Consider the following 72089-nt stretch of genomic DNA (forward strand, 5'->3'; position numbering starts at 1 on the left):
CAATCAGGCCTGCTCTCCTGGTGACTTCTCTCTGCCCCTTCCTCTGTTTCCCTTCTCAGAGGCCACTACCTCTAGAGCCTGTTTGAGGGAGACACAGACAGACAGCCCTTATCTTCTCTCAGAGGCTTATGGCCCAGTCCTGAAGTGATGACAAATCCCTCCCCAAAGCCCCCATAACCTCCATTGTCTGGGTTGCTCTTATACTGATCTGGCCTGGTGTATGGGCCTCAGCCACAGACTTATCTTCCCTTTGTACATCACACACACACACACACACACACACACACACACACACACACACACGTACTCAAATATATATATAATTAAATTTATTTTGTATTATGTGTTATGTATATTATATTTATTAATACTTATACAATAACATTTTTAAAAAATGAGTCTTGGCTCGGCATGGTGATGAACACATAATCACAGCACTTCCTAGGAAGGCAAAAGTGGAAGAGTCTGAGGCCAGCATGAGCTCTATAGGGAGACTTTGGGTTATATGTAAATGACCTAAAGACACGCCCACTTATCTGCTCTCTGCTGCTGGGACAGGGATTTTCTGTTTTTGGAAGACCCTTTTACGCCTCTAGTTTAGAGAGTCTAGATCTTCCCCTGGGCTTAACCAAAAGTCTCATGAAAGACAGCCAGCCACAGAAAATATCTGCAAACCCTGAGAGTCCTCAGGGCTTCTCATGACCTGAGCAGCTATAAGGGGCCTTGTTTGTTTGTTCCTTTGTTTTAGATGGTTGGAACAGGCTGTAGTTCCCTAGCATCCACCATGAGTTGATCAGAGCCTTTCTGTCCAGTGTGCCAACTTTGGGGACCTGAACAAAGTTCTCTCTCACAGCCTGTTGAAGATGCTGCAGAGTCCTCATGGCCAGTGTCCCTCTTCTGTTTCTGGCTAGCAGAGTGGGCTTTGAACTCCTGGAAGGAGCTGGCTGGCACATGGGGAGATGAAGGGACAGAATTCAGCAAGTGAGTGAGGTCAGGTCAGGGCCTGTTATGCCCAGTGGAGAGAGTGTGGGCCATGCTGTATGAGGTTCAGGACAGAGACATCCGCATCAGACGCGGGAGCTGAGTGCATTTCAAATTATTTCACTGAACACCCGAATCACTGTTTGCCCCAGCGACCTCTCCCTTCAAGTCTCACGTCAGAAGTATAATACAGGCAGATCATTAAGTCAGCCACCAGAGCTAGCAGCTGACATTGGCACTAATTGTAATTAAAAATTAGCATAGAAATGTGCTTTTAGGAGATTAAAATTATTGGTGGGTTCTGACCCCCGTGCATCACCCTAAGTGATGGACAACAAATGAGCCCCACATTAAATAAAGTCCGTCTAATAGGCTTCTGAGAGAGAAAAGATGCAGATTCATTGATTTTCCTTTCTCCTTGATTTACAAACACATCTCCTGCATAGATAAACAGCACACACCGGGACTGTTGGTACAGCAGACGCCACACTGCCTTTGAGAGGCCATATCTTCATCAATTTCCATACAGGGCCTCGACCTCTAGTAACAGCTTTGTACCGTAAGCACTTTCTCTACTCAGCAAATTGCATTACATATTAGAAATATTATCTCCGTGCAGCAAAGTATCAGTTAATGATTAGCCGAGTGGCTAAAATGCGTGTCAGGAAGAGGATCTGGATTTCACGGAGCAATTACCGCACGGCGCTGTGTTTGCATTCCCGTGCAGGATTTACGTCGTGGGTACCGGAGGCTCCTGTCAGAGGCAAAGTGACACGAAGACAGATGTGTCGTGGGGGCATTCAACACCTCCAGCTGCATCTTCTCCATTGTCTCTGCTAGAGTTCCCAAGCCCTGTTGACAGACAGCCTCCTGGGTAAGTTGGAGGCTTCTGGGCCCTTTAGGTAGATGGAGGCTCTGGTGGCATGTTGGGAAGCAGAATCGTGAGACAGAAGGCTGACAGCCTGCGTGGAGTGGAGATAAAACAGGCCTCATGCTCATGTAGTATATAGAGATGAGAGAAATGCAAGAGACCACTGGGGTCAGACAAATAAGGAGTAGGAATGGACTAGGCATCATGAAGAAATGCAAAGCCAAGGATGCAACAGGCACCATGGAGGGGGGGGGGATGGCTTCGCTGCTGCCACCAGGCCCTCTCTGAAAGGACAGCCCATGTCAATGTCCCTAAGGAGATCCTGGGGCAGTGATATGTAAAGGGTGATTCCAGACAGACTCCTGGCCATGGAACTTTGGGGATGACAGGATGGTCAACTAGGCTGGAGGAGAGAGGATGAAGGGAGAGAGAGTGATGGCAGGCTGGGAAAAGGTGCATCAAACCACTCTGTAGGGATGCTGGGACTCTGTTAAGTGAAGTCACACTGCAGAATCCTAGGTCAGAGAGGCCAGGTCAGACCCTGCTTTCCAAGGTTTCTGGCTTCTACATAGACCTTAACAGAAACTTGAGATAGATACTGGGGCAATCTGGAGGAGGGGACTTAGAGAGGAACTAGATTCTGCACATCTACCGAGGATTGCTTAAGCGTCGGGGCTTGGGTAGACAAATGGGGAAAGGGAGAATTCAGGAAATCTCTAAGCCCAGGTTACGGAGGGGCAGCTGGTGGAAGGTGTGGACGTGGGCAGGCCTTGTTGGGGGCGGCAGTCATGATGATAGCCCAGATGCCTCTAAACTGTCCCATCCCTCCAAGTGGAGCCGAGGGAAGGCATTGATTTGTCCACTTGTGGACCACTACGTACTGATGGTTTTCATCCATTTTTCCTCCTCATCAAAGATGCTGCTAGCTAACCAGACCAGGCAGGAAAAAAGTTTGTTGATTTTAATATTTCAGGCCAACATCAGGCTTTATGTATGTGTTTCAGGAGATGGTCTGTTTCCTGTCATCCCTGGCCAGCCTCCTAGAGTCCCCAAAGACCATGTGGTTTGATATTTGGCTTTTCTTCTGTAGTAGACATAGTTTTGGTGCCCAGGGCTCCTGTAGAAGTGCACACTCCTGAGCCAGGCCACAGATTCCCACAGCTTTGGCCTAGCAGTGACCTTCTTCTGACTCCCCAGCAACCTGGTCCCTGTGAGGTCTTCAGCCTCAGCATTGGTGGACAAGATGCCTTCCCTACTTTCCTGTCCTAGGTACTTCCTCTAAGACAGGACCATCTGTCTTGCTCAGGGTCACTGCACTCTCACAGGGCCCCATTTCCTCTACAACCTTTGTCCAGAGTCACTTAGTACCAGAGTTGGTCCAGGCTAGCAGGCATCAGCTGCCCATCTGTTCTCCAGTGCTGCTGGGCCAGTGAGTACTACTCAGTAGGCTGGGTCCAGGCAGCTGCCTGGGGCTGGGGAGCAGACTTCAGGATCACTAAGGTCCATGGGACTCAGTTTTGTCTGGGCTTGGGAATCAGTGGGCAAAACAGGGTGGAGGGGGCTCTTAGGATTATTTCTTGCAGTGAGGTGAGTTAGCATGCCTCTGCACCTGTGGCTGCTGCCTGGAGAATGCTAGGTTTGGGCTCAGAGCTAAACGCCTAGAGATTAATGGACAACGCAATCATATTCCTGAGAATTGGGTCCTGAAGTCACAGAAAGGGATGATGATGGGGTCACAGGAGGAAGGTGCTTGCCGGCAGTTTTATTAAGCTTCTATGACCTCCACGCCCCCTCCCCAGGCCCCTCTGCCTTGGGCAGCCAGAATCGGCTGGTTTGGGTGGGGCATCTCAGACAGAGATCCCAGGCAGACCAGAGGTTCAGGCTCCTTGTTTTTCAACCTGCTCTCTTAGGCTGTTTGAAGAATATCCACTGTTCCTTTTTGGTGTCAGAATGAATTATTTAATGGGGAGTGAAAACCTGCCCTCAGAGTGCCTTTCAGAACACGGAGGAATTAGGATCTTAGATTTGTTTTTCTTAATATCTCTCTTTGTTTTTCCCGGAGGTGCCCTGAGAGAGCCAGATCTTGGCTCTGTGCAGCTTAAGAAAAGGCAATCTGGGCTCCGTCTTCACTTCCTCCTGCCCTTCCCACAAGCCACATAGCTCCCAGGAGTCAATTTAACTCAGCACACTTTGGCGTTGTTCAGCCTGTGGCGATCCATCTGGCACCTGCCCTCAGGCTGACTTTGGAGACCCCATAGTTCATCCCATTCCCACACCCACCCTTCTGCTCCATCAGGCCTCCTCTCTTCCACAGACCTCAAGGCTTGAAAGTGAACACCGGGAGGGGTAGACGCCTGTTCTCCACGCTTGTCCTTTGCCTGGGCTGGCACTGCCTCCAACTTGGTGCTGCCCCCGCTGCTCTGCAGACAGGACACCAACAACCTCCTCACTTCACTTCACACTGAGCTGTTCTGCCCCAGGAAATGCAGTGAGGGCTAGAAACTGGCACCCCATTACCAACACATCCCAGCTCTACAGAGTGAGGGCAGAGGGTTTGGGCAGTCTCCAGATCTCCGGGGCATGGGTGATCTAAGGAGAAAGAGTGAGTCAAGCTAGAACCCAGGGCTCCATTGGAAACGTTAAGTCATGTGACCATCACCTTACAGAAGTGGCCCCCAATATGTGTGCAATCTTGCCCAAGTGTGGGTCTCTCTGGGCCTTTAGGGCACCCAGGCCTACTTTCTAAGATGGAGAGGGAGGGCTAGTGTGGAGGAGAAGATCCATAGCCCAGCCAGGCTTCTGGGCTCCATACAAGCTGCTCATCTTCTACTTACTCTACTATTTGCTTTATTCTCAGCCCTTGGATTTCTCTGGACACAGCCCTGGATGTCTAGGGATGCTGTTTGATTCTCTCAGGCTGAAGTGAGTGAAGACATTTGACAAGGGAATTCAAGTGTGCTGGATCCCAGGACTCTGAGTGTGATGGTAAGTGCAAGAACAGAGTCCATGCTGAGAGCTCCCCTGAGTGTGTGTGTGTGTGTGTGTGTGTGTGTGTGTGTGTGTGTGTGTCTGTCTGTCTGTCTGTCTGTCTGTGGTGGTTTGAATAATATTGCCCTTAGGGAGTGGCACTCTTAGGAGGTATGATCTTGTTGGAGTAGGTGTGACTTTGTTGAAGGAGGTATATCACTGGAGGCAGGCTTTGAAGTCTTGGAAGCTTAAGCCAGGCTTAGTGGCTCACAGCCTCTTCCTGCTGCCTGTGGATCCAGATGTAGAACTCTCAGCTACTTCTCCAGCACCATGTCTGCCTGCATGCCACCATACTTCCCACTATGACAATAACAGACTAAACCTCTGAACTGTAAGCCAGCCCCAATTAAATGTTTTCCTTTATAAGAGTTGCTATGGTCATGGTGTCTCTTCACAACAATGAAACCCTAATTAAGACAGTGTCCATATATGTCTCTGTGTTAATTTATATGTAAATATGTATGTGGTATATGTATGTACATATGTGTGTCTGTGTGTATGTGGTGTATGCCATGCATGTGTGCATGCCTCTGGAGGACAAAAGAGAGCATTGGACACCCTAAAGCCAGAGTTACATGAAGTTGTAAGCTGCCCAATGTGGGTGCTGGGAACTGAACTCAGTTCTTCTATAAGAGCATCAAGCACGTCCTAAGGCTGGGTGCTCCTCATCCACCGGTACTCAAAATTCATGGGTGGAGTGAGTGAGGGATCACATGAGTTGTATCTCTCCCACACACACTCCTTTCATTGAGGGAGACCTCCCCACGGCTCCCGAGAGCCAGCCTTCCCACAGGTAATGGCACCTGTGCTCTGGCTCTGCTTCTCAGCTTGACTCCACCTCCATTTACTCGCCACTATTCCTGCTTCAGAACCACAGCCTCAAGCCCCTGTTCCTTTTTCACTGACAAGTCTTCGTACCGAATGGAGAGGTCCCATCGTCTAGTCCTTATTTGTTTGTCTTATCTAATACAGTACAGTGGGTTTCACTGGGACATCTTCATGCATGTGCTTAACATGCTTTAATCCCATCTAAGCCATTTCCACCCTTTCTTGCCTTTCCTCCCCCTGACCCCTTCCTCTCTAAAGGCTCCTTCTTCTGTCGCATAGCCTGCACATAAGAGAGCATGGATATTCCTCTCTCTGGGTCTGAGGTATTTCGCTTAATATGATTTCTAATTCTACCCAGGTTTCTCAAAATGGCACTCTATTTTGTTCTTCTTTTATGGCCTAATAAACCCTGCTGTGTTGATATACCACACCCTTTGGTGCATTTTGCTGCGGGGGCGGGGGTGTCTTCTTTTAAACTTTTTATAAGGCTACACCATTAGTAGTTTAATCTGTCTTAGTGTCCTTTTGTGGTCTATTGCTTCCCATGTTCCCTGCCCTTTGCTCTTACCCATCCATCTTATCAACACCCTCTGTATTAGTTACTTCCTGACGCCGTAATAAAATGCCAGAGCCAAAAGGTGGCCTGTGGAAGAAAGGATTCATTTGGGCTTAGGATCCCTGAGGGATGGGAGTCCACTGTAGAAGGGAGCATGGAAGCAAAGCATAGGCATGGCAACCTAAGCAGGAAGCTGGGATCTCCTGTCTTCTACCACAAGCATGAAGCAGAGAAAGCAAGCCAGAAATGGAGCAAGACTATGAACTCTCAAAGACTGCCCAGATGACATAGTTCCTCCAGCGAGGCCATACCTCCCAATCCTGCCCAAACAGCATCTTCAGATGGGCACCAAGTGTTTAGATGCCTGAGCCCACGGGGGCAGGGGGCATGTTCATACAGACCATCCCACTCTCTGTATTGGAGTCATGTCCTCTTCAGCTAGAGAATTTCTGGCCTTACCTAAGGAACGCTTGACTCCATTTCATTTGATACAATTAAGTGTATGCTAAGGATTAATTATAACTTCACATGAATGGCCTGCCCACTCAGCGTGGCTTTCTTAGTCACTCCTTGCTGCACTTTGGATGGTTATTTTCATCATTTGTCCTCTTTCCTGTTATCTAGTTCACTATCTCATGTTCAATGTTGAGTAACACTGCATCCAGCACTTTGGACCCAGAGGCGCTAACAATGATGAATGCTCTAACACAAATCCCTAAAGAGGCAGGATCCTGGGGCATTTGGTCTCTCCCCTGTACCTATACCTGTGCTGCCCTGCATTTAAATTCTTAGGTTAGATGCTTCAAAAATGATTGTAACTGTGCTGTGCTATTACCATAACTGTCCTAGAAGAGGAAACCTCACTTCTATTTGTCTTCAAGATTACTCCCTCCACCCTCGTCTCCAGTCACCCCCACCCCCACCCCCACCCCCGGTGGACCATGATTTTCCAAATCCAAACTGCGGTGAAGTTACAAAGAATGATTTCTGCCAAGGCAGCTCCTTGACTGTTTCCAGTTCCTCTTGTTCTGACTCTGTGTGGTACCTGTTCTTGGGAGGTAGTACAGGCATGAAGTTCTGTGACCTTCTGGACCCTTCAAGTGCTAGCCCCTGCTCCCTTAGCTCATTGCTTCTCAGTCACATTTTTAGAGTAAATTCTCCTTTTTTTGTCTGTTTGTTTTTCTTCCTCTAGCATTCTTAACATTCCCCCAGATCTCTGGCTGTCAACAGTCCTTATTCTTACACAGCTTAGGGTTGAACTCCACTTTCCACAGCTCCTCGAAGTCCATCGAACCCCTTCAATCTCTAGATTAATATCTGACAATGAGAATTTTTTCTTGTCATTTTCCTTTCATAAACATGTAAAACTTTATCTTTTAGAGATCTTTTAGGATTGCAGAAAATCTCCAAAATGTAGACATTTTGCACACGAACTTTGTCCCTCAGCCCCTTCCCCTCTCTGCTGATATCTGACACTCCAAGAGCCTTACACTAATAGTTCATGGTCATTCCACACCCCTACCAGCAGCATCACAGTGACAGGTCTTCATCACTGTATCTATATTCACACCAGGGCTCACTCCTAGAATGGCGTGTCCTGTGGGTTAGAATGAATGATGTAGCCCATGGTGAATTTATTGACCTATAAATCCTCTATGTGGCACCTGCTCATCTCCTCCTCTTAGTTCTGTAATAACCAGTATTTTGCCTTTTCTAGAGTTGCAATCATATCGCATGTAAGGTCTTTACAATGGCTTCTTTCTTTAATGATATACTGCTAAGGTTTCTCCGCGTGTTTCCGTGTCTCGGTAGCTTTATTTGTCCTACGATGAGTAATATTCCATTTTATGGATATATGAGAGTATTTGTCTCACATCTAATGGTTTAGGGTTGCTTCCAAACTTCAACGAGTAGTTATGAAGCTGCTGTAAACATCTAGGTCCAGATGCTGTAGGGACATGAGTTTTTGTTCATTAGGGTGCCTAGCAAGGGGTACAGTGCTGGATTACACGGTGAGAGTCTTTAATAAAAATCCATGTGGTTGTCCTGTTTCAAATTACCACCAGCAGGGAATGAAATAGTGTTCTGTCAGCATTTTGAATTTTGAGAATTCTCATGGTTGTGCATCTTGTTTTAATCTGTAATTAAACATTTTCACATATGACTCTTTACATCCTATTTGTCTTTCCTTCTCTCTTTGTCTCTCACCTCTCTGCCTCTCTGTCTCTCTCTGTCCCTCTCTTGTCTCTCCCTTCCCCTCTCTTTCTGAAGACCCCCACCTCTCTTTCTCTTCCTCCACCCTCTGTTGCCCCACCCTCCTGAGCCTAAGTGATGCTTTTGTCTCAGGCAGGTGTAGTTGCCCTGCCTGGATTTTGTAGTGTGATGTTTCTATTGGTAATAATCTTATTACATGTTTCCTTACTACTGAGTCTAAGAGGCTTTTGGCCATTTTGGATCAGAGTATTTTATCTAATGTTTCTCCCTTAAACCTTTCTCCTAATCTTCTTAGTCTCTTGATGATGTTTTTCACACAATGGAAGTATTATTTTTGGTGACAGCTTATTATGGATTGCTGTCATGGATTGTGCCTTTCAACACTGCACACAAATGGCAATGTGGTACCCAAGGTCCTCAAAGTTTTCTCCTTGTCCTGTTGAGAGTTCTGTTGTTTAACGTGGGTCTGTGTTATGTCTTGGTCTCATTTGTCAACTCTGTGTCTGGAGTTTACATAAAGTTCTGTTTGTGGATATCCAGTTGTTCCAATGGTAAATAGAGTCTGTGCTTTCTACATGTGCTGGTCTGGGAGAGAGACAGTGGTCCCCCTCCAAGTACCCCACCAGACACTAAGGAGCTGAAGGGCCTAGACACACTTGTTCCCCACACACATCTTTCAGACAGCTCAAGGAGAAGCCTGAAACCTCATTCCTGGTCCCACCTGCTGAGCTTTCCCCTTTTGCCTAGTGCAGCTAACCCCTTCATGGTAAATCCCCTGGGGATCATGGTCATGTCCATTTCATGGAGATGTGGGGATTAGGCAGAAATAACAGAGGTGTGTGACTATTAAAAAGACGGTGATAAAAGGACAGAACTGAAAGTCATAGTCATCTCTGAACTGGATCCCTTTTCCCAACCTAAGCCAATGAGCAAGGAAGTTATTTAACTATGATCAGTGCCAGGCAGCCCCCAGAACACAGAATAAACATGTGCAAGGAAACTAGAAAGATGTGCGAAGTATCCTGGAGTGTGGGCTATGTGCAAGTATGTACACGAAGAGGGAATATAGCCTTCAGCATACTGTCTATATAGGGTGTGAAGCTGGGGTCAGGAGGAAAGTGGGATGGATGACCCAGGGTGGGCAGTGTGTATCCTGGATTGTAGTGACTCCAAGCACCATGGGAGCCTAGTTCCTCAGTGCATGCTCTATGGTTCTGAGGGACCAGGTTTTCCCCTTCTCCTTGCATTCACATCCTTCTTGTTCTGTGCATAGGTGGTATTGGTCTTTTTGATGCTACCAGTCAGTCTCAGTCCTTGGGAGTCCAGTCTGCCCGAAGCAACATCCTGGTTATCTGTCCAAACTCACAAAGCCCACAACCCACATTGCTGCTAATTTCTTAATAAAAGACTGTGCTTATAAAACCTGACAACATCAAAGGAGGTTTCTAAGCCATGTACATCAGGCCTTTCATGGGAAATAGTGGGGAATAGCTAATGACAGGCAGGCTCAGTGGAACAGATATTTCATCTAATACCCGTTTCGAGAAAGTCAATTGCTGGGTGATTTCTGCAGATTAAATTACCTTTATTTGGAGGTCACCTCCCGAAGCTAGATTGAGAGAGACAGAGTCACAATATCAATGCCATCAGCAAGGTGTTAATTCACTCCACAAACAAGGGTGTCATGCCTCCCTAGCACTCTGAAAGAGAAGGGTTTTAGCAACCCTTTCCAATCTTTAAAGTCACATTGAAGGGCAGATGTGTAGGTTGTATTGGGACTGTGCACATTCATTTAAACAACTCCTTGGTATTGTTAAAAAACTGTGCCAAGAGAATTGGTAACATTACTCCAGCTGGTGTCCATACTGAGGTTTCAGGTGAGCAGGGATAGCAGGATATTGTGGGTAGGTGGGAAACTGGGGCTCAGATAGGAGGCCAACAGCCAATTCCCAGGGTCAAAACTGCTGGGGACTGCACCCTCCCAGACTGAGGCAACATCTTTCATGCTGGCACTGCTCTGGCCTGACCAGAAGCCCTTATACAGTAGGATCTGCCCCTTCATGTGCTGTGGGAGAGGCAGGGCTGTGACCCTGTTCTTCTATGATGACTTCTATTTGGTTCATTTTTGCTTTAATTTTCCGTGACCCAGAATCTGATTGATTTAAAGAGCGAGTGAATTCAGGGTCAGAGGCTGTCTCGGGTTTCCCAGTGGCTAGGAACCATAAACTGACCATTAAAGATGCCCAGTGAAGTCCCTTACCCAACACATAGTCTGGTCCCAAAGTCTTGGTCCCTGTGAGGCCACATGCCTGGCATGAGGGACACACAGTACCACTGTGGTATGTGTAAAGGAGACGAAGAAGTAGACAATTCCCAAGGATTCTCATGCTAGGACACAACATTACCCAGATTCAATGTGCAGGGAACCTTCAGCTCTCATAGCCATATTTGGAAAAGCTGGAGCAGAGGCTACTTACAGGCTGGAGCTGGCATTATCCCCAGGGCTTGGGGAAGACTGCCTTCATGGTCATCCTCTCAGCCCTTCCTCCCTTGTGGCTATCCTGACTTAGTTCAGCCGGCCTGGAGCAGGGGAAGTTCTATCAAGCCACTGAGACTATCTGCTGTAGCTCCTCCCCTTTCCTATGCCTAACTGAATTTTCCACCCCTGACTTCTGTTTCAATCACATTGCCTCCTAATCGATCCTTATGCAAAGCCCCCATTATGGTGGTATTGTGTTCCCCAAAATATTGTGCACTCTAATAAACTTATCTGGGGTCAGAGACAGAACAGCCACAATATTAAACATAGAGGATAGGCTGGTAGCATGCGCCTTTAATCCTAGCATTCCAGAGTTAGAAATCCATGTGTTCAAGGATACAGCCAAGCATGGTGACTCACGCCTTTAATCCCAGGGAGTGATGGCAGAAAGCAAAAAGGTATATAAGGCATGAGGATCAGAAATTAGAAGCTTTTAGCTGGTTAAGCATTTGGCTGGTTAAGGTTTCAGACTTCTAGCAGCAGTTCAGCTGAGAGCCATTGGGATGAGGACACAGAAGCTTCCAGTCTGAGAAAACAGGATCAGCTGAGGATCTGGCAAGGTGAGGTAGCTGTGGCTTGTTCTGCTTCTTTGATCTTCCAGCGTTCACCCCAATAACTGGCCTCAGGTTTGATTTTATTAATAAGACTGTCTAAGATTCCTGCTACACCCCATGCTTCAAGACAGCCCTGGCCAAAGCTCAGTCACCACCCATCTGTCAGACCAGGCACAGGCATGCATTACCTGGGAATGTGTCTTTGGATGGAGTGGGTGTCTTAGTTTCTTTTCTAAAGCTGTGATAAAATAATACCCCTACAAAAGCAACTTAGTGAAGAAAGAGTTTGTTCTGGACCATAGTCCATCACGACAGGGAATTCAAGGACAGAGCTGGCTCTTCCCTTCCTGCCCCATTTTTCCTCAGCTGCCCTCAGCTGCACTCCTGGCAGAGAAGACAGCCCACCACTGTCTTTATTGTCATAAGATGAAAATGATGCATCACCTTCCCTAGAGTCCCCAACTCACTCTGCTGTTTCCCCAGGTGTAAATTTATATCCACTCAAATTTGCTTCTGTTTTTGCTCACGTGTGTCTCCTGGTTCCCACGCAGGTCTTGCACAATGCTTGTCCAATTTATTCATGGGTGTTTTGTCTCTTTTGTTACTGTGTAAATGGGATCTGGCCTCCTATTGTATCTTCTGACTGCTTGAACACATTATCACACTGTCTGTGCACGGGACATTCAGCAGGAGCCTCATTCGGGTTTCAAGATTAGATTCCTTAGGAGGCAGAGACCTGGTTCCTTCCTCTTCAAATCCTCCCCATGTTTTGCTGAAACTTTTGCCCTTAATAGAAGAAAATGACTTTGGAATTGGATTAGGAATAGAGAGTATGGATCTTGGACAACAGGCTGGTACCTGCTGCCTCTTGGTGTTATAATCCCCAAGTCAAAAGTACAGCCTCCACACACCACACTGGAGGTTCTGACTCTGTGGATGTGGAGATGTGCTTGGAACATGCTCAACTTGTGTGGTACTGTACTTGGAAAACTTGAAAGTAGTTGAACAAGTCAAGAAGGTCCTCAAGAGTTAAGGCCTAGGATGCAAACAGTCAGTATCAGGGTTTCTTAGCAGGATGGTCTTGCTTGAATGTCCTTGGGTGATAGCCAATACTTAGATCCCCCTGAAATGTCCCATGGAGAGATGGAATTAGTCACATTCCTGTGTGCCTCTAGCTCAGTGGTTCTCAACCTGTGGGTTGTGACCCCTTCAGGTGTAGAATGATCCTTTCACAGGAATTGCCTAAGACCATCAGAAAACACAGATATTTACATTATGATTCATAACAGTAGTAAAATGACAGTTATGAAGTAGCAACAAAAATAATTTTATGGTTGGGGGGGTCAGCACAACATGAGGAATGTAGGGTCACAGCAGTAGGAAGGTTGGGAACCACTGCTCTAGCTGATTGTTTGAGTTTTGCTTTGGACTTTAGTGAAGGCCCCACACCTCTGAGGTGAAGGACACATGGGGATGAAGATGAGCATGGGACCAGGAAGAGCCTCACGGAGCTCCCTGGCACAGTTCTGTGATCCCCCACCATGAACCCAGGCCCCGTTGTCTCTGTCACGGGTAAGCTGGCCTCCATCTTTGCTATCACTTGGGACCTACAAAGACAGCAATAGCAGTGAGTGTGTCAACTGCAGAATTCCCTTCAATGAATTCCCTCATCTTCCACTACCCTTATCCCCCCTCAGACTGTGGGCAGTTCCTAGAGAGAAGTCTCACTGTGTTTGCAAAGGAGGAGAAACTGGGGCTCAATACAATTACATGGGTCATCCCAGTCATGAGATCAACCATGGTCCCTCAGACAGTGACCCATGCAGCAGCTCATCCTGGCTGCATGGTAAGTCATCAAGTCTGGCTGAATGGTAAGCCCTCTTCTGCCATGGCACTCAGATATACACATACATATGTTTACATATACACACACACACATACACATACATATGGGCATGGCCATGTGTGTATGCACAGCTGTGAGTTCTCATATGCAAGCACATGTGCTTGTGACACAGAAGTGTGAACTTGTCTACATGCACTTGTGTGCACTTTCATGTGTGTGTCCATGTGTCCATGTGTGCACACAACTTATCCATATGTATGCACATGTATATGAAGTTCTCTACTTCCCAGTCTGAGCTGTTCTATGTCTCCTCAGCCACCAGTTTTCTGGGAAGTCCCCTTCTGTGCTCTAGGTGAGGAGGGTGTGGCCAGACACAGTTCTCCTTAGGCCCCCTGGAACCTGCAGTCTCAGGAGGCAGTTGGTGTGTACAGTCAGATGATGCAGTTGTTTGGCAAATTCTCCAAAAGCCTGGGCTTCAGTCTGACAGTCAGGCAACTGTATTTCATGTGAATTGTCTGTGGGGGAGGGAGGTTATTGGCTTTGTTGGCTCTTAGATGGCTGTGACTCTTCTTCTGGCTCCTGCTGTGGCTACTCTGGTCCTCTCAGGCCTCTCCATGCATCCAAGGATGTGTTAGGAAGCACTTGTGTTCTCCTGGATGTTTATTGGTAGATACACAGAATCAGCACACACAGACAGGCTCTACTGCCAGAGCCCAATGGTGTCTTGGTGGAAGATTAGGTTGGACACTTCAAGGTGGGCATGTACCTGAGGAATGGACCACATTCAGATCCTAGAGTTCTTCATGCAGTCTGTGTGGCAGAGGCCTCTTCTGCTTTCAGGCTGCTAGAAGCATGTTCCCCACAGGGCATCTGCATCTGTTGATCCTGTGCCATTGCCTGCGCAGCGTGGCTGAGTGGGTGATTTGTTCCACTTAACCTACAATGTGCTCAATCCTTTGGCTTCCCATCCAATCTACTCCATCATATATTCTCCACTTTGTTTCTTTGTTCAAAAACAAGCCCAACCAGAAGAGTACATTCTAACCATTTCCTAGAAATTGCCCAAGCTTTCTGAGAAATGACAGGTGCCCAGGAATTCCATTCATCACCATCCCACCGCTGATGCTGGGCAGCCATGCTTTTCCATTTTATTTTGGGGTCTGGGGGAGGTCTGAACATTACTTTCATCTTCTAGTGCCTGCCATGTGGCCTAGTGAACCTAGGCTATATCTTCCTTCACTCTTGCCTTGGCTGTCTTCCTTTGAGAGGCCCGTGTTCATGTGTCTATGTCTGAAGAAGATTTGTTCAAGATACTGGTGACCAGGAGTCTCACGAGCCTCCATTCCATCTCCAAAGGCAAGGTGCGGATTCTTGCTCATGGCATCCTTCCTATTACTTATTCTTACAGGTCACAGAACAGGGAGATGTAAGATGGATGGGTGATGGATGGATGGATGCATGCATGCATGCATGCATGAATGATTGCATGGATAGACTGATGGAAGAATGGACCAGTTGTTGGATGAGTGAGTGGATGAATGGATGGATGGACAGATGGATGGATGGATGGATGGATATCGGATGATTAGGTGTGTGAGTGAATAGGTGGGTGGGTAGAAAGATGGATGGATGGGTAAATAGGTAAGTGGGTGGGTAGGTGAATGGGTAAATGGCTAGCTAGATGAATGGAAGGACAGATTGTTGGATGGATAGATGGATGGATGGAAGGAAGGAAGGATGGATGGATGGATGGAAGGATGGATGGATGGATGGATGAATAGATTGAAAGTATGGATGGGTATGTGAGTGGGTAGATGGATGGAAAGATGGATTGATGGGTTGGTGGGTGGGTGGGTACATGGAAGGATGGACGAATGGAGCCACAAAGCAGAGGAGAGGGGGCTTTCTTTGGGACCGTTCTGTAAAGTCCATCCCCAAGATTGTCCACCTGCTCATACCCTAAATGAGTAGGACCAGCCCTTGTTGTGGAACCAGAACATCCAAGGTCAGCCTGATCTCAAGGGGAAGAAATGGAAGGGCATGTTTCTGATGCTCTGACCAGCTTGACCAAGCTTCAGCAGGCTTGCCTGTGTCCACACACCTCTGAACACAGGTACCCCCCCACACACACAAGTGAGAGAAAAGTACAAAATTCAGAGGCCCCTTTAGTATTAGTTGAGCACTGGGACACATTTGCTACCTGTCCCATCATGCTCTCTGCTCATCTCATCCCCAACTACCCTTTATAAGCCCTGCCTGCTGCCACACATACAGTTTTTTTCATGTTGGGCCTTACCATGCTGGCTGATGTCAGCTTGGGCATGACTACTGCAATAGCTTCTTGACTACCAAGGTGTGATTTTGCTTGATAATCACTTCCCAGAGAGTGAGACCCAAAGATGGTGTTGGTGGGGTCCCTGGACCCCTGGGAACATGTAAACTTGAAGATAGTTGACATCTACAGTCTCAAAAGAGTGCAGGTTATTAACAAGTTTGCCTGGTGGGCACCCTATGGGCAAGCCCAAATGGGATGCCCATCCTGCCAGTCACTAAATTCTGATGATAAATATTGAGTCATAGTTATTCACAGGCAGACCCATCAGTCTCTGAAGCAGCAGCTATTGTTGCCGGGCAGAGCCTTGCTACACCCTATTCAGCCTCTTGGATTCTTTGATTTACTAAATTATTCTCAAATTTTCAAATTTGTTAGTCAAAATCTTCTCATAGTGATCCTTCTTTCCCTAAGGTTAGGAAGGCAGAGAGGCCAATATGACCACTTGGGTCCTGAAAGACCCTGATAGGTACACCTGTCCCTTCCAGTGAGCAGAGGACCCGGGAGCTCCACGGGATGGTGCTTAATCAGGTGGATGCTAACTTTAGGATGTCCAGACCCTTCAGACTCTTGGCTACTCTTATTCCAGGTCTACCTCTTCTAGCCTGTGTCCCCTTTGTGGACATAGAGTGACCTCTCCCTCCTGATCTTTATTCTTGCTAATCAATGTGAAGACTTGTATAACTCCCACAAATTTGGAGAAGGCTGAGGCTCCCTGGGTCTGCCACTCTAGGCTCCTTGAATTTTTTTTTTTTTTTAGTATTTTGGGTGTCTTGGTGCCTTGATGTTCTTAGAGACCAGCTGCACCACAGCTTTTGTTCCTGATCTGTCCTTGTCATGTTAACATCTTTGTCATGTGCTCATATCAGATTCTCCAAGAGACCCCTGTAGGTCGATGAGGCCCAGGACTCAATGACTGCCTCCTCCCCTCAACAGCAGAGTGCTTTCAGTGAACACAGCTTCCATGAATAACACACTCTCTTTCCTCCCTCTTTTTGTCTTTTTCCCCTCCTTCTGAGTTCCTCCCTCCTTTCTCCTGTCCATCAGGACTAAGGGACTCTACTTACCATGTGTGGCATCCCATCTACTTGGGATGCTGGACAAGGCTGAAACTGTCCTGTCTCAAAGCCTAGGACCCAACCTTGCCTATGAAACTCAAGCAGATGGGCTTTGTGAGACACTGGATATGAGAGAGGTGGCTGCTTTGGCTGGTGTGAAAATTTGGAGAAAGACAGACCAGAGGATAATCTGGTCATGATACTCCCTGTATAAAGACTCACCCGGTCTCTGCATCGCTCTCCCGTTCCCTCTCTCTCTCACGCAGAACCATCTTGGAACGGACCCTGTGCAATGTTCATTTGTCAGATGTTGACCGATCACCTGATGAGCCTCGAGCCTACGAAGAGACCAGCTGCCTCCCTGCTGTTCCAGTGAGGACTGTCAGGAGGACCCAGCGTGAGGACTGCAGCCTGTGTCTCCCAAGGCTCCTCAGGCCAGCATCCCTCCCTCCACTGCTCACCTAGAGTGTGAGAGACAGTTGCTCAGTGTTGTCATTAATTTTTATTAAGAGTTTGAGACACACTAGAAGCCATTAGTGCCAGAGAAGAGAGAGCAGCAGGCGGCAGTGCTAGGGGAGTCTTCCTCTCCTGCGCTTCAGAGTCCATTTGTCATCTAGAAATGGATGTGTAGATAGCGCAGAAGGAGATGCAGCTCACGAGGAGGTGCTCACTGAATGCTCTAAAACACCCTCAAAGTGCTGTTGGGCCAGAATAATCCAGATAGCACCAGTCTGAGAGCCTGGGGGATCCAGAAAAGCCCTTCAAGGAGCTCCTGCTGCTGGGGGGGGGGGGCAAAGCTGATCACAGAAGGCCTTCTGTAAAGTCACCAGCACCCACTACTGCAGCTGTGCTTGATTGAGATCACCTTTATGGGACACACACACACACACACACACACACACACACACACACACACACACTCACAATCCCTACTTATAGCACATAGACACATGAACACACAGACACACGTACACAAAAGCTGTGGTTACTTAGCTACTTAGCTTGGATGTCTATTGCTGTGTGCCAAATTTTGGCTGGGAGCTGCTTTTTAGCATCCTGAGGCAACAAATGGTGTGGCTGGCTGCTGAGTGCTCATTTTGAGCCTCTGGCTCCAGACAATGGCCTGGCTTTTGGCTGGATTCAAAACCTCATGGGCCATCGACAGGTGTGTACCTTGGTGCCTTGCAATGGGCCTTCTCTGTCACACAACACCGTAATGAATGGATGAAGGAAAGAGATCAGCTTATTGTGTTTGCTTACTTTTTAAAAAAATGTATGTGTGATTGTTTTGTCTGCATGTATGTCTGTGCACCATATTTATGCCTGGTGCTCACAGAGGTGAGAAGAGGCATCAGATCTTCTGAAACTGGAGTTGCAGACAGTTGTGAGCTGCCATATGGGTGCTGGGAACAGAACCCAGGCTCTTAATGGCTGAGCATCTCTCCAGCCCCTGGATTCCCCTTTTGAGACCAAGCCTCAATGCCTTCTCCTTTCTTGTTGGAAATAAGTCAAATCTCTTTGCTGCATTCTATTTATTAGAAGCAGGGCTTTGGATTTGCCCCTCACTCTCAGGCAGGGGAGGTCTCAAGAGCACAGATTCCCAATGGCCAAGGTCCCAGCAGCCCTTGCAGAAGTGGCTGAAGCAATCACTAAAGACTCTCGCTACTACTGAGTGTGTCTGTGGTGGGCAGCTGTAGCCCCTTGCTCTGCCACACTTGTAAATGGACTGAGGGTCCATTTGAGCTCAAGCATCTTTGTGTTAGACTTTCCAATGGTCCAGAGATGCTGCACTGCATTTCTTACAGGGACCCTTTATTCTCCAGGTATTCAGCAATGGAGAGACCTCTTCCCAGGAGTAGAAGAGACGCAGAGCCAGCAGGAAAGTAATGCTCTGGCACAGGTGGGAACGGGTCCTTTGCGCTGTGAGTGTCCAGCTTCGAGTATGGGGGTCTCTGGTGGTGACTCTTGCTTCTGCTTGGTCCAGACACAGTGCTTGCCCCACTGGAGGAGAGCAAGGCCAGTTACAATCCTCAGAGACGATGATCCCCTGAGGCCTCCGCGAGGATGGGTTTTCATTCCTTTTTATTAACGCACAATCTCTTCATCAAAAGTGGATGTCTTGTTGAGTTTCTAGTCTTCAACTACTTATTAAAAATCAGCGCTTTGGGAAGCCAAGCGGGAACAAGAGCTGGAAAGATGGCCTTTCATGGGAGCAGCTGGCAGAATGGGTTTTAGCACAAGTACCACACAGTTTTCCTGAGCAGGGGAGAGAAGAAAAGGAGAAAGAAGAGGAGAGGGGGTAAGGAGAAAGGAAATAGGGGCAGAAGAAAGATGCAGCAGGACTTATAGACCATAGCATAGCAGAACCAACAAAGCACTTAGTGTGACAGTAGGAACTTGGAGTTCGGGGTCGGATCTAGGCTGAGAAGTAGAGGACCTAATAGTGTGCCTTGAAGGTGCTGGCATCTGAACCACAGCTATCACCTTTCTGTCTTTGGGGCCTCATGCTGACCCCAGGCCTAGACTTAGCCCTAGCTGGGTTCTGTAGGTGGGAAGGGCTTAGCAGATTAGGGAGGTGAGGATTCAGGCTGGTGCCAGGGCCATGCAGGTCTATTAACTCTGTATCATGTGTCTGTGATCTGTCTGTCTGTCTATCCATCATCTATTTCTAACTCTATCTATCTGTCTGTCTGTCTGTCTATCTATCTATTCATCTATCTATCATCTACCTATCTATCATCTATCATTTTCCATCCATCCATCTACCTACCTTTCTTCTATTATGCACGTATTTTATTTATCTATCAACCATTTATCATCTGTTATGTTTACTCATCACCTATTTGTCTATCATCTCTCTTCCATAATCTATCTATGCATCTTTTCTATCAGTCTCCTATCATCTACTTATATACATATATAATATGATGCATTCTTGTCATGGCCGTTTGAGCAGCTATCTTTTAGATGAAGAGTAATAAAAGGGGAATATTGGCATTCCACCCACACCGTTTCTGTCTCTGGCATTTCTTCCCCAGTGGGAGAGTTCTAACTTACACCATTTCCCTCTCTCCTTTTCCTTGTGATTTTTATTAGTTCTTTGACAATATCAGACAATGTATTTTGATCATATTCACTACTTCCCCTTTCCCCAAGACCTACCCCCTCCCCTCCCAACTCTACCCACATCTCTTTCAAGGCAAGTGCTACCAGCAAACACTCCTTTCATTTCTGTTCATCTTAGAATGATGAACAAAGATTTTTTTCACAAAAAATCTCAGTTATTGTGTTTACTGATTTTAGAATGTCCCTGCCATCATTTATTTACAATTTTTTAAATTGTGCTAAAGTGTTAATGACTTCACAATTTACCATTCTAGCATTTCAAGTGTATCATTCTGTGACATTGAACATGCATGTCCTGCAGCCACCAACATACACCTACTGAATTTCCCTCCACACCATCCAAGCAATGCTTCTCAGACCCCCGCCATCGCCATTCTGTGTTCAGGCTCTGCAGATCTTACTACTCCATGTAAATATTCTCATTCAGTATTTGTCATTTTATAGCTGGCCAGTGTCGTTTATTGTGTCTTCCAGGTCCCATCAGTGCTGTGGTGTAGGAATGTCCTTCCTTCTTGAAGCTGACTGGTTTCCCCTGGCATCTACAACCCTTGTGCATTTTATCAGTTTGTCTGTTGATGGGCGCTCCAGTAGCTGCCATGTTTACACTGTTGTGAATAGCACTACCATAGGCATGAGCGTGCAAGCATTTCTTGGAGGCTCAGTTTTCAGTCAGTTTAGGTATAATTCAGAAGTGGAATTTCTAGATACAGAGTAATTAATTCCATTCTTTTCTTTTTTTTTTTTTTTGAGAAACTGCCACACTGTTTTGCACAGTGGCTGCTGAATTTTACACTCCTACTCAGTGAACAAATGTTTCAATGTCCCCATACCCCCACCAGCACTTCACTGTACTCTATTTTAAGGTGCCATTCTAACTGGCATGGGCTGACTGGACACTTGTATTTTTTTGCTGAAGAAACAGCTATTCAATTCTCTGACAGTTTTTAATTACTTTTGTCTAATTTTATTGGTTCTTTGGGAACTTTGTACAATGCGTTTTGATCATATTCATGCCCAGATTATTCCCAGGTCCATTCTCCCCTTCCCTACCCACTTACCTTGGTGTCCTTTTGTATTTGGATGTGTGGTCCTTCAGTGGAGTATGGTTGATTCACGAGGGCTACATTCTTAGAGGAAACTTACCCTTCCTTTCCCGGCAACAAACAATAACCAAAAGCTTCACTGCTATGGGTGGGATTTCATGCCCAAATCCCATCTCCATGCTGGGATTTGGTCTGGCTTAAGTTTATTCAGGTTTTGTGTATGCTGTCACAACCACTGTGAGCACATATGTGCAGCATCACTGCTGTGTCCAGAAGACTCTCTTTCCTTCACCTCTGGCTCTTACACACTTTCCACCCTGTATTAGTTGGGGTTCTCTAGAGAAACAGAAAGTCCAATACTCCAGTAGTTGATCAGTCCACTCAGCTGGATATCTCATCTGGTCTTCGGCATATGCCAGGATCCTGAAAAAGTAGCTCTAATGCCAGCAAAAGAATAGAATTGCCAGCAAGAGTGAGAGCAAGCAGGCAAAGAGAGCAAGCTTTCTTATTCCATGTCTTTTATATAAGCTGCCAGCAGAAGATGTAGCCTGCGTTTAAGGTAGATCTTCCCACCTCAAATGATTTAGTTAAGAAAAAAATCCTTCACAGGTACACCCAGCCACTCAGGTTTTAGTTAAATCCAGATGTAGTCAAGTTGCCATCCAAGAACAGCCATCACACATATCCTCTTCCACAATGATCCCCGAGCCTTGAGAGGGGAGAGCGCTGCATATGTTCCATTTAGGGCTGAGCGATCTTCAGTTCTTATTTTCTGGCCAGTTATGGGTCTTGGTGCTAATCACTGTCTACTATAGATAGAGGCTTATAAGTCATCAGGAGACAGTGTGATACTGTGCCACCTAGCAAAATAGCAGTAGAGGTCAAGTTGTTGTTGTTTCAGGAATCTGTATATAGTCTGCACATCAATCTCTTATCAGATATATGATTTGCAGCATCCCCCATCCTTCTGCTTGCCGTTTTACCCTACTTATATTATGAAGTATGTTTTAAAATTTTTTCACGAAATCCAGTTTGTCTCTCCCCCTTTGTTGCTGATGCCTTTAGTGTGCTATTCAAGAAGTCACCGCATACACAATCGTGGGAAGTTTTGGCCCTCTATTTTCTTCCAAGAATTTTATAGTTTTAGATCTTACACTCAGATCCCAGATCCCATTCTGAATTCATTTTGTATATGTGCAGCTAGAGGCTCCCAATTCATTCTTTTGCATGTGAGACTCAGCTTCCCCAACACCATTTGCTGTGTAGACCACTCTTAACCTTACTGTCTTCTATTTGTTTTTCTTGCCTAACATCTTCAGCTAGGCCCTCTCATACTGTGCTGAACAGGAGGGTAAAAGCAAGACTTTTGTATTGCTGCTGTTCTTTGAGACAAGCCTTCAATTTTCCAACACTGAGCACATTGTTCTTGTAGGCTTCTCATATGTGATATTTATTATATTGTGGTTCCCTTCCAATCTACGTTTGTTGCATGTCTTACTATGGAAGAGGGTTGAATTTCATCAAATCCCTTTTCTGCATCATTTGAATTGATCAGATGATCTTGTTTTCCCTTCTCCCTGTTAAGGTGGAACAATAATAGATTGCTTTTCAGACTCAGAATCAGCACAGAAGCCCAGATACAAACCCCTCTTGGTCAGAGTGTGTGATTGTTTTAACATGTTGCTTAAAATTGTTGGCTAGTATTTTGCTGTGGACTTTTGCACTCATGTTCATAAAAACTGTTTCTCTGGAGTTGTGTCTTACTCCACTTTAAAGTTGTGTCTTTATCTGGCTTTGTTTTCTAGATCATGCTGGTCCTATAATATGTGTTAGGAAGTGTGTGAAGACCAGCATGAACACTTAAAATGTGTCTCTTCCTCACTTTTGAAAGATAATTGCACAGAGTATAGAACCCTGGGTTGTTGTTTTCTTCTCTCACACTTTAAATACTTCACTCCAGCCTACTTTTGCTTGTGTGGCTTCTGAGGGGAAGACGGATGTGTTTTTTAAACTTTTCTATAGATAATGTGAATTATTTTAAGATTAAAAAAAAAACCTTTGACTTTATGAAGTTAGAGTATGGTATGCCCAGGTAAAAGGGTCTTTAGTGTCGGGGATGGGGCAATTGTCTGCTTGATGTACTTTGTGATTCTTGGACCTGTGGTTTGGTACCTGCTACCAATTCTGGTGAAATCTGATGCTCATCACTTCAAACACCTCACTTGTTCTGTTCTCTCTCCCCTGCCAACCTCATCATGTGCATCTGTACCTTGACAGCCCTTGAATATCCTGGCCTGTTATCCTAACTTTGTGCCCTTTTCTTCTTAGGATTCTACTGAGTTGTCATCAAGCTTAGAGAATCTGGCCTCATCAGTGATGTCACTCAGCTACTGACCCAGCTAACAGCAGCCTCCATTGCTGTTGCTGTGGTTTCCATTCCTACCATGTGCTCATATTCCTCTCTGCTTACATGGCTCATCTGTTCTTGCATGCCTCCTTCCTCATACTTTGGATCTCAGAAATTCTCAATTCGAACATTCTTACCCTGGCTTCTTCTAATACTTGCTTTGTCATTTCAGATTGGGGTTTTACCGTGGAATAAGCCTTGTGATTTCTTTCTCCATAGCTAGCCATGATGCACAGGGTAAGACAAGCGGCCATAGCTTGGTTTGTGGTAGTCTGATGGGAAAGAAAGGAAGGACCGGAATGTTTGGTGGGCCTTGGATCCATTCTCAGTCTGTTAGTGAACCCAAGGCTTCAGTGTGTGAGCGTCTCAGCACTTCCTGTTGTTTAATCTTATTCATCATGGAAAACAGGCCAGGGAGGCAACGAGAAGCCACACATTCAAATAAATTAGTCAAAATCAAGTATATCAGCAGCACTGAATTCTGAGCAGAAGTGGAGCAAGAAGAAGCCTGTGCATTATTGATGGGGTTGCAAAAGAGTGCAGCCAGATTCCTTATGAAACCAAATATTCTAACTCCAGGATTTGGTATTAACCAAGAGTAGTAGAAAACTTGCATATGCATATGTGTGTGCATGCACATGTGCATAAGTACAGAGAAAGAGAGAGAGAGAGAGAGAGAGAGAGAGAGAGAGAGAGAGAGAGAGAGAGAAAGGAGAGAGAGAAGAGAGAGAAATGCACACAGTATAGTAAATACTCCTTAGCATGGGATATGTTCTAGCACCAGACAGAAAAGAGCTGTCACACTTCCTCAGTCAGAAACACTCAGAAGTCACATGAGGCCATCTGGTTAGTCTGGTTGATGGGCTGCATTCAGGTTCTGCACCTCAGCTTGGCATTGTTTTCTGCTTTTATCTCTAACTCAACTGTATCTCCTCTCTAAGGACACCTGGCATGGTATAGGGTCACCCTCATGTTCCTGCATCCCAGATTAGGAGCTCAGAACAGCAAGGGCATCCTTCTCTGGACAGCTCCACACTGGCTGAGACAAGAACAAGGCAGCAGAAAGCACAGCTGCCTAGTGGTTGTCAGGATCTGGGTCACCAAGGGCCTGGATGCTTCCCTCCGGGAAGACATTGAGAAACCTCTGAGATGACAGTACATGCTCTCACCAGCTAGGACAAAGACAGCAGGCAGCAAACAGCAGTCACCACTCAGCTCTTGGCAAGCAGCCTTTTGCCTAACCACCAGGAACCAGAGAGGCCAGGAAGATGCTCCCTGAGACCAGCATACCCACCACCCAGCCCCAGTCATGCTGGCAGGGACCATGAGCTTCAGAAAGAGATGGATATATGAGGAAGATACCCAGAAGCACCTGTGTGGCATGGGGCCTTGCCTGTCACTGACAGAGTTCAGGGAATGGGAGATGACAAAGGAACCCTTTAGTTAGAGAGGAGACAGGCTTAGGTCTGGAGCTGCAGCAGGCTAGGTTTCCAGTTGAGGGATCTTAGCAGGTGACTGTTGGCTGTGACTCAACCTGGACTGTCCTGCGGTATGCAGAAGTGTCCTGTGATGTCATAGGCTGTCATGGGTATGTTTCTTGGGCTGTCTTGGGGAGTCAGGGGATGCCTAGGATGCTTTGAACTGTCTTGAGTGTCCTAGGATATCCTTGGTAGTCCTGAGTTTTCAGGCCAGATGTGATTTACAGGAGCTCCAGGTAAATTTGAAACTCTGAGCAGCTGTTTATCTCTTTATCATTCTGTCCTCCCAATAGCTGCTAACCAGATTAACCTTCAGAGTGGATAGTGTGGGTCAGGCTGCTGAGTGACTGACAGCCCCAGAGGACAAACATTGACTCTCCACCCCAGGAAAGAACCAAGGATCCACAGAAATCCATGCTGATTTTGCTTCCATGGAAATGTATAGAAAATCCTCAGGTCATTAAACCTTAATGCTCCTATCACCTGAAGTCTTTGGGGCCTTTCCCATTGTTATCAGTCTTGGGGCTCCAGGGGTATCCAGCCTGACCTCACTATCTGCTGTTACTGGGGAAATGTTATTTTTCCCTTTATAGCCCCTTTGCCCCTCCAGAAGGAACAGAGAACCCTGGAGGCAGAAGGTAGATCCTACTTCTCACAGCCCCAAGAGGTAAAATAGGGAGAGGCAGAGGGGAGCCACACCCATATCTCCCACCCACCATGGATTCCTTTGTTTATTGGCCAGGTGTCTGATCCTTTTAAAATACTTTAGCGTACATGATAATACAGTATGACTTTTTCTTTTTGGTTTTTTGAGACAGGGTTTCTTTATGTAGTTTTGGTGCCTGTCCTGGATCTCACTCTGTAGATCAGACTGGCCTCGAACTCACAGAGATCCTCCTGGCTCTGCCTCCTGAGTGTTGGGATTAAAGGTGTGCACAACCACCGCCCAGCCACAGTATGACATTTTTATACATGCATATACACACAAATAATTACACCTTGCTCTCTGTTGTTCCATTGCCACCGCCCCCCTACCCCCACACCACTGCCATCATCTTCACCTTCCTATATGGTCCCTCTTTCTGCTTTCTTGTCACATGTCACAGAGGTACCTGGACATTGTGCTTATTGCAGCACTATCCAATAATCAAGGTATGGAACCAGCCTAGATGTCTATTAACAGATGAGTGGATAAAGAGCACGTGGTATACATGCACAGTAAAATCTTATGCAGCTACAAAAGAGAATGACAAAGTGTCATTTGCAGGACAATGAATGGAACTGGAGAGTGTTCTATTAAGTGGCATAACTTGAGCCTTGCAGGATTAGACAAATCCTGGCTATGGAAGGCAGCAAAGTTCTCTCTCTGCACTGTATCCTTAGCTCTGCTGCTCTGGCCAGGTCCAGCCCAAGCATACCTGTTTCTGAACAAAGCCAGGCATCTGGGGCCAGATACCTGGTGAGAGAGTCTGCAGACAACCACAAGGCCCATGGTGACCTTGCTTTGATTTCAGGGATCACAGAATACAATTGAAGAAAGATAAGCCTGAAAGAATAGGGCCCTGGCTTTTTAAGGGTGTAGAAATGTGGCCCTCAGAGGCATCCATAGCAGTTGCCAGTGCTCTCTCTTCTCCCTACTACTGTCCACAGAGGCGAAGTAACTTTCTGTGCAGTTACTGAAAAACAAGTTCACTTTTGGCCACAGACTTCTGAAGCTCCAATAGACCCTGGAACCTTACAATGGGAGCACCTGATACACCACACATCTTCTAGGGGGTGTATGGCAGGTTAGAGTCCTCAGGCCTCACCACACCCTCTTTTTCTATTCCAGTCATGTGGGTCTTTTCACTCAGTGTCAGTATGCCAAGACACCCCATCAGTGATGAGTCTATGGGAGATGGGTCCCATATCCCAGAACCTTACCCTCTATAGGTAGAATTGGCACCAGCTACCTAGAATTACCTAAGTAGCTAGTCATATGCCAGTCAGAAAAGTGTGATAACTCAGAGATCAATAGACTCAGGTGGATAACTACCTGCTTGCAGAGACTGCCCAGTGGCCCTCTGCTTGATCCATTACCCATACATACATTTATCCATCCATTCATTCACCAATCCATCCATCTACCCACTCACTTATCCATCCATCCATCCATCCATCCATCCATCCATCCATCCACCCACCCAGTCACTTACTTATGCATCATCCAACCCTCCATTTAAACATCCACCCATCCTTATACCTACCTATCTTCTACACATCGATTTGTCTGCACATTCATTTACTAACCTACCTTCCTATCTACTTATTCATTCCCTTCTCATGTTTGTTATGGGACTATTGTGGTTTAAATAGGAATGGCCCCCATAGGCTCATATATTTGAATGTTTGGTCACAAGGGAGTGGAACTGTTTGAAAGGGATTAGGAGGTGTGGCCTTGTTGGAGTAGGTGTGGCCTTGTTGGAGGAAGTGTGTCACTTGGGGTGGGATTTAAGGTTTCAAAAGCTCAAGCCAGGCCCAGTGTCTTTCTCTTCCTGCTGCCTTTGGATCCAAATATAGAACTCTCAGCTACCATGTCTGCCTGCATGCTGTATGCTCCCTGCCATGACAATAATGGACTAGACTTCTAAAACTGTAAGAAAGCCCCAATTAAATGCTTTCTTTTTGTAAGAGCTGCCATGGTCATGGTGTCTCTTCACAGCAATAGAACACTGACTAAGACAGGAACCTTGCTCCATTGTTTCAAAGGCTGGAAGATGCCTAGACACGGAAGCAGAAAGGGTCTCACCCTCTCTGACCTTCATTAATTGCAGAATCAATGTAATAAATATGTAAATCAGTTACACAAATATTTCGTGAAGATGAAAGCAGAGTTGGACGAGAAGTCTGGTGGTTAGTGAAGGTTGGGCCTATTGTACATGGGAGCATATTTTGGGGAGCTTAGTGGTGACTCAGCAGTGTGCAGTATCATGAAGGAGGCATGAACTCTACTCATACCTCTCATTGTTGTGGGGGAATGTTTCCATGACCCAGGAGCCAGTCCACTGTGTTCATGAGACAGTCAATGTGTCTTCCCTGCTTTTGTGATTGAAGTGGTCAGAAGACCTGGATATTCCCATGGGGACCTGGCTTGAGGATTGTGGCTTGACTAGATAGGATGGGTACCCCAGACAGGCCTTGGACTGTCTTCAGAAAGACAGGCCATCACTCAGCATCGGCTTGAGAAGGGGCTATTCCAGATCCAGCTTCTAATCACTACAGGTGAAACCTTTGCACTTGTCACAGCCTGAGTGAGCCCTCATGTCCTGACCTGGTCTCCAGTTGATATCTCAACGTAGTGATAGAGAAAACCAAGGCCAGGCTTCATAGAAGGTCTCTCCCTGACATGCATACTAGTGTCAGTGAATGTGTATGCCATCTCTCAGCATCTCTGGTGGCTTGGTTTCAGGAATTCCAGTAGATAAAATCCAGGGTTGATTAAAGTCCTTGTTCAAAATTGTGTAATGTTTGCATGAAATCAACACACAGCTCTCCTTAAACTCTAAACCATCTCTAGGTATTTGAACAGCTAAAAATTGTAAATGCTGTGCAGAGCTGTACTGCTTAATGAATGAGGACAAGGAGAAATGCACACACCACAGAGATGCAACTGTCATGTCAGCTATAGTAGCACATTTTAATTTTTTCTTTTTTTTTCTTTCTTTTTTTTCTTGGTTTTTTTGAGACAGGGTTTCTCTGTGTAGCTTTGCGCCTTTCCTGGAACTTACTCTGTAGCCCAGGCTGGCCTCAAACTCACAGAGATCCACCTGGCTCTACCTCCCGAGTGCTGGGATTAAAGAAATGTGCTACCTCCGCCCAGCTAATTTTTTCTTTATTTTTGAGAATTTTATGCATGCATACAATGAAATGTGGTTATATTTATCCCCTATTCATCCCTTTCAACTTCCCAACATCCCCCCTCCAACTTCATGGTTTTTTGATTTTTTTTTTTTTTTTTGAAAACACAGTGGGTCCAGTTAGTGCTGCCTATATGTACATGGGTGTGTGGTCATTCATGGGAAATCAACAGTGGCCGCGTCCTCAATTAAGAATGATTCTCCCTCACCCAGCAAACCTCAAACATCTGGTATTGGTTGAGATCTGGAACTCAGAACCTATAGAGACAGACAGACCAATTAATCACCAGGGCTGGGAGCATATCTCAGTTTAAAGTGCTTGCTCTGCGAGTATGGGTGGTGTGGTGGTTTGAAAGAAAATGGCCCCCAAAGGGAGTGGCACAATTAGGAGACATGGCTTTGATGGAGTAGGTGTGCCCTTGTTGGTGGAAGTGTGTCACTGGGGGGGGTGTGGGGGGGGCGTTGGGCTTCAAGATCTTCTATGCTCAAGCTATGCTTGGTATGACACAGGATTGTTTCCTATTGCCTGGGGATCCGGATGTAGCACTCTCAGCTCCTTCTCCAGCACCATGTCTGCCTGCACGCTGCCATGCTTCCCCCATATGATGATAATGAATGAAACCTCTGAACTGTAAGCCAGTCCCAATTAAATGCTTCCTTTCATGAGAGTGGCCGTGGTCATGGTGTCTTGTCACAGCAATAAGATCCCAAACTAAGACAGGGGCCTAAGTTTGACACCAGCATCCAGTGTTTAAAGAAAAGCTAGGTATGGTGGTATAAGATTGCAATGTCTGCACTGAGAAGGCACTGACAAGCAGATCCCCAGAGTTCACTGGCCAACCTAGTCTACTGAGTTTCATGCCGCCACTGAGAGACCCTGTTTCAAAGGAACAATGTGGACAGCACCTAAGAAAAGCACCTTATGTTGCTTCACCTTCACATACATGAACACACACACACACACACACACACACACATACACACACACACACACACACCCCAAAAAGACAACTGCTACCCACTATGTCCTCATTTTCCCACACATATTCTTGTGGTGATATATTGTGTACCCTAATAAACTTACCTGAGGATCAGAGGACAGAGCCAGCCACTAGATTAGACATAGAGGTCAGGCAGTGGTGGCACACACCTTAAATCCCATTAATGGGAAGCACACATGCCTTGAATCCCAGGAAGTGATGTCTGGGCAGAGAAAGGTATATAAGGTGTGAGGAAACAGGAACATGCTCTCTTTAGACTGAGGATTTCATAGAGGTAAGAACTAGTGGCTGGCTGCTCTGCTTCTCTGGTCTTTCAGATTTCACCTCAATATCTGGTTCTGTTTTTTTTTTATTATAATACCAATTAGATTTCATGCTACACATTCTTGAGGCCCATGAGACCACTCAGCTTCTCTTTAATGCAGCCCTGTTGGGAATGATCTGCTTCAGCTCAGATCCTCCTGAAGAAATGGCTCACCTGGCATCCTGTTAGCAGCCAAGGCAGCCAGTGGCACCTTGAAGAGCATGTGTGAGCACTCAGTCCCTGCCCATTCTTGGTCCTTGGTACACTTCTAGGCAGAGTGGGAGATTTGGGTGTGCAGAGGGGCACAGGCCTGGCATGGGTGGATGTGGCAGTGTGGGAGGTAGGTGATCTGGCTTTGATGTTGTGGAATTGTGTCCTCTGGGCATGACTTGGCCTTTTGTCTTCTAGGAATTAGAGCAACTGTATCAACTGAATGAGACTCTTAGGAAACTGGGCCTATGACTACTCCTTTACAGGAGTTGGAGGGTTCTGAGACCTCACCTGAGATTCCAGCCACTAACTCCCTCCAGCTACCTCTCAGCTGCCAAGATCTTGAAGTGTTAGGGCGTATAGGAGACAGAAAGCTGACTGAAAGATGGACTCCAGTGATGCGGCTTTCCCGAATCATTACCCATTCTGTGGTGGGTCTTTCAGGTGTCACAATTACCCCACCCATGTTCTTATATGGAACCCTTGACTCATACTCCTAAGCATAACTCCAATAAACGCTTTGGTTCACCTGCTGGACCTAGCTGAATCATTTATTCAGTCTGTTGTTGTCCTCTTTGGGGTGAAACAGTCTCCCCAGGAGATGTCATGCAACAGACATAGTCAGGCTTCTTGTGACCAGGGCACTTGAGTAAGACCGATGCTTCAGGCACGGGAGGGACTTCTTGTCACCAGAACACGTGGGGGAGGGTTTACAGAGGATCAGATCTGTGACACTAATGAAGGCCAAGTGATTAGGACACCATCCATCTCAATGTAACAGTCATTAGAGCCACGATTACCATAACCGCTATAAGCTCATGATTTATGGAGATTGTAATGATTATTTTTGTAATACTAAGTTAGAGAAATTTTTGGCAGTAGATCAATTTGAAGGAAATTGAAATAGTTTTTGAGTGAGGGATGTCACTGAATCACAAAAGCACACACACACACACACACACACACACACACACACACACACACCCATCTGTGTGTGATTTGTTCTAAGCCCTGATCATGAATCAACTTGGTATAGGGGGACCCAGAAACAGTTGTTTGCTGACCTCCAAGACCGTGGAGGTGACTACTGTGATCTGCATGCTCAGGTGTGGGGTCCCAAAAATGTCACCAGGAACCACAGAATACGAAGGCCACCAAGCAAGAAAGTATGAAAATAAGACAAACCTCTGTCCTAAAGCCCAGCTGCCTCTAGACCATGAGCTCCTCCAGGTGAGGGCACAGCAGACTCCAACACACTTGGTTTGAAATATTAGTCTAAGGACAGCAGTGGTTAAGAATGCAGCACCATGCCCAATATTCCCTGCTTCCTCCCTGCAGTCTCTGCTCCCAATGCCCCCTACTTCCTCCCTGCAGCCTTCACTCCCAATGTCCCCTACTTCCTCCCAGCAGCCTCTACTTCTAATGCACCCTCTTCCTCCCTGCAGCCTCCACTCCCAATGACCCCTGTGTCCTCTTAGCAGCCTCTACTACCAACACCCCCCAATTCCTCCCAGAAGCCTCTACTTTCAATGCCCCCTGCTTCCTCCCAGCAGCCTCCACTCCCAATGCCCCCTGCTTCCTCCCAGCAGCCTTCACTCCCAATGCCCCCTGCTTCCTCCCAGCAGCCTCCACTCCCAAAGCCCCCTGCCTCCTTCCTGCAGCCTCCAACCCTTCCAGTTCCTGCCTCTTACAGAGGCATCCCACCCCCTGCTTTCCTTCCCCAGCCTTTCACTCTGTCTCCAGGTGGCAGTGTGGGCACTCTCCTCCTCTCTGACTGCACCCTCTTTCCTGTATGGCTCAGACTTTGTCCCTGCACAGGGTGACAAAGTAGCTCAACAGGAATGTGGGAGTCTCTTTGTTCTTGTACCCTCCACACCCAAGTGATCTCATTCTCATCCACAGCTTCAACTGTGGAACACAGATATTCCCGTCTTCATGCTCCCTGCTCCCACCTAGCCCAGTGCCCCAGCTCTCACTACATCCATCCATCTCCGACACACACTACCAGTGCCTCACTGTGTCTATTTCAGCATTTCTAAACCTAGCTCAGGACCCCTCTTCTACTCAGGAACTCATATCACCAGTGCCCTGAAGAGGACACCAGACACCTCGAAGCTTTTCCTGACACCTCCCAGACCCCAACCCTCTCCAAAGTCATTCAGCGCCAAGTTTGTCCAATTTCAGGCATTATAGATCTTTCAAAGATTTGAAGGCATCTTCAGATAACATCCTACCTATTGGTGAAATTATTAAGGCCACTCCACATAGTGAAAAGGGAGGTTTATTTAGTGGCGTAACTTACAAATGAAGGGATAGGTAACAGGGTTTGGGAAAGACGCAGCACAGTCCAGCGGTGCTCTCTGGAGAACTCTGCTCGGTCTACCTCCAACGGCCAGGGTCCAGGATCCAAGAGAGATGACACATCTGGATTTCAGGTCTTCAGGGCCCTCTCTTGGCCCGGCCTTGTAAGCATGACAGTTACCGAAGCCTCAATGGGGGTTGGAACTTCCAGATCAAGTTTGGAATGGCTACCCACTACACTTACCCTTTCTAAACTCCCACTAGTGAAGTGGGGCTATTACTCTGAGCTAGAAATACATGCACTGCTTCTTCTCTTGGCCCCCAATCCCTTCAGACTTTGGAGATATCTTACCATGTGTCTGCTGTGGCCTCCAGACCCCTCTTCATTATGTAGTGTATGGCTGTGTGTATGTTCATGTGTGTGTGCGTGTGTGTGTGTGTGTGTGTGTGTGTGTGTGTGTGTGTGTGTGTGTGTTTGTGTACTGCAGAAATGGTTTGAGAGTTAAGAGAGCTTGCTGCTCTTTCAGAGGACATGGGTCCAATTCTCAGCACTTACATGGTGGCTCAAAATTATCTGTAACTCCAGTTCTAGGAGATCTGATGCCCTCTTCTGACCTCTGCAGACACCGGGCACACATAGAGTGCACAAACATACATGCATACAAAAATATATACCTAAATATGAAATACATGTGTGTGGGTGGGTAGTAAGAAAATATATAGTAGAAAAATAGAGTGCACAAAGTAATTGCATGAACTTTGATGGGGAAAAACCATAGACTCCTCTTCACCCTAGGAGAAGTGGATCTGAGAGAAAAATGAAATTCAGTGAAATTCCATGATGTAACCACATTCATATGGATATGACCAGATAGTCTGGAGGAGAGGAGAACAGAGATGTAAATCTAGATGCTCATGTTCTCTGCTATACAACCCCTCCTAGATGTGAGGAGCACCGGGGCTTGCTTTCCAAGTATCCATACTGATTTGAAAGAATTTAAAGAAAGAATAAGTACTATTTAGGTGGGGGGGGGGACCAAAATGGTCAATTAGAAGTCAGCTAGAGGGAAGCTAGCTAGAGTCTGTGTCCCTCCCTACAAGATGATGACCACTGAGGGCCCTCTCCACTCACCAAGGGGTCACTGATGTTGGACAAAGTATCAGGAAGCCACATGGGATCAAAGGACAAAACAATGGTCTTCAGAGGAGCTGGACTGAGAAAAACTCATGGTACACTGTATCTGAGTAGATGGGTCCAGAAAGCCAGCCCTTCTAGGAAGGTGGAGTCAAAGGGGAAGCAATCTGTCAATGATGCAAACTTTGGCCTGGAAGAAGAAGAAACAAATGGACTAAAAAGTCATAAAACATTGGTGAAAGAAATTAAGAAAAACACAGCAAAATAGAAATATATTTTGTGATCATGGGTTAGAGTAATAAATATTGTTAGCATGCCCATACCTTGCAAGGGTGTGTAGGTAGAGGTTTCAATCCACTAGCAACTCCCAAAAACTCAGCAGCTGCTTCCCAAATAATTGACTTGGAGGCTTGATATTACTTATACATGTTTGACCATTTGCTCAGGCTTGTTACTAACTTATTCTTACGCTTAAATAAACCTATGACTCTTATCTATGCTCAGCCATGTGGCTCATGGCTTGTTACCTCATTTTCTACACATCTAGCTTCCTGGTTGGTGTCTCCTGACTCTGCCTCTTCCTGTATCTCCATTTGGCTTTCCCATGCAGCCTTATTCTGCTTGGCTATAGGCCAAATCAGCTTTTATTATCAACCAATGAGAACAACATACATTCACAGTGTACAGAAGGGTCCTCTCACAGCAAGGGTGTGTGCAGATTCAACACAATCCTTATTAAAATATCAACATCATTTCCAGAATTGTTAAAAATCATAAAATTCGCATGCATCCACATAACACCCTGAATAGAGAAAACTACCTGGAGCAAAGAGAACCAAGCAGGGGCCCTTAAACTGCCCAGCTCTAGTACCCAATACTGTAGTGATCAATATGCCATGTGCTGGTGTGAGAGCAGACACATAGACAAACAGCAGAGCAGAGGTTTATGAAATAACTATGCACACTTAAGTCAACTGATGTTGGCAAAGGTGTGCATGCATTGGAGGAAGAGTATTTTTAATGCACAATGCTTGGGAAATTGGGTGTCTACACACAAAAGAGTAAAATTAACCCACCTCCTATGTACGTTTGTGTGTTTCTCTCTCTCTCTCTCTCTCTCTCTCTGTGTGTGTGTGTGTGTGTGTGTGTGTGTGTGTGTGTGTGTGTGTCCATGTGCACATACATAGAAAGTTAGAAAAAAGTGTCAGGTGCATTCCTCTGTCATTCTCTACTTTATTATTTTTAGATTTATTTTATTTGTATGCGGGTTTTGCCAGCAAGCATGTCTGTGTATCAACTGCATGGCCAGCCCCCACAGAGGTCAGAAGAGGGTGTCAGATCCCCTGGACTGGAGTTACAGATGTCTTTAAGCCATCATATGGGTGCTGGGACTCAAACCCAGGTCCTCTTCAAGAACAACAAGTGCTCTTAACTGCTGTTCCCTCTCTCCAGGCCCCTGGTCTGTGATTATTATTTATTACAATGCTGTAGGTCGTTTTGTAGTCCAGATGATGCTGGGCTCGCAGAGTGAATTTTCTGAAAGACTATATATACACTGGTGATTATTTGCCCTTTAAATGTTTTAGAAGAGGTAATCATTTTCCAGTGAATTTGGAGCAAGGATTTCTTTGCAGGGAACTTTTCTTCTTTTCCTAGCTTGGGGTGTTTGCTTCGCCTGTTTCCTTATGAGCATCTCTGCTGTGCTGTTTACTGAGGAGTACCAGTCCTGGGTAAGGTGTCGGATGGACTGGCACAAAGTCATTCATGTCGCTGCACTACTGTCCTCTCTGCTTCTGGTGTCCCCAGTGCTTTCTCTGCTGTGGGATGATCCTTCTGTCCGCTGTGAATATGTATTCCTCTCATTGGTTAACAATAAAGCCGTTTGGCCTATGGCAAGGCAGGATAAAGTTAGGTAAAACAATCAAACTGAGAACTCAGATAAAGAAAGGCAGAGTCAAGGGAGACTCAAGCCAGCTGCCCAAGAAGCAAGATCCAAAAAAAAAAAAAAAAAAAAAAAAAAAAAAAAAACCCTGGTAAAGCCATGGCCATGTGGCAATACATAGATGAATAGAAATTGGTTAATTTAAATGTAAGGGCTAGTTTACTAAGTTTCATAAGCCTAAGCAATTGGTCAAACATTTGTAATTAATATAAGCTTCTGTGTGGTAATTTGGGAAGCAGATGCCAGGTATTTGGGAACAGGCAAGCAGGAAAGAAGGTTCCACTTACACTTCCTCTTTTATTTCTAGTATGCTAGATGCAGGAACATCAGAGGAGTAACCAACCATTTCCGATTGGATTTAAGTCTCGCTGCACAAGATGAAACCCATACCTGACGCCATTTAAAAATGCCTGTTTTAAAATCTCCTATCCACACTTCCCTTGACCCTTTACCTATGATACTCCCAGGTATTCTGATGTCGAGGCTGGCAGCGACATTGACAGACCAATGCACTCTCTATACTACCATGGGCACCTCCTCATGACTCACACGGTGTGGCAGGTGTTTGTACTGTTGGCTCACACACTTACAGAGGGACCCTGAGATGTGTCAAGATACACAAATGGTGAGACTTGGGGTGTCGGCTGGCAATCCCAAAGTTATCCATCCCTTACATAGCCTCACCAGTGACCATTGGCTGGGTGTAAAGTCACTCTGCTGCTCTTTAAAGAAGCACTCTCAAGCTCTTTGTGCTTTTTCTGCCTGAAAAATAAGCTATGTTGTAAGTTCTCTAAAAGGTCGGGTCAGAGCATCAGGCAGCTGCCCCTGTGTGCCAGTCCCTAGGCTAGCCCAAGACAATATGGTCACTTGTACTGGGTCTCAAAGGCAGCTGTTCAAGAAAGCAAATCCCCTAAAATAATAGTTCTATGTGCAGGTGGCTGTGCTTTACATCTGCATATTTTATACATGAGTGTGACACTATTTGCATTTGGGATCAGTGGAACTCACCCCTCTTTATGTATATATATATATCTGTTGCTGCCTCAGTCATACCGCAGTGCTCTACCAGCTCACTGAGGGACCAGTCCATGCTGGGTGCAGTCAGCTCTCAAAGCAGGCAGCAGTGAGGGCTGCCCTGTTGGTCTACACCTCTCTTAAAATCATCGGTCGGTTGTGCCATGCTTTGTAGACCTTGCCTAGTTCTGTCTGAACCTCTGTCTTCTCTCGCAGGACAGAGCCTGGTCTACACCCTCTACTGCCCCAGCATGGTAACACCAGACTTCTCTGTCCACCAACACAGAGCACTGTCTGACCTGGGCCTGGCCCATGTTGGATCAAGAGGGTGAATGAGCTGCTGAGACAGGTGAGGGCAAGAAGTCAAACCCCTCCACAAGAGACACGGCATCCGCTTTGCCCACGGGTCCAACAATGTGAAGATTGGAATCTCAAGAAAAGAAAGTGAAGCCATAAATCACTAAATAAGATAATAAAGTAAATCTAGTCCGGAAACGATGGCCGTGAACAGTGCTTCCCATGCGGTCTCTGCTTTAAGATATGGGGAAGACACCTTCGTAAAAATCGAATAAATCACTTTTGGTTTAATCAGAAACACATAAATGGAATTTATCACATCCCTGAGAGGCATCTTGTCCAACCCATCAGCTCCTTGCGCTGATGCTTCAGGAGGAAGGCAGGATTATTTTAGGCTTGTTTATTTGCTTTTAAGTCAGTAGTTTATTAGTCTTCATCTTTAAGTATTTGCTGAAAGAGTGATGTTCTTTCTCTGTTGTTTGTCTCCCAATTGCAGAGGTGATTTTGTGCTTTTATTCATTTATTCATTTGTTTGTTTGTTTCGTGCTCAGCATCCTAGACTTGTCTATAAGGGTCCTCTTGTGCCGTGTCCCACCACCACCAGTTCTGTGACGTCATAAGGGAAGGACATGGACACACAGGTTCCCAGAATTCCCAAGTCAGTCTCCTAACCCACCCCCTCGTTGTGTGCAGCTTTGCATGCAGAGACCCCAGGCCACGTATCCTCGTTCTTTTACACAAGTGCCCTGTATTCTAGAAGTGTTAGCCTTAGTGATACCAGTGATACTCAGAACTGCAATGAATAGTTTCTGGCTAGTTTCTAGAACAGAATCTACTGCCCATCAAGGGCTCTGTATGTCCCGCCTCTCCCTCCCCAACCCCACCCCCCGCCAATTGCTGTATTCCACCTGCTTTGTAAGCAAGGTTCATGGGACCCATTTTTTACACACAGGGAAATGGGGCCCCCCCAGACCATACCTGAACCCGTGCCAACAAAGGGTTAGTCTCTAGCCCCAAACCCAGGGGTCAGCTTCTGTGTCAGCAGCTACCAAGTCCAGTGGGCAGTGTGGTCACATGGCTACTGAATGATGCATGGCAGCTGTAGACAAAGAGCAGCAGAGCAAGGTGGCCATCATCTCTGTATTTAGCTAAGCCAGCTGCCAGCCTTACATGGTCCAGCCTCTGCTGCCTCTACAGTCTGGAGGGCTTCCATGTATGTAGGAGGATGTGTTCTGCTCTGACCTCTGAGCTCTACCTGCAGTTCCTCTCCCCCAAGAGTTACAGCACAGAACTGGGTCTGACTGAAGCACTGCAGAAGTCCAGCTCCTGCAGCACTGGCCCTCCAGCTGCTTGAGTCTTGCACGGCACGAAGGCCTTTTGGTGCACCTGCTGGGGGCTGTATGTAAGTGAGTGTGTGAATGAATGTGAGTCTATGTGTGAGCGTATATACGTGTGTATGAGTGATTATGTGTGTGAGTGTATATGCGTGTGAATGAATGTATGTATGTATGAGTGAATGTGTGTAAGAAAGTGTATGTGTGTGAGAGTGCGTGTATGTGTATGTGTGAATGAATGTGCGTATGTGTGAGTGTGTGTGTGTGTGTGTGTGTGTGTGTGAGCGTGTATGTGTGTTTGTGTGTATGTGTGTTGCTAGTGAACTGGATCCACAGGGCCCAGACTCAGAGCCCTACGGGGTGTCACTGTTGAGAGGAAGCCATCCATGCCAGCCATGGAAGCCTTGGTATGACTGGAACACCAGCCTTATGGAGATTAAGGGCTAGCCTCTCCTCTCTTTCCTTACATTAAAGAGTCTGGAGCTGCAGAGGGCTGAGCTGAGTTCTCAGATGGCACTAGAAGCAGCTGCAGGGAGGTTCTACCTTGAGCTATGGATGTGACAGCCAGCACATAGTGAAGTTGTTGGAAGGACAGTCGAGCCTTCAGTGGCTGTGGAGGTGGGACCTCACTACCTTGAGTCTGTACCAGCATTCAGCTTCCAGGTCCCCCCTCTAGCTACAGAGATCAAGGACCTAAGTTTGGAGGTGAGTGTCAGGAGGTCAAGGTACAAAGCATCCTGGTTGCTTTGCTGTCCTTCAGTGCTACCCAGCCCAACATTCTGACCTCTGGATACACAGAACTTGTGGGACCTCACCTATTATGTTGGCATGGACTTGCTGCTGACCCACAGAACATGGCCAATAATGTAGTCAAGAGTGGACTGGCCTTGTCCCTATTTCTAATATGGGAAGTCTCAGGCCATGGCTTATTCAGCATTACAGAAGTGTCTTTTCATTCATGAGCTTTAGGCCCAGCTGAGGTCCTGCTGATGTGGTAGGGCTGGCTGCATGAGGGAAGTTGAGGCCCAGGCTCATGGGACTGTGGCTTGAGCCTGTGCTGAGGTCTCCATCGAGGGGAGTTTGGAGATGAGATCCTCTGTGTTGAATCCTGAGGCACCAACAGGAGATCTGGTGCCTTGGGCCCAGGCAGTTTGTGCATAGTGACATGTACTAGAAAGTAAGACAGACCGCATGGTCCCAGAACCTACTTTCCACCCAGAGCTGCCTTCCTCCTTTTCATCTGGCTTTTGCTACCTTTATCGTTTAGGACAAAATGATATAAAATGGCAGTCTTTGTTTCTTGAGCTTGGTGGGTCATTCTAGAAATGGATGAGCCTCTCAGGGCAGTGGCGACTCACTCTGTTTGTGCCCAGTGTAAGAAATGTGTGGCTAGAGGTACCAGACGTGTGAGTGCTATCTTGAAGACCTACCAAAGATACCTACCCTTAAACTGTGGCCTGGGATTCTGTAAATTAGTATGACTGTTGTGTGGCTCTCTTACACTGGCCTTGAAGTCACAAGGAAATGTTATAACCTGTCTGTGAAGATGGTGGTATGCAGAGTCTGCCAGAGCTGGAGGGAGAAGTCTGGATGGAGGTAGGCGGCATATTTGCCCTATCATTTAATCATTAGATTGTACTTTACTGACACACACAAGAGTTCTCATAACACAGCATGCGCAGATACCTCTTGTGTACCATTTGCTTCAAGCACATCCTTTTTGCTTGGGTTGATTTCTTCTCATGATGGTATGCTCCTCCTTACTGCTGGCTGCAGAAGAATCCTGGCTAGTGTTGCCTGGAAAGAAAATTAAAAGCAATTAAGGACTAGCCTGGTGGTGGTGGCGCACGTCTTTAATCCCAGCACTCGGGAGGTAGAGCCAGGAGGATCTCTGTGAGTTTGAGGCCAGCCTGGGCTACAGAGCGAGATATGGGACAGCCAGGCCAGTTACACAGAGAAAACCTGTCTTGAAAAACCAAAAAAAAAGTGATTAAGGACTGTAAAGGTGGAATATCAGTCGCTTTGTGTTTTCATTCTCAAGTGTTCTTTGTCAGGTACATTCCAGATCAGCTGGATCTTGACAGACAAGACCAGGGCTGGAAACAGTAAGATGAGCCGCTGCACTGGGTCTGGCAAGCATAGGTACACTAGATAGTGGTGGGGACCTACTAAAGCCTTGATGACTGTGCACGGGAGTGTGCTGCTCTGGGACCCAGGACCACGGCCACAGCAGAAGTTTGTCTGCAGTGGTCACAGGAAACACTGACTCAACCAACCATGACACTGATTTTGCTGCTAACTTAGGGTGTGTCCAGTCACTTAAGAATGTCATTCCAAACCAGATATGGGGAGGACTCCTGCCTGCAATCCTGGCACTCGGGAGGCTGAGGCAGGAGGATTGTCATAAGTCTGTGAGTTAGAGTCCAGTGTGGGATGCATAGTGAGAACTTGTCTCATACATATATATTAGATATAGAAAAATTATATGGGGGGGAGAGGAGGCAGAAATGAAGAGAGAGAGGGAAGGAAGGAAGGAAGGACAGAAAGAAGGGAAGAGGGGAGGAAATAAGGAGTTGTCACTGGATCCACAGGAGAAGCGAGCAGTGACCCTGAAGTGTTGGAAAGTTTGCAAACTCCAGCCAAGCTCACAGGGGAAGAGTCAGGAGCAGGGCAAGTCCTCAGTGTGAATAAAGCTGCCCTCTTTGGAGACAGGCGCTGTTCCATAAATCCTTGGCCTGTAGTATGCAATACTCCATGATGTTGGCATGATGACAAAGTTACTCAGCACGCATTTCTTTGGATGGACACCTGGCACGGAACCATACGTGAGTTGGTTCTAAGCAGGTCTTCTCTTAGGACAGCAGATACAATGGTTGGAGCAGAAGCAGCCACACTGAACTCTGAAACAAACATGGTAAAGGTCAAAGAGCATGTATATGGAGAGGGCCATGCCCACTGTGGTTCTTTCTATGCTCAGACTGGCCCTGGCCCCGCCATTCCTCTCGGAATAGATGACTGATCTTCCATGCAGTAGGGGCACCTGCTTCTGCATCTCTCTCCTTGGTGCCTATCTGAAGAAAGATTGTAAGAGTCTGGGGTCTTTCATATACATATATATATATATATATATATATATATATATATATATATATATATATATATATATATCCTCTATATCTTTGTCCATCTCTTCTTTCTCTGTCTCTCTTCTCCCCTCCCTCTCATCTGTATGTCCATATTTTCTCCATCAATGAGTATTGAGTTTTGTCTTAAAAAAATTTTTTTCTGCGTTTACTATCTTCTTTATTCTGTTAATTCAGAATAGTAACAGAATCAATCCTTTAAATCAAGTTTACATTCCTGAGACTCCCTGAGGAGGGCAAAATCTGTGGATGCATAGTTCTCTTAAATAAAATGTAGAGCATTTGCATGTCACCTCCGTCCCCCTCCTGTGCACTTTAAATCACCCCAGGTTGCTTATCATACCTAATGCAAGGAAAGTGCTGTAGAAAGACTGTTACACTGCGTTGTCCATGGTCAGCACAGAGGCAATTTAGAAGATATATTCAGTCCATGGTTGGTCACTTGGCTCTGCAAATACACAACCAACCAGGGAGAAGGGCTCTGATTATGCCACACCATGGCTGTGTCTGCATCTCTGCATGGCTGTCTGCCTATAGATTCAATTTCCTCATGATTTGGAAATGCTTTCAACTCTGTGCTCATGGTGTTTTAGGGCTAACACTGCCTTCATCTCTTACAATGGCTGCAAGGAAACTGAGCACACACAGCACCTTGTAAAGCCCTTTCCTGTGTCTCCTGAAGAAACTGCTCAAGGTGGTCATGTTTCTTCCTTGAATATTTGATAGGGCTCATCACTGAGTCCAACTACATAGAGAATTTTATTCGAGGAAACACTTCATATGACAGGTCCAACATATAATCAGATTCTGTTTTTATTCTTTGCTTTAAAGATTTCTTTACTTTTATTTTCCATATATGAGTATTTTGCTTGCATGTAGATCTGTACACCATGTGCAAGCCTGGTGCCTGCAGAGTCCAGAAGAGGGTTCAGGATCTCCTAGAACTGGAGGTAAAAACAGTTGTAACTTTCCATATGGGTTCTGGGTACTGAATTCAGGTCCTCTTCAAGACCAGCAAGTGTTCTAACCACTGAGAAAACTCCCCAGCCCTTACATTTTATTATATGTCTTTCTTGGATTCTTTCCATTGTTATAATTGGTGGGCATGAACTCATTCATCCTTCTTCCATCCTCTTAATCCCTGTTGTGTCTGTATTGATGTTATTCTGCTCCTATACCTCCCTACTGCCTCATGTATCATCTTTTTCACTTTGCATGTCTGGCTGGAGGTTTACCAATCTGACTATTTTAAAGAATGAGCCTAACTTCTGGTTTCCAGAAGGACTTAGGAGTTGAATCCCGGAACAACAAGAATAGGCCTGATCCTTTTGACAAGGCAAGAAGAAGTTGACCCGCAAAGCCCTCTTTTTAGTTAGACAAATTTTTAGGAAACTGAGAACAGCTCTTCCTGAATCCTTTATTTGGGTCATAGGTGAGACACTTCTTCCCAGTAGGTGTGAAGTTCAGCAGAATCAGAGCTCACACTCACACACAGAGGCTCAGGACAGAAGCTGGAGGATGAGTAGGTAGTGACAGAGGCGTTTGAGATGCCAGTCCAGTGTGACAAGTTGAAAGTTAAGAACTTGAAAGAGGCAAGTCTCAGGACACCCAACACTTTTGTTTTCAGTCCAGAAATTCTGCCAGGCTTCTCAGAGAGTCTCGGAGAATGGCCCTCTGATGGTTACAGTAAGAAGAGTTATCCTGAAGCACATACAGATGCTCCTTGACGTAAGCCCTGATAATTGTCTCATAGGTGGATGATATTGTGAATTCAGAATGTAGCTGATGGGGAGCTGTGCATGCTGCCTTTGCCGAGAAGTGACAGAGTGTGCCATACCATGTATGGCTAGCCCAAGGAAAGATCAGAATGTGAAGCCCACTTTCTACTGAGTCTCATTGAGTTTTGTGTCATCACCAAGGCTGATGCCTGGCCATCACAAGTTGCAGGGTCTGTGCCACGGAGCACACTGTTCTTCTTGGTAAGGTCTTCCCTGAAGCAATTCTACCAAGTCCAATATACTGGAATTTTATCAGATCATAACAAGCCTGGGAAGAGGGTAACACCCTTACTCCAAGCCCTTCTGTTCTTCCAGAATCACTTATCAGGAATAAGAATAAAACCAAGGAACATTGTGGTGGTCCCAGAGCAGGGAAAAGGCCTACTAAAGACTCAGCCTTAGACATAAAACTGTAGACCGCTGCTCATCCTATGCCTACCACCACACCAGCAAGACTCCTGTGTGAAACCAAGAATGCAACAGGACAACCACAACTGAGGCCACATCTGAGAAGGAAAACACTAAGTGCAGGTAAAGATACGACAGCTGGATATGACATAACCTGACTTCCAAAGAGATGAACTTAAAATCCGTGCTGACTTGTCTATCTTTCTTATGCACTACAAAATGTGTATTATTCAGAAAAAAAAATATTGCAAAGTGTAGTAAAAGACGGGGGGGGGGGAGGTTTGATACTGTGTCCATTTAGAAGAATAATAGTAGTTGGCTCACCACTTTGTCCTATGAGATGCCCCAACCATGGGTTCTTGGCAAGATTTTCAATACAAGGCATGTGTTTCCTCCTGTAGAATGAGCCTTAAATCAGCCAGGAAGCTTTTGGTTACCGCTGTCACATTTGTGCCACTCTTGTACCCATGGGTATTTCTTGTCATTATTGTAGTGCACAGGGTTCCCTTTCTCTGCCAGCAGCCTACATAGCACCACCCAGTACTGAGCACATTAAAGCCAGCAAGGAGGAAGATTCTTGGTCAATGCCAACTCGATTTCTCTACGTTCTGAGACCAAAGAGTGTGGTGTCTTCCTCAGTAGGGTCTTACCATCAAGTTCTGGTGGGAAACCAAGAGCTACAGCAATAGCCTGTACAATTTTGGGATTCTCTAGGACACCCTTGACCAACAACTTGAGGGGAGCTTTTCCACACCTGGTACTTTTTAATTTTTTATTTTTATTTGGCAACCCTGGCTTCTGAGAGGAGCACTATCCTCTTAGTAGGGCAAATCCAGTTAAACTCATCTATCTATCTGTCTGTCTGTCTATCTATCTGTCTGTCTGTCTATCTATCTATCTATCTATCTATCTATCTATCTATCTATCTATCTATCTATCTAACTAACTATCTATCCATCAATCCATCTATCCAACTATGACAAGATATACAGACACATCCCCATTCTCTCTCCTATTTGGATTCTGGCACCAGCTCTTTCTTTGGAGTGTTTAACTCGAAGTAGAAGCCAGGAATCTAAAAATGGGCCACTGGGAAAGGTAGAAAGATCTTGAGAGGGGTAATAGAACACAGGTACCACTGTTGAATTTGAAAGTATCTATATATTAGAGATTTCACTGGCAGTGTAGATTGCCAATGTTATTTTTGGCATTGTGTAACATTTTCTTAACGGGTTCTCTCTTGATAGAAAAGATTACATTTTGACAAATTTGATCTATCACATTTTAACAGAGTTTGCTTCTGGTTTCATGTATCAGTATTTCCAAACTCCAGGCTCATAAATAAATCTTCCAGCTTTAGATACAGATCTAAGATTCATTTTAAATTAGGTATTTTCATTGTCATTATTCTTTGCAATGGGGTCTAACTAGTGTACACATGCTGACTTCAAAATCCTTGATGCAAGTGATCCTCCTGCCTCAGAAATATGCCACCACCTCTGGCTCAAGCTAATTTTTTTTAAATAATAAAGAGTGAGGTTAAGACAGGTTTGTTTTGGCATGTAGATGTACATGTACTTGTCTCCACTGAGCTCATGTGTGTGCAGGACCTTGCCCCCTGTGCCTTATTGTGCTGACCTGTGCCTGTCCCTCACCCACACCACCCTATCTTCATTCTGCAGCTTCATAGAACTGCGTTGCTCATTCTTGCTGCCTTTGGCTTTCCACATACATTTTGGAATCAGATTGTCAGATCTGCAAAATGTCCTGCCAGGATTTTGACAGAAATTATCTACATCCACTGGTGGAGAAGCTTTATCTCAAATATACAGTCTCCCAGTTCATGGACTTGTTAGGTTAGCATCAGTGTGGCTTTGCTCTGATTTCCGTCATTGGTGCTTTGTGTCTTTAAGATGATAGATCTGCCTCTGCACTGTTTACATCCAGCAGCTCTCCTTCTCTCCCTCTTTCCCTCACTTCTTATCCTTCCTTCCAAAGTTTTCTCTCCTTACCTACGTTCTAACCACCACCTCTCTCTCTCTCTCTCTCTCTCTCTCTCTCTCTCTCTCTCTCTCTCTCTCTCTCTCTCTCTCTCTCTGTGTGTGTGTGTGTGTGTGTGTTTGTGTGTGTGTGTGTGTGGTGTTTAGTTTTGGTTTTTGCTTTGACTCTGGAGTCTATGGAGTGCCCTTTCCTGATACTCACTCTGAGTGTGAAACTTCTCTCTTCTCTTTTCTGACCCACTCACCCCTTTCCTTTCCTTTCCTTTCCTTTCCTTTCCTTTCCTTTCCTTTCCTTTCCTTTCCTTTCCTTTCCTTTCCTTTCCTTTCCTTTCCTTTCCATTCCTTTCCTTTCCTTTCCTTTCCTTTCCTTTCCTTTCCTTTCCTTTCCTTTCCTTTCCTTTCCTTTCCTTTCCCTTCCCTTCCCTTCCCTTCCCTTCCCTTCCCTTCCCTTCCCTTCCCTTCCCTTCCCTTCCCTTCCCTTTCCTTCCCTTCCCTTCCCTTCCCTTCCTTTCCTTTCCTTTCCTCTTTCCTTTCCTTATGGAGCAGTTCATCTCTTGGACATGGTGTTGGGTGCACCTGAGCACAGGGCACAGCATCATCCCACTGTGCAGTAAGACATTGTCCTATGAACTTTTGTGTATGCTTCTAGAGCAGTGGTTCTCAACCTTCCCAATGCTATGACCCTTTAATATAGTTCCTTATGTTATGCACATTGTAGTGACACCCAACCATAAAATTATATTCGTTGCTACTTCATAACTGTAATTTTGCTACTGTTATGAATCATCATATAAATATCTCATATGCAGGATATCTGGTATGTGACCCCTGTGTAAAGGCTGTTCCACCCCCAGAGAGGTCACAACTCACAAAGTTAAGAACCACTGCTCTAAATCTTGTTGGGGAGGATCAGTTGTATTCCTAGAGTGCAGTGTTATTCTTGTTATGAATGGATATTGGACTATGTCAAATAATTTTTCTGCATCTATTGAGACAGAATTCTGTTTGTTTTTCTCCTTTAGCCTCTTGGGATGATGGATGGCATTGATTTATTCTCAGATATTTAAACAGATTTGCACTCACAGCACAAAACCCACTTGGTCATAATATATTACTCATACAAATTGCTTGATTTGCTGGAATTGTATTTATTGTGTAAAGGGTTTCTTGTCTCTGTATTCACTAGGAATATTGGTCTGTGTGGATTTTGTTTTTCTTGCATGGTCTTGGTGCTTGTTTTGGTGCCCTGGCAAAGTTGGTTCTATGGCATAAGCTTGAGCACATCACCATCTGGTAGTTTTCAGGGGAGCCTTAGAGGGCAGTCTTTTTTTTTTTTTTCCTTTGTGGGTTTGGTAGAATTCCCTGACAAAACTCTTGTGGAGATGTCTTCTCCTCCTAAGGATTTTTAATAACAAGTAATACCTCTTTAAAAGATAGGTGCCAGTGTTTCATAGAACAGCACAGACCAGGTAGTTTAAAAAATTAATTCTCATGGTTTCAGAAACTACAAATCAATCCAAGACAGGTGCTGATTTTCAATTCTTTTATCTTATTTTTTGTTCATTGATTTGGAAGATTTTGTAGACAGATTTTCTAATCTCGAAATCTGCTGGCAGTCAAGGAAAGACTCATAGTTAATCGCCCTGAGTAATTTCCCATCATGCACTTGAGTTTGATGTAACCCTTGGAGAACATCTTCAGCTGCACTGGGACTGAGACAGGCTTCAGGATTGTTCCCGTATCCCACCCCCACCCCACCCCCAGTGCAATGACTTATCCTGGAAGTCAGCATTTCCTCTGACACCTTCAGGTTTTCCTGCCAGGGAGGAAAGGGGGGGGGGGGGCTTTCCCTGAAGGTGACACTGACCTCCACACATGGACCTTGTCCCAGCAGCCTTCTCAGGCTAGCCCAGGAAGTCTTACCTCTCTCTAAGGCTCCAACCTTGGTATTCTCGAGGTTGGTCCCTCAGAGGCATTTCCTCAGGCTTTCCTGCCTGGTTTCCCTGAGCTGTTTGCTGGGAAATTATTTCAAAGTGTGCATCTCCTGTCACTCGCCTCTTACGCCAAAGCTCTCATTTCTTTTCTCCTTTCATTCCCTTGGTCTGCTGAAGCATTTTCATATCTGCGTTCTTCTTTCTCACTGTCTTCTTGCCATTGCCCTTCCAAACCTTATTTTCTCTTCTGTCCTGCAGGATGGTAGGTGGAATGTTGGCTGTGCAGCTTCCCTCTCGCTTCTGGACCTAAAGACTCGGGAGATTGTTGAGTTTTTCTTTTTCCCTCAATGAACATTTTTAAAGACTTATTTTTATTTTTAAGTTATGTATACATGTGTGTATCTGTGTGAAAGTGTGTACAGCCAAGTACAGGTACCTGAAGAGGCTGGAAGAGAGTGTTGGATCCTCTGGAGTTGGAGTTAAAGGCTGTTATGAGCCGCTAGATGTTGGTGTTGGAAACTAAGTTTAAGTCCCCTGCAAGAAGAGTGTGTGTTCTTAACCGTGGAGCCATCTTTCCAACCACTCTCCAGCAGTCACATTTTCAATTCTTAAAACCCTCTGAGTGCTTTATCTGAGTCCCACAAGTGAAAGTAATTGCACCATTTTCATTCTCTCCCAAGTTTTTCACAGTTATACAATTTCATTTATATTCGTAAGTATACCCACACTTCCACAGCACTTAGGTTTCTGTGAGATTTTTGTTGTTGCTTTAAAATTACTTGCTACTAATTTTATTGTGCTTTGGTAAAGACAACAATAGTATTGAATGCATAGTATTGATTCTTTGGGACCTGGAAGTCTTTCTGAATTTAGTTAAGGTCAAGTCCCAAACACATTGTGCTGAGGATGTCTTTCTGTATGCTGTGAATGTATTGCTCTGATTGATTGTTAAATAAAGCGCTGATTGGTCAGTAGCCAGGCAGGAAGTATAGTATAGGCTGGATAAGCAGAGAGGAGAATTCTGGGAAGTGGAAGGCTGAGTCAGGAGATGCTGCCAGCTGCCACTGCCATGAGAAGCAAGATGTGAAGTACTGGTAATCCACGAGCCATGTGGCAATTTATAGATGAATAAAAATGGGTTAATTTAAGATATAAGAACTAGATAGCAAGAAGCCTGCCACGGCCCATACAGTTTATAAATAATATAAGTCTCTGTGTGTTTACTTGGGTTAGAGTGGCTGCAGGAGCCGGGTGGACACAGGAAACCTTCAGCTACCTTCAGCATTGTGTAGTTCTGTCTGATCATTGTGAGCTGGTCTGCCCTGCCTTCACTTGGGCTTTTTCCTTGCAGCTCTAAGATCTGCACCTGGGCCACTTTCTCCTACCTGGAATATCAGTTGTAGTGATGAGCTGAGGCCTTTTAGTGTGATAAAGTCTCTTTCCGCCCTGTAAGCTGACCTTTTGCTACTTATGTGCTTTGAGGCTGGTTAATGCTGCTTGTGTGGGTCCTCAGCCCTGATGTCACCCTTGCAATCACATGACCCTCTTCTGCTGCCCTGGACTGTATGACCGGGGCAGGGGGGGGGTCACTTTTTTCTCTCCTTCTATTGACAGTACCATTTATTCATTGGGAAATCACAATGCCATGTGTCTCCCTGCACCTCTGGGCCTCTGTGTTGGCCTGGTGTGTGGAGCATTGACTTGACCATGAGTCACAGTGCCTGCTATCCTCCCATAAATATCACATGGGTGGGGCTCTGTTTTCTCCCTAAGCACTCAAGAGCCTCCCTAATCATTTAGGGGTGAGAGAGTAGATATGGGAAGATCCATGGCCATCCACATCCTGACCCTCTTGGAAAATCGTCAGACTCAGAGCATCAGCGGGGGACCCTACCTCACCAGAGTTACAGAGCCTCAAAGGGACAGGTGTGGGAACAAGAAACATGGACCTGAGAGTCCTATACCTGTTCCTGAATAGTAGCACACTAAACATACACATATACACCCACAGTACATAACCATACACCATCTAAACACACACATATACACACACCACATTTATGCACAACACACACAGACACACAACACTACAGTGTACTGCACAACATTATTACTATACTGGCACCCCGTGTCTACAGATGCTGCCACAGACAATAGGAGGCCCAGTGACCCAACACATTTTGCAGTGCCCCAGGCTCATTAGGGTCCTCTGTCCTGTCCTGAGAGGACCTGCAAGTATCTCAGCTCTGCTCAGCCTTACCCTGTGCCCCTTGGAAGGTGGGATGATGGCAGAATTGTGAACTCCAATCACTCCTTTCCCTGCCAAACTGGGATTGCCCCTATGTCTCATGCCCTACATGAAGAGCATACAGTAAACTCTCCCCCAACACATCACACATAACACACACACACACACACACACACACACACACACACACACACACACACTCCAGGGTCTTTCAGGACAGTGGAATGGAGGCCCCTATGTTAATGCCAATCCATCCACCAGGGAAGATGTGCTATGTTTTGTAGTGGGGCTGTTAGTTCTGCTGGTTCCTGGCTACTGGAAGAGCTTCAGCTCCAGCTTCAATGTACCTGCTGGCTCCAAATCCAACCTCAGTCCAGTGCACCTGCCAGATCCCAGCCCAGCCCTAACATTGTGCATCTGCAAGATCCCAACCCAGCCCTAACATCAATGCATCTGCTGGCTTCCAGCTCAGTACAGGCTGCTATACCAGTTTCTGTTTACTCTATACCCCTACCCCAGAGAATGTAGCTGTGGCAACCAGGCCAAAGGAGAAGACCTAGGTTCCTATCTACCACTGCTTCATACAAGTTGTGCAGGAAAGAAGGTCACCCAAGGGAGATGCCACTGAGGCCCACATCCAGTGTCGGCTGTAGACACTAAGAGCTGCTTCTCTTATTTTAAACATTTTTCTTTAAGACTGTAAAATCTTTTATTATGTCAGATTAAAGACTCAAGATCTGCAGATTATGGAGCCACGAAAGTCACTAAACTCATGTTAGGCGTGCAGTCTACTCCAGCACTCTCCACATGGGGAATTCTGAACCAGCAAATCTGGACTTATCTGAATAGTCGCATCTCCAGGCTAATGACTTGAGGGGGAAGCCGGGAGTCTAGAGCTAGACTGTCTCCCTCCAAAGGCACTTTCAACCTTGTCTTACCCTTCAATTCCTCAGAACTTTCAATGTCCTGCAACTGGATACTGCCTGGGAGCATTGTGACCTATCAGTGATGCCACTCCTGAGCCTCTCAACACCTCCATGGAATCTGCACCAAGGCTTATGCTGGCAGCAGAGGAAGAGGAATTCCAGAGAGCATGTGATGTCCTGGCAAGGAGAGGCAAGCCTTCCTACCTTACCTCACCCAGGTTCTGAAGTGTCGTCCCACTCTGCGAACATGAGTGCTTCGGGCAGCCCCCAACAGCTACTTTGAACGCATTCACCCCAGGCAACGGGTGCCTTGCTGACCCCACTACACTGCAGTTCCCCTATTTGTCCATTGAGATTCTCCTTGCCAACTGGGGAGACCTCTGTGCAGATTGTACGAGATCATCTTTGGCACTGAGAAAGGGCTGAGTCTGTCCCCTCAGCTCCTCCTAGCCTCCAGAGCCAGGACCCCTCAAATTTTTCAGATGAGGAGGTGCTGGAAAGGAGCCACTCCTCCTGATCAGGTAAGCCTGTTGAGTTCCCGTGGGGCCCCAGGGACTGAAGGTCAGTGAGGAGCCTGGGCTTGCCCTTCAGAGCCCTCATGGTGTGTCTTCTGTAGTGACAGCTCATCTTTCCTGCTCTTACATGTCATGGGCCCCTCTTTCAAACCATGCTCAGTGGCACAGTCAACACATGCCCATGGAGTTAGAGGAAAGCAGGTGTGGATGACAGCAGAGAGTCTGGGCCTGATCTGTGGAAAGGGCATGTATGGATATAAGCCTGGCAGAAGAATGCATGCTCTGTCCATGGGCATGCTGGGCCTCTGGTGCCCAGAAGAATGCATGCTCTGTACATGGGCATGCTGGGCCTCTGTGCCCATCAAAAAGAGTGCTCTGTGTGCCTGTCTTCCCACATACTGTCATGAGAGAGTGGGTATCCAGCTCTCCAGAGTCACCCTGTTCCATCTCTGCTAAGATGGGACTGTCACCATGCTGCTAGTATTGACATTTGAGAATTCAGGCTTCCTAGCCCACATTGGGCTTGGATGTAGCCTAGACATTAGATCATTGGTTAATCTTCTAAGACAATTCTACCACGTGGCTATGGAAGGTGAGGAGGGTGGACAACCCACTGAATTAGAGAAGACATGTTACCTGACTCTAGGACAAAGGCAATAAAATCAGGCAATCCTGCCTGGTCCATCCTGGAGTCCAGAGATAGCTGTAGCTAGGAAGTCTAACAGGCTGGTGTGGCTCTCGGGGGCTGACTGCTGGCTCTTGCCCTGCCCATACTGAAGGCCTGTGTGTGTTTAGGGGAGGTGAGTCAATATGCACAGGGTGAATGAGTAGACAAGATGGACATATTTTCTCCTGCTGGTCAACCTTCCAGGCTCCAGGGACAGGCTGTCAATGATGCGATTAACAATGGTGCCAATTCTGTGTAAATGAGCTGATGTCTGCCCCGTGGAGCACAGCGTCCTGCTGCCTAGCTGTCAGGAGACCCACAACTCCCAGGCCAGAACTGTAGCTGCCCGGGAAGGTGACCAGTGACTGCAGCCAAACAGCCAGCCCGGGGCCTCATTTCCATGCTGTAATCCCATAAGCAAATAGTTTGATTGTATTAGTTGAGGGTAATTTTTCACACTTCACAGTAGCTGCTCAGTTTGCTTCTGGATTCTGCTGACTCTTCGAAGAATTTGCACAATAAAATAATGGAAAAGTACAGTAACCAGTGAAGCTAGACCCCAGATCTCATTCAATCAAACCCTTGGAGCAGCAAGTGCTAATGGGCCTGCTCAACCCTCTTGCCTTCTATGCTCTGGACTGCAGTTTTTTTCCCTGGTATGTATTGTGGGGCTGACTTTTCAACTCACGTGTGCAGCCATCAAGACATCCATGCTCCTTCCATCCAGCTTTATTAGCTGGGCCTTCACACCGTGCACACTCCTGAACCTCTAAGTTGTCCACCCTGATGGGACCTTCCAAAGCGAAGGTGTGGAGGTAGGAAGAAAGTCTTGCATCCAGATTCTATGTCCTTGGGCTGGAAATGAGCCCTGTGGACAGGCATGGAGAAGGTTGAAGGCAGCCTTTGTGGACTCCTAGAGCCACTTAAGATGAGATGCAGACAGAAGGAAAGAGGGAAGAAGGAAGGAGGGAGGGAGGAAGGAAGGAAAGAAGGAAGGAAGGAAGCAGGCAGGGAGGGAGGCAGGGTGAGAGGGAGAGAAGGAGAGAGGGAGGCAAGCCTCACTGTTGAAGGTTGAGGATTGGCCCCTTGTCAATGCTGACATCTCCTAACTCAAGTGTGCCACGTGATACCCCAGAAAGCACAGCTGCATCCTGACTCCATACCTGTGAAGGTGAGCTCTCTTTTGGAGCACCTTTGGAGCTGTAATTTAGCCGATTTGAGGTGACATCATCCTAGATTAGCCAATAGTAACCGTCCTCGTGAAATAAAGGAGGGGGTGCTCCTGTCTGGAAGTCAGTCTCTCAGCAGTGGAGAAAGACCCTGATGCTCCGAGAAGCTGCAGGGAGAGATGATTTGCCCTCTGGATGCCTCTGTCAGGGGCCCCTCACCACATCCTTCACTCGATTCTTAGAGCTAAGCCTCAGAAAGAGGAGCTGGGGTAGCAGGAAGGCAAGCTTCAGAGGACACAACCATTCTCAGGCGATGCCTTGGTGTCCAGGGTAGGAACTCAGTGTTTCCATCTCAGCCTCAGCCACTCTGTCCTATGTTGGGCTGACCACCAGCTACAGAGGCCCCTTCCATTTACGTTCTTTTAGTGGCTCCTTTGTCTTTGTTCTAACTCCAAGATACTCCCAGGGCCAATCCCGTGATGTCCTCCCCAGTCCTTTTCAAAGCCCCCTGCCACATCGCTCTGGTAAAGACAAGCCCCATGACTCCAGGTGACAGGGCATGGGTAGGGGGGCCACTGAGGATGGTACATCTGTGAGTCCCCATGCTGGCAGGGCAGTGGGTGTAGGGTGTACTGAACCTGCCATGCTTGTGCTGGGAACAGAATCTCGAGGTTGTGCCTCCTCTAGTAGATCCAGCTAGGTCATGGGAGCCACTTTCTCGGCTCCACATAGCAAGCTGCAGAGACAAAGGGACCCTCTTCTTATTCTGAAGGCTTGTAACCCACAGTATTAGCTACAATCACAGCGTGTTAACTAATGTCATTTGCATTGTGTTTGCTAACAAAGGGACTAAGGTTGCAAGGACAGCTCTGACATAAATCAATGTCTTAGGTCCTTGGAGATACCACGGCAAGCCCAAGGCTGATTTTCCTTCCAGGAACAGGAGCAGCTTTCTCCGTCGTAGGAGAAGTCCTCTAAGCCGTAGCCCTGTCGCTCTGCCTCGGTTGGCCCCAGCCTGGGGAATCAAGACATAGATGGTATAGAGATGCAGGCTGGGATGTGAACATCTGGGATGCCTGGGAGCTTCCCCCTGGACTGCAGCCAGGTCACTTATCTGAGAGCAGGACAAGGGCTTTCTGTGGATGAGGATATCCCTCTTGCGGGCCAGAAGCCTCCACCACAGGCAGAGCCTATTTCTGTCTGCTCTTGGCTCCGAGCCGTGCTTTGTGAAAGCCTGGGACTGTGCGCACTGTTTGGTGTAAAAGGAGAGCCATGCCATCCTGCCATTCTTATGGATGTTTGTCACCTCCCTCTGAGGTGTCCCTGGGGCTTTACTGAGACAGTGTGCCTATCAGCTCTGAGATCCTTCCCACTGCTCTCAACCCAGCCTGAGCCCTGTCTCCTGAACTTCTGAGAGGGGTCCTGTGTCTTCTGAATGAAGTGGAAGCTCAGAGGTGACCAGGGATTTCGACTAGTTCATTTAATTTTAGAACTCGGTGTCATGGTTAGAATAGGAGATGTGACCCTACAGACTCATGTGCTAAACACTTGGTCCCCAGCGGGTGGTACTGACCAGGGAGGCAAACTTAGGGAGGTGGGAGCGCTACCTAGAGGAAGTAGATCATGAGTGTGTAAAGTGAGAGTTTCGGCACCAGCTGTATAAAGTGAAGGCATGACCACTCCAAGGTGTGGTCAAGGGGAAGGTTTCTGGAAGGGCAGGAAGAGAAAGCAGTAGACGGAACATGGTCAGTAGACTGAACCAGGCTATGAGAGGAGGGGGGTGAGCAAGAGAGGAGCAAGAGAGAGGAGGGATCTAGAGGACCAAGAGAGAGGGGGCCGAAGAGAGGGGGATCCAAGAGAAAGCCAAGAACCAACAGAAAGCCAAGATAGAGAGAGAACCAAGGGAGCTCTTGGCCCAAATGGCAGAGTTATACAGCAATAAGAAGCTAGGCAAAGGGAAGCCCATGAGCTGGAGAAGTTTAGGGTACAGGGTGGGGTGAGAAGAGCTGGGAAGAGCGTGGGTGCCAGTATGGACTCTGTAACAGCTACTGGAGATCATGAGCCAGTCCGGAGGCCAGTATACTCTTTGGTATGCTAATAGGCACCACAGTTAGTCATTTGTCCCCAGTTTTCTTTTGGACCGGACAATGAGGGAATGCCTTTGAAGTGAGTACCAAGCCTTTGGTCTCTTTCTTTTTTCTCCTCTGAGCCATTTTCCACTCTCCACTAAAATGAAGTACAAGATAGCATATTCAGAAGCCAAATTTGAGTGACTATGGCCCATTTAGTTTACCCCAAAACCCATGGTCCAACAGGGAAGCAGTTTTGTGACCTTTTTATAGTCCTATCTACAGCCATCCTTCAAACAGCCCTAACTCACTGGCTATATCCCACATAGGTTCTGAACAGAGATGGGCTTCCACATTTCTAAAACCTGGGGTTAAGAGTAGCAAGTGATGTGGGTCAGGAGTGAGGTCAGGTGACATACGCACATGCACACTCTGGGACTTCACTATGCTCGGTTGGTGGCATTTGGAGTCTTCAGGACCTTGGGGACCTCGTGAGAGCAGCTTTCTGGGTAGACTCCTTTCCCATGGAAGGTGCCTGGCACTAATCAAGGCATCACTGATAGAGCCATTTGTCTGGAAAAACAGCTCTTGCTTCTGTTTTCTTAAGATTCATCTCTGCTAACCACGAGTGGAGCTCAGGTCCAGAGACACAGGCTACATAGCCAGGCCTTAAGCCTGATATAGAGTGTGTGGGCTTGCAGGTCAAAGGCAAGAATCCAAGGTTTGGGTTTGTCTGTTCCTAGCCTCTGCTCCTGGCCAGGGGCTGGAGGTCACTGTGCTTCCAGGTCCTACCCTATGTGACAGTGAGCAGATGAAAAAGATGGGCTTGAAAGCCAGGTACTAGGGGTAAATAAGAGGGAGTGTGGTGGTTTGAATAAGAATGGCCTTTATAGGCTCACATAGTTAAATGCTTAGGAAGCGATGCTATTTAAAAGGATTAGGAGGTGTGGCCTTGTTGGAGAAGTCACTGGGAGTGGACTTTGAGGTTTCAGAAACCCAAGCCGGGCCCAGAAGCTCTCTCACCCTTCCTGCTGCCTGAGGATCCCGGTGTTGAACTTTCAGTCTGCCTGTGTGCTGCCATGCTACCCACCATGGATAATGGACTAAGCCTCTGAAACTGTAAGCAAGCCCCAATTAAATGTTTTCCTTTAAAAGAGCTGCCGTGGCCATGGTGTCTCTTCACAGTGATAGAACACTGACTAAGACAGGGAGCAAGTCTCCAGAGGAGCCTAATCCAATGGGAACAAGAAGCAGGTGAAGGTAGAGGGCCAAGGGCAGGAGACAGAGTGAACCCCAGCAGTGGTGAGGTCAGGGAGTAGGAAGATAATGATAGAATGGGAGGAGGATGGTGATAAGATGGAGAGGAGGGTGACGACATGTGGGGAGGAGGGGGATGAGATGGGGGAAAGAAGGGTAATGAGATGGGGAGGAGGGTGATGACATGTGGGGAGGAGGGGGATGAGATGGGGAAAGAAAGGTGATGAGATGTGGGGAGGAGGGTGATGAGATGGGAGGAGGGTGGTAAGATGGGGAGGAGGAGGAGATGGGGAGGAGGGTGATGAGATGGGGAGGAGGGTGATGAGATGGGGAGGAGGGTGATGAGATGGGGAGGAGGGTGATGAGATGGGAGGAGGGTGGTAAGATGGGGAGGAGGAGGAGATGGGGAGGAGGGTGATGAGATGGGAGGAGGGTGATGAGATGGGGAGGAGGGTGATGAGATGGGGAGGAGGGTGATGAGATGGGGGAAAGAAGGGTGATGAGATGGGAGGAAGAGAGTGATATTGGGAAGAGGTGAAGAATGAGTCTGATGTCTGGAGATAAAGAGATGAAGGTGTGAGTCATGGGACACAGACAGCAAAGTGAACGAACCATTATGACAAAAACCGAGTAGAATGCAGAGCCAGGAAGAAGGCCTCAAGTGACAGCACAGCAGGGCCTGAGAGCTGCTGAGGAAATAAGTTCTTCCCCCCATCTCTCTGGGGCTCCACAGCAGGCTATCGAGGCTTCATCCCAAGAACTCCTACCTGTGCCACAGTCAGGTAACACAGGCTGACTTCTCTCTCAACAGGGCTCTGGGGGCTGTGGATGAAGGGGGCTTCCTGGAAAGATGACGCAGATGCCCCTCTCCTCCCCTCACACATGGGTGGGGGAGTGCCACTCTCCACTTTCTGAGATGAGTGTCCCTCATCTAAGATGCTGGGTTGTAGCTAGGCACAACTAACCCCAAGCAGGCAATGATCTCACCTCTCAAGTTCCTCAGAACAGACGTTTAAACCACCTCCTCCCATGGCAAATAGCTCACAGCATCCTTCCAAAGTATCCTCCCCACAGCATCTTCCCCATGGCCTCTCAGATTGTGTGGCCACTGATCGCCGCCGTTTCTGGGAGAATGAGAGGCCATAGCTGAGTCACAGGGAGAAGAATGGGCCTTTAGTCCAGGCAGGTGAGTGCAAATCCCAAAGTATCCCCCATCACCAAGCTCTAGCTCAATGGCTCTCAGAAGACAAAGGGTGTGTGAATCTGGTGTCCATCTCTGGATGCTTTGGGCCAGACTAAAAATGGCACCTGGAAACATTACTTCCAGGGGTCAACCAGCATCCTTGAAATGCGCGTTACTTCACACTAAACACTTCCAATTTCCTTTGAGTTATTGCATTCATAGGCCTGCTGGCGCGTGTCAGCTGGAACAAATGAGCATTGTCTTCCTAGCATGAGGAGCAGTAAGGGAAGTCCCCTGCAGCTCCTGCAATACGGGGGAGCCTTCCTCACCTAACAAAACTGATGTCTCCATCAAGGTGGGGGTAAGTACAGGCTACTGCTGCTGGACCAGGGTCAGATGGATAACATCTCCATCTGCTGGACTGGGTCATCCAGGGAGGCTCACAGTGGACAGCTGCATAGGGTGTGGAAAGAAACAGCAGTGATTTCTTCACCTACTTGGGGACTACACAAGGCCACCTACAATGCTTACATAGCAGATCGAGGTGAAGCTCCTGGAGGGGGCTGAGAAGTTGCCTGGTCCTCAAGTCTGTGTGTGACGCCTCTTTCACAGCCAGGGGTATGAAGCCCAGCCCTGGAGAGGTGGCCTTGTGCCCTGTGGGCCCCGACTGTGCATCAGGTGGGGAGAACTTCTTAGCTTGTAGTTATGAACTCTAGATCCCAGATCTGGGGCCGAATTGGGATGGCGGTAGTTGATGGTATTTGCTGTGAACTGGTGTGCTTCCCCTCAGATCTTTGCATCTAATGGGGCGCCTTTCTCAGGGACACACAAGACACCAGTCTGGGATGGGAGGGAAGCAGCCCTCATCCCCAGCTTCAAGTACTGTCCAGATGGAACAGGAGCTCAGCCAACTCACTTTAAGGAGGACCCAACCCTTTTTGGCACCTCTGATGGTGTGGCTTGTCTTCAAGGCCTCACACACAGGCTTTCTGGTGGCGCAGTCTGTCTTAACGTGACTCCTATGAGACTGACCTGCCCAGACTTGATGCATGCTTTTGACCTCCATTGACACCTCACATGTAAGTGCCCCCCTGCACATATACACATACACACAAATAATCTTTTTTAAATTAAATTTTTTTAAAGGAACATGAAAGGTTAATTCCCATCAGCTAGCATTTTCTCTTAAAGATGTCTGTCCCCTGGCCTAATTCTTTCCTTGGCTGTTAATCCCCCTGGTCCAGCTATGTTTGGACTGGACCCTCCCTGTCCTCAGCAGAGGCCCCTTCAGCATCCAGATGGTTCTGAGAAATGTCCACTTTGCCTAATAGATATGGTTGAATCTTTTCTCTGACATGGCCAGCCTTGATCAAAGCACTTGTTGGACTCAGCTCGGGCCTTTTCTTTCTCCCTCCTTCCTACTGGCTTCTGTCTCCAAGGCCTGCTTGTTTCACACTGAGATAGAATGATTCCAGCTTCCTGAGCTTGAGGGTTCTACAGATGGGCACCCAGCCCCAAGACGTAGGGTACCTCTTGGCTTTGTCTGCCCTTTGTTGTGACTCAATCTCTCCAACTGTAAAAGGGAAAAGTAATTGCAGTCTGAGCTCCCAAGCCCAGATGTCCAGGATGAAGTGGTTTTCTTTTGCCTTCTCAGCATGATTAAACTGTCAGATGACAACACTCCTTAGTCTTGAGAGTTCCTGAATTCCTCATGTCACAAAGGGAAACTGAGGCACACACCCACTTGTCCACAGTTACAGCCCCCAGCAGTCTGTGCTTGTTTTGATCTGACTTGATGTCTGGGGTTTGAAATGGAAACGCATTATGAAGAGTATCAGTCCAGGAAACTAACCTGGCCAAGTTTCCCTCCAGGCCAGGCCAGTGCATTCCACTTGTACATATGTCATCTCCCAGTCACCTGAGTAATCATTATTCTGCACGCAGCAATGTTGCAGCTTTCCAGAAATGGACCATATTAATACATGGGCACCAACGCCCCCAGGGTGGAATTGCATGGTGCTGTTAATGACGCCATTAATATTGTGTCCGACTGCCACACAGCCTAAGTGGATGGCCTGTTCCTCCATGGTCATTTTTCACACTGCGATCCTATGTTATTCCTCGAAGAGGCCAGTGCCGGACACTGACTATTCCTCCTGCAGGCATAAGTGTCACAGATCACCATCTCAGCTGATGAACTCTCTCCGATTCCCCAGACCTCCTTCTGGAGGCTCTTGCTAAGCTAGCACGGGGTTAATTAACAACCTCGCAGGACAGTGGAGCCCCTCAGTCAGCTCTCCACAGGCCCAAGGGGTCCCATCTGTGTGGGACAGCAGGGCTGCTACTTACCGAAGGAAGAGGTAGAGGCATCAACACATACCCTGGAGAACAGCTCCTTTCTCGTCACCTATTTCAGCATCTGGCCACATCAACCAAATGCTTGCTACCACATAGGGCCAGAGGTTTTGTTTATCACGGATCATAATGTTGCAGGTGCAATCCTGAGGCAGCAGCTGCTGATGGAGCTGTGTTCCCTTGTCTTTGAGGTATATGGACCCAGCTCTGCAAAGGCTGAAACCAAACGAAGTCCAGACAGGCTATGCTTTGCCCTATGTATTCATGACCCAGATGAAGTGTAACTTATAAATTAGACACAGGAATGGGTGAGCATCAATAACTAATAAAATGGAAACTCTGTCACAATATACTCCAGCAGAAATGCCAGCAATACTGCTTTTGTATTTTGTGAAAGTAAAATATGAGCACAAACACTGGGAGACCACAAGAGTGAAGAGGGTGGTGCAGCAGTTAACGGGAGGGTCACACATACAACATGGATACGCTGGGTGAGGAGCTGCCTCGTGTTCTGGACTGGACAGAGCAGAATGGTGCACGATTCAAAATGTGCGCATAGGTCCCTTCGACAGTGGTTACCATGAATTACTGAAGCCTTGGAAGATGAATGCTGGAATATGGGGGGACTACTGCAATGTGCCCGGCTGTAGCCACACCTGAATTCAAAAATGCATCTGCCACCGGTCAGCTGCAGAGCCTTAGATGAGGCATGTTTCTCTGTAATATCTGTGCATCAATGGGGATACTGATTCTCATGCCACAACATAATGTAAATAGGACAATGTGAATGTCATAATACACCTGTCTCCATTACAAGCCAGATTTGAGCAGTCAAATCCAAACAAAATCCATGGCTTTGCTGAATTGTTGAACAATAATCAGCATTGTCTTTCTCTACCCATAAACACACCTACCCCCAAATGTCATCCTCAGAGGTATCTGACAACCTAGGAGCAATATCACTGAGTAGATGGAATTCCACCCGAAATACCTGGCACTGGGACCTGTGCAGTGTGCCCATTGGTAAAGCTTCCTTTTCCAGCAGGGTTAGGGAATTGTCAGAGGGGCCATGAGACCCACCTTCCTCCAGCAACCTGGGGTCCCTTCTCCAGCGGAAAACTCTGGATTTGTGCAGGTCACCTTTCCCTCCATGAGAAAGGAAGCCCTAAAGAACATTCCACTTGGGGACCCCACAATGGGCAGGGTGGTGATCAAGGTTCTGTCGCCTCATTGTTGTGGGTTCAGTGTTTATGTGAGTGAACTTGGCAGTCTGTCACCTCTCTGTTTGGGGTTCAGTGGTCCCAGGAGGTGCTAGCTGTTGGCAAGGACACGGGGTAAGGTACAGGGAGAGTACTGCTTTCAAGGGTGAACACAGCCCTGGCTGCACTTAAACCTGTGGCTGCCTTTGGAGTATATTTAGCTCTGTCCCAAGATATGGTCTTGCTCCTCTGCTCCGGTGCCTGGTCTTGCTCCAGTGCCTCAGACTGCAAGGTGTATGTGGTTTGGTCCAGGGACCTATCAGTGTGATGTGAGGAAGGGTGGCTGGCTCGGAAGCTGAGAGAGCATAGATGTCAGAGGCCAGGCATGTTTCACAGTCCAGAGAGAAGGGTTTAGGAGTCACCCTGCAGACTCTTGGGCTGTGACAATGATAGGTAGAGTTGTGTCTTGTCAACACCCAACTGCCTAGGACCACTGAGCCCAAGACAGATGGGCAACTAAGCCAAACTCTCCGAGAACCTCAAGAAAGCTCCATGGATGGCCTGTGATATAAACAGAGATACACTGTTATTAGAGATCTTGAATCCCAATGGGTGCCATTTGCTACTCCACCGCTGTCATATTCACATTACTCTTTCCCATGGATTACAGGGTGGTGAGTTTCTGGAAATCCTTGCAATCCCCATGTTTCACAGACTCCCAAGAAACATCCCACTACATTGCTGAATCCTGCACATCTTGAAAATACCCGGTGAGGGGCATCCAGAGCCATGATACACAGTGCAGTACTGTATCAAATCATCAGATGGAAACAAGTGTGTGCCCAAATTCACACACACTTACACATACATGCACACCCACACCTGCACAGAGATGCCCGTATAGGAGTATGTGCAAAAAAAGTGTACATTGAACGTATGCAAACACATGTACTCGTCCACATACACACAGTTGTCTAGAGACGTATGACCACAAGAGCACATGTGCATAGACACAGAGGCAGGTGCACATGGACTCTGCTTGTATAGGAATACAAATATACAGCACACATGTTGGCATATGTGTATACACTAGTGCACACACAAACACACACACAATATCCAAGATGTGTACTTATCCATGTGTAGCAGGCTTTCTTTTGGGCCACCAACCAGCTCCCAAAGAAAGACATGGAGACTCATAAGTTATAAATGCTCAGCCTTATCTTATGCTTGTCCCACTAGCTCTTATAACTTAAATTAACCTGTTTCTCTTCATCTACATTTTGCCTCAGGGCTTTTTACCTTTGTTTTATTCTGTGTGTCTTATTTTGTGTCTGGCTGGCTGGCAGCTGCCTGGCTGGCTAGCCCCAGCGTCTCCCTCTTTTTCTCCCTCATTCTCTCTTTCTATTCTCTTCAAGCTTAGATTCCTTCTACTACTTATTCTTTCTGCCCATCAGCCCTACCTATTCCTCCTTTGCCTAGCTATTGGCCATTCAGCTTTTTATTAGACCAATCAGGTGCCTTAGGCAGGCAAGGTGAAACAGCAACACATCTTTACATAATTAAAAATTTCAGCATAAACAAAAGCAATATTTCACAACATCAACAAATGTGACAACACACCTTTACATAGTTAAAGTAATTATTCTGCAACAGAAACAAATACAACACATCTTTATACTGTTAAAGTAATATTCCACAACATAAACAAATGTAACACATTTTTACATAGTTAAAAGTAATATTCTGAAACATAAACAAATGTAACACATCTTTACATAGTTAAAGTAATCTTCCACAACATATGGAAGCATGATTCCTGCGGCAGGAAACTTGGGCAGCTCCTCCAGATACTAGTCACTGACCCTTCTTGCCGAGGGCAGTGAGGAGAGCCGATGTGGAATATGTGAAGGAGGCACCATGAGCAGCAGTGATGACAAGCTTGACCTCTGGGTACCAGAGTTCAGGGATGTCACCAGAACTCCATCAGGCCCCAACACTAAAGCACCGTGGAGCACTAAAGGTGGATGCAGAAGGCGCCCCATTCTGTTCCTTCCTCAGTAGCCCCAGTGGTGTGTCCCCTAAACTCTGTGTCTTCCCAATCTGAGGGTAGGTCTGTGATCAGCAAAGGCTCAGAGAGGGAGCTGCTGTGACCTGTGTCTGCACAGGAGACTGAAGGACTGAGGTTGAGTAGGGAGGAGTGCTGGGGCTTTGTCTTGCTTCTCAGGCAGGGTAGATGCACACTGGCAGGGGCTGGGCAACACCTTTGGCCCCTCCTTGCCTGTATCACTGTGACTTCCTCTCCACCCCTGCCCTGTGACTTGGCTCTCTGCCCGTGGTGACTTGGTTTCCCTGTTTTGCGAGGTCCAAGTGAGGACACCCTTCCCCCCATGCCCAGTGCAGCCATTTCCAGAGTTATATGCAGAGTTCAACACACCACGCACACACACACACACACACACACACACACACACACACACACACACACACCTATTCCTACGATCTAGGCTTTGGTCAGGGATGAGTGACATGGCCACTGCCTCACAAGGCCCACGGGTGGGAACCACCAAAACCCTCTTGACTCTGGGGCTGGGAATGTGGGATAACATAACAGAGGTGAAATCCATCCCTGGGAGTTTAGGCTACCAGGTCCCTCAGGGCTCCTCTCTGTGAACTCATGGGAGAATTTGCATGGTAGGAAGATGGCCAGATCAGAAGCCCAGAATCCTTATCCCACCAAATCCTATACCATTAGCTTGCAAGGGAATCAGCAAGCAAGCAAGGCCCTCCTCGTGACAGTGGGGGGTGTTGGAGCATGTTTCAGAAATGTTGGCTTATTCTTGGCAGGGACCTGTTCCCTACATCCCTTTGGTGGCTATTTAGACTATTTCCACTGCCTGGCAGTTAGCTGCACTGCCTGATGGTTTTGTCGCCAAGTCCTTCCTCCTACGAGGCAGAGTCATGCTTTTAGCTAATTTCCTCGCTTGGTTCTGATCACAGTAGCTACCCACATTCAATCTAATCCCTTCCTTGGGTTGCCCTTTAGATTTCTGAGGAGGGAAGGGGGAAATGGAAAAAAAGGAGAAGAGGGGGAGGGAGGGAAAAACATCCTCACATATCCCAGAGACTACACTTCTCTGTGACCACATCTCAGGGTCGTCGTTGTCTGCCCTCCTAGGATATAAGGATGGATCCTGGTCTCTTAGCTCGAGACTGCTGCTGCTCTTCTCTTTCTTAAGAGGCCCTGAGGATAGTGACACCCACTTGAGGGACATCTGCTGTCCTCAGCAGTCCATGCAGGGTCCAGCTGTGCACCAGCCTTTGCGGCCTCCTCAACAGAACTCCTCAAAGAAGGGAGCACAATCTCCTTTCCCCTTTTATGCCCTGTTTCTCCCTCCCTCCTTCTCTCTCTCCCTCCCCCCTCTCCTTCCCTCCCCCTTTCTCTTCTCTCTCCCTTGGTCAATCACTTCTCTCCCTCCACATCCTCCCGCTTTGCACCCTGTTCCTCCCCTTAGGGCCTCCCCTTTCCTGGCCTCCCACCTTCTCCCTTCCTTCTTTCCTTCCCACCCTCCAGTCTTTCCCTGCCCTCTTCCCCCATCTATCCCTCCTCTCTCCTTCCTGCCCCCTTCCTTCCTCTCTCCACTTCTTCTTCTTCCACTCTTCCATCCTTCCATCCCTCTCTGTCATCCTTCCTTCTCTCTATTCTCTCTCCTTCCCCCTCCATCATCCATCCCTCTTTTCCTCCTTTGCTCCCTCCTTTCTCTTTGCTTTTCATCCATCCTAATTTGCTCAGGCAGTTAAGATTGCATCCACTTTCCTGACACTTACTTCTTCAGTGCTTGTGTTCTTTGGGCCCCGTGGTGCCCTGGTCCCTCTGTGTGACCCACTCACCAAGTGGCAGGGACTCACTTGAAACAGGCTTACCCTTGGCTATGTTTGTAATTTTAATAGATTAAAAATTATCTAAAAACAATGCAAGTGTCCCAACCTCAGGGGACGGGGATGCTGTTCTTGATTTTAAAATCTGCTTTCCCATCTGACTGACCTCCTCCAAAGGGCCTGGATCCAGCTTTGTGGTTTTTCTCCCGGATTTCTGGTGAGGCCCTCAGGTTCCTGCAAGTATAGTGTGTGCTGTCTTCACCGGCCACATCGTGAGCTTTTGTGAGAGATGCTGTTCTTATGACTTTTCTCATTATAAATCTGAGGCATAGTCTGATCAATCAGGTCTTATTTGTAGAAACAGATCTGGAGGAAGCTGGATCCTTAGATTTGGGCAGGGCCATGTGCCTGGCTCTGTTCCAGCAGCTGAAAGAAGTGACAGGCTCCTCTTCTAGCTGAGTATCTGATTGTCACAACAAGGCAAAGAAGATCTCCCTAGTCCCTCTAGAATGGTGACTGTCTCAGTGGAGATGATGCCTGTGTGTCAGTCTGGGGCTCCAAGTGACTCACAATGGCTCTAGTGTAAGCAGAAAGCAAGCCTTGGTTGGGCAGATGGGACTGGGGGCACCCTGTTGCAGGACCCAGGAGGATGGACCTGCCCTTGTGACTCAGCAAGCCCATGGTAAACATGTCTGCTCCACCAACTGCTGCTCCTGCTGAGAAGTAGAAGGCAGACCTTGACTGTTCTGCTCAAGATATCCAGCTCATCCACTGACTCACACCCACCCGAGTTCAGGTTGCTCTCTATGATCCCCAGAAAACTCCCACTGGCTTTTCCCTAAGTGAAGATGTTTTCCGTCAGTTTGATGATGCACTACTGATTGGTCCTTGGGATAGTCACCAAATGACTCTATTGGGACCTCTGCTAGGCAATCCTGTGTTGATCTGGGCAGCTGCAGCTACAGAATAGCTTCTACAGAGGGCTGAGATTCCAGAGACCCCCTGTCATCCCATGTCATTCATTGCTGACATTGAAGACAGGCATCAAGGCCTCAGCTGCATGGCAGAGGCGGGATAGAAGACCCACACCATGTACACAGTGTCCCCATTGCTGCCTTCCCTTCTGGAGCCCTGTCACTTCTGAAGGCCTGTCTTAGTTACTTGTCTCTTTGCTGTGGCAAAATACCTCACAAAAGCAACTTAAAGAAGGAAGTGTTTGTTTTGATCAGCAGTTTGAAGGTGTGGTCCATTGTGGACGGCGAGGACTGCAGGCAGGAGCATGAGCCACCTGGCCACATTGCATCTGCCACCAGGATGAATTCCTTTGCAGAACAGACACTGGTGCTCAGCTCACTTTTTCTTTTTTTTCCTGTCTAGGACCCAGCCCACTGGATAGGTCTCTTCTCACCTCAATTACCCTAACCTAGAAACACATTCCTCTCAGACACTTCCCTAGGCTTGTCTCCTAGGTGATTTTGGATTCTGTCAAGTTGACGGTATTCACCATCACAGGACCTCTAGAAAAGTTTTGCTGGGAGCACTCAGGTCTGTGGTCTTGGGAAGCAGACCTGGACCCAGACTCAGTGCTCTGTCAGCATACCTGTGAGGAATGCGCAGAGCCTTTTATTAACCAAGTGATGGATGACATATGGCCTGCATAACTGTGGCTATGTCCTGATATGCTTTAGGGGAGGGTAAGTATTGACTGAGGTTGAGTTCTTGTTCCATGCCAGACTAACGAACTATAGGCCAAGCTGAGGAACCCTAGTGCATCTGAGTCACATAACTCCACCAATGGCTGAGCACTTCCCAAGCTTCAATGGCCTGTGGTGAGTGTTTGCTTGGCACTGACATCATTAATTCATCCACTAACTGCTTCTTCCAGACAAGGTTGCTCACAGGCCTGGCCTGCAGCGGGGTCTACAACTTTTATTCAGCTTTTTGGCATCCCACAAAGCATAGAGCCCTGCAAATACCATATGGCAGAGTTCTCAGATGCAGCCTTACCCTGCCACCATAGCTGAACCCAGCTCCAGGTTTGCCAATAGTGTCAGGCCAGGAAGACAGCGTTTACACATGTCCACACTGGGGATGGTGATCCATCTGCTCAGTCTCTGAGCTTGAGCCTCTCCAACATGGCGTAAGTTCCTAGTGTTAGGTAGAGAGGTAATCCCAGGACTGTGTGAGGCTGGCTCCCTCCTAATGCTCTCCTGTGGGGACACCAGAGACAGTCTCCAGAGCTCACATGGTGCTGGCTTCCCAGGCAGAACCTTAGACCTAACAGCATGGCCAGGTCCACGCCTCCCAGGTCTCTCTCTCTCCTTCATCAGAACGAACAGCCTGCCTTCGGTATAAGATGCTGGGCCCCTGTCTCCCAAGTTTGCCCCCACCTGAGCCCTGAGATCTTGACTGTCCCTGAGTCCCTATGGGTGTCTCTGTGACAGATGCCCAGTTCCCTCTGGCTCTTAGAAACCTCTGGAAGCTTCACACGGCATCTCCAGTGGATGGGCTTTTCTCTCTAAGCACAGATGGCCTGAAAGGGAGCTGGACAGGAAGGAGAAATGAGATGAGGCCCGGGATCTGAGAACTTTGTGCTCAATGCTCTGCCAGGTGGAGGGGCTGAGGCATGGGATCAGCAAGGAGCTTCTCACTGTACCAAGAGGACAGTGAGTATTTGAAACTCTGAGCTGAGATCCACCGCCAGGACCCCTAGTCCCCCCACCCCACCCCCAGCTTGTGGATCAGGTGAACAGGACAGCATAGTTCCTGCTTGTCATAAGACATCCTGGGCCTGGCTGCCCACACAAAGCATAAGCTCTGCTCTGTTGCTCCTTTGTGATTCCTTGTGTTGAACTGAACACTTCTTCCTTACTTCCAAGCACCACAAGAGCAGCCATGGCTGCCTTGATGGGAAGATGGGTATCTATGTACCCCAATATCAGAGACAGGAGAAGTCTACCTTTCCCTCATTTTTGTTGACGTTAAGCAGAATCATCACACAGTTTACCCTGACAGATGATGGTGTGATGCCTCCGAGGAGGAGGAAGAAACCTCAGGAGAGTCCCCTCCCTGAAGACTGGAGGAAGCAGTCACTGCCGTATTTAACTCTAGACTGTCCATGAGGGTCTGTGGTGTTGTCATTCCCTTATTGGACAGTGGCCCTGGGGACCACCTTGCTCAGAGATGCTCCCTAGAGGTTTCCAGGGAGGATGAGTGCTTCCAAGGTAAATGCAGTTTCCATGGTAATCGTGCAGCTGGACCGCCTGGGAAGTAAGCTGTACCCAAGCATGGGAGACGGAATCCAGGCTTCACTTCCCCTGTAGGGCCTCCTTGTCTATCACAGGCCAGCCAACAGACTGCAGACTCTGAGCCCATGATCCTCCCCACTCTCCTGGAGTCATCCACTACCTTTGGCTCTTATCATCCTTCTCCTCTTCTGCATAGGTCCCTGAGCCTTGAGGGGAGGGGCTTGATGAAGACATCCCATTTAGGCCTGAGCGCTCCAAAGTCTCTCACTCTCTGCATATTGTCTGCATGTTGTGGGTTTCTTTGTTGATTACTATCTACCGCAAGAAGAAACTTTCTCTTAGGAGGGTTTGAGCGAGGCACCGAACCCAGCTGAGTGCTAACTGGTATTTTTTAGATGTGTGATAGACGTCTCTAATAAAGTAACTTTTCTAAAAGCATTTGTTGTTATCACTCTCCTCCCAAGAGCTTCCATTTCCTGTATTAGTTCCGTGAGTTGTCCTTCTACCTCAGCTGAACCGTCAAACTGTGGCCACAGTCATAGTTATACTTGCTAGGACAGTCTGTCTGTCTGTCTGTCTCCTTGGAAAGCAGCAGGTGTTTTCCAGCCTTTTTAACTCATCGGCTTACCTGGACTCCTGTCAACTATGCTCATCTTTCTAGTCCCGGTCTTCAGACTCTGTTCATTTTCTCTGCTGTTTCCTGGTTCATCGGTTTCTCCTTGTTTCTTTGTTGCTTTTTACTTCCGCTTCCCAGAAATTAACCAATATCTTATATTTAAGTCTAAAAATGAAACCCACGGTTTGCTATTAAGCTTGTCTTTCACGGCCCTCCCTAACCCGTGAGTGACATAGAGGGCAGTTATTAACTTCCCAACCCGTGGGTGTTTTGCATGACAATTGTTATTGATCCGATACTCTCTGTCCCTTGGGAACTTGACTGCTTATTTGAGCCCCAGCTTAGGTGATCTGCAGAGCTGGCAGTGTTCAGACTTGTCCTTCAGAGTGCCAGCCCACTTTAGACTTGCCGGTGCCCCACCAAGTCAATAATCAATGTTTCTCACAATCACCTATTAATTAGCAAGAAAGGACGATTAGACTTCCACCAGGTGTGTGAGTTTATTTTTTTCTGTTAATTCTGTTGATATTTGAAGCTTTCAAAGTGTACTAGCTAACTCATCTGCTTGATACCTGACTGCCGGATAGCTGTGTCTGTCTGTCTATCTTTTGTATATCTGTTGTCTGCCTGTCTGACAAACGTCTGCATGTCCATATGCTGATCTGTCTGCCTTTTATCTGTCTTTTGTATGTCTGTCATCCTGTCTTTTGTCTGTCTGAAAACTTCCTGTCTGCTTGTCATCTTTTTTGTCTGTCTGGCATCTGTCTATCAGCATCTGTCTGTCTGTCATTTATTTGCTTGTCTTTTGTCTTTGTCACCTGTCTATCTTTCTGTCATCCATCTATTTGTCTATCTGTCTTTATGTCTATCTGTGTATCTGTTTGTCCGTCTGCCCCCCCCCCCCGTCTGTCCATCGTCTGCCTGTCTTGATCTTCTTCTCTTGGGTGCATGTGTATTGAAGATTACTGTACTTGTGATGCACTCTTTTTCTCATTTGAAATTTTTCCTTTTTTTACTCCAGAACTGCCTCTTGCCTTCAGTTCCTCTTGGATGTTAGAACCACCTCTGCTTCCCCTATACATCTTCTATGTGTTTGTTATTGCAACTTACCCCTCCCCGTGTTTAAACTGTATCTCCTCTAAACTAGTCAACACCTGAATCTTGCTCTCATCCATGCATATTTGAAATGATATTTGAGTTACCTTGGGCTGCCGCTGCGGTGCGTCTTTCTGGGGTCTGTTGACCATTTATTCCTTTCCCTCCTCTCCTGCCTCAGGCTGGGTCAGCTGAACACATTTCACCATTCCTGTTTCCTTTGCCATGGACTTACTCAGGTTTTGCTTCCCGAAACACATTTCATATGCAAGAAAACCATCATTTTGACATGCATTTTGTCATCATCAGCACGATGAAAACACTCATTTTTCTGTCACCCCAGATATCCTTCATGCTCCGGTCTTGGCCACTGTTCTGGCCAGGGTGTGCTGATCTACATTCCAGCACATTTGCTTGCCCAAGCTCCCTGGGGCCATTTTTGTGCTGACTAGACACTGTGGGGCTTCTCTGTATGTATTATATTGCATATTGCTGGAGTTTTACGTGTTGTTTCACTTCCCACACTGGTGAAGTCACCCACATTGTTTGGTGTTTGGTAGACACTGCTTGTTGTGTTCTGTCGCATTGCTGACTGGCATTTCTTCCTGTAGACATAAACTACAACATGTTTGCACTCCATTTCATAGGCACCGAGTTCTTTGCAGACTCTAGCTATTCTGGATAAAGATGAATGAATATTCATTTGCAGGTTTTTGTTGGGTATCTTTCCATTCTCTTGGATAAACACCTAGGATCTGAATCACCAAGTCATCTGGGGCTTGCCACATGGAGCTTTATCAAAAGCTGCTGAGCAGGTTTTCAAAGTGGCCTTCTCCTCTCTGCCTTCCAAGCAGCGAATGTGCATGCATTCCAAAGGCTCCATCCTCACAGGTGTGAAGGATGCCATCCCTGTGGTTTTCATTTGCATTTCCCCTGGAGCAAAATGACAGGGAGCATCTTTTCTCATGCTTATCAGCCACATGTCTACCTTCTTCAGCTGAGTTCTGCTCGGTTTCCACACAGTTCTCCCTGAGCTCAGAGCCCTGCACACCCTCTGCAGACAAGCCTCTTTCGATTGTGATTCCCAGTTATTCCCTCCAAGTCCATGAACTGACTTTTTATTCCTGTCTGTAGTTTAGGAGAAAATGGCTCCACTTCAATTGTGTCATTTATCAATTTAAAAAATTTCCAGAGTTCAAGTTTCTAATATCTCATTGAGTAATCTTTGTTTTAACTGGAGAGTGCCAAGTGCAGCTGTCATGTTTTACAAAAGATTAGTATTCCTTTGTTATTTACTTATTTTTATTCTTGGACGGTTTTGTTCATGTATACAATGTATTTTTCTAGTTTTCACCCCGACTCACCTCTCTCATCCTCCTCCTTTCCCACTGAAACCCTTCCCCTTCCCAACTCCCATTTTCATGACTTCCCGTGTGGGACCCACTGAGTTTAACTAGGATTACTTGCATATGCATGGATGGAAGATCATTCACTGGAGCACAGGCAACTTATCAGTGGTTACTGTGAAGGTCTAGACTTGACTTTACAGGCTCCATCTTAGGGAAAGGGCCACCGTCTCAGACTACCTGCTGTACTCAGTTCCAGGAAGGACCTCAGGAATGTGCCATGACAACTCAAACAGATACCGAGCAGTATCCTCCTTCAGACATCCTGTCTGCGGCTTATGGCCCTTGAAGATATCTAGATAACCCTGCTGAGCAGTCCAGATAATCCTGTTCAGCAGGTTGTGGTTCCCCACCAAAAGTCTAACCCAATCGTTTCAAATGTGGTTTCGAGCCCAAACTCTAGACCAATAGTTTCAAAAAATCGCCTTGTCCCATATCCCTTCTACCCAATCCCAAGTTGCCAATTCCCGGCTTGTGGTTTTTCCCTATAAAAACTCTACACCTGAGCTTGTGGCCGCTGCCATATTTCCTTCCATCTGCCCTGCGGTGGCCCAGGTTGAACCTGAATAAAAGGACCCTTATGTGCTTGCATTGGAAACCGGCTCCTTGGTGCTCTTTGGGGATTTGGAGAAACAGTTACACCTCTGAAGAAAGTGAGTCCCTATCCCCTAGCAGCCATCAACTAACAGTAAACCCTAAG

General features: G+C 46.9%; 1 long non-coding RNA gene across 2 annotated transcripts; it reads left to right on the plus strand.

Moving 5' to 3' along the window:
- The first annotated feature begins 1713 nt into the window (after positions 1–1713).
- LOC128116922 (uncharacterized) lies at positions 1714–52957 on the plus strand. 2 transcript variants are annotated; one of them, XR_008220632.1, is made up of 3 exons: positions 1714–1855; positions 4710–4837; positions 50759–52957. It is a non-coding gene; the product is annotated as an uncharacterized LOC128116922 (long non-coding RNA). The 2 variants fall into 2 exon arrangements; XR_008220631.1 differs by lacking the exon at positions 50759–52957 and adding an exon at positions 17073–17270.
- The last annotated feature ends 19132 nt before the right edge of the window (positions 52958–72089 follow it).

Source organism: Peromyscus californicus, unplaced genomic scaffold (assembly GCF_007827085.1).
Source record: "Peromyscus californicus insignis strain IS unplaced genomic scaffold, ASM782708v3 Scaffold_20__1_contigs__length_68692818, whole genome shotgun sequence".
NCBI lineage: Eukaryota > Metazoa > Chordata > Mammalia > Rodentia > Cricetidae > Peromyscus > Peromyscus californicus.